Source organism: Amaranthus tricolor, chromosome 17 (genome assembly GCF_026212465.1).
Source record: "Amaranthus tricolor cultivar Red isolate AtriRed21 chromosome 17, ASM2621246v1, whole genome shotgun sequence".
Taxonomy (NCBI): domain Eukaryota; kingdom Viridiplantae; phylum Streptophyta; class Magnoliopsida; order Caryophyllales; family Amaranthaceae; genus Amaranthus; species Amaranthus tricolor.
This window is the reverse complement of record NC_080063.1, coordinates 10587318-10659406: the sequence shown is the minus strand read 5'-3', so window position 1 is coordinate 10659406 and position 72089 is coordinate 10587318. Positions and strand designations below refer to the sequence as shown.

Genomic DNA, 72089 nt, shown 5'->3' with positions numbered 1-72089 from the left:
ACAATTGCAAGTATTATCATCAACTACATTAATTAACATGAAATCACTTATATGATTTATGATTGATTGAGCTAAAATGTTAAAAAATAAAAAAAAAATAGATGAAATTCAACCGACCTCATATTTAACGTTAAAAATTTCAAATTGAACTGATAAAAACCTAAAATAAGGCACATTTTAGGAAATAGTTGTAAAATTTTCAATATGAAGTAGATGATTCAACAATACTTTAATAAAAATTTGAGATTAAGTTAGAGAGAGTTTGACTCTGATCGACTACTTTAAAATTATTCAACTTTATTTTTGATCGTTTCTTTCTCTAAAAAATTGTATTGAAAACCAAAATAAAACGAAGAAACTTTGATGAATAGTGACGAACAGAGTTTCATTCCTTCAAAATGCATATTGATTAAAATTGAAAGTTTTTAATAATAGGCATGCGTTTGTGTTGGGCACCAAAAAAAACTACTAGTATTTTGATTTTCAATGCATAACTACTATAGAATAATGTAGTTTTTTTTCTTTAATATAGACAACGTTTGTTTGATTTTGTATTTTTTTTTCAAGAATATAATCCTATTGTAATTATGATTTTAGCTGATATATGTGTCATAATATCTTATTTTCTTCGTCTTCTTATTTGATTTCTCCTATTTAAAAAATATTTTTTAAAAATCATCAAATTTGTTATGTTAATAAACTAAACAATTAAAATAAATTATTACTAATGAAAATTTTAAATTATTGTTCATTAAATTATATTTATTATTTTCTAAAAATTTGTTGTTAACTCAATAGTGAACAGGGATAAAAATATAAAAAGAAGATTATTTTTACAATTTTAAGACCTTATAATACTCCCTCTTATTTACTCTAAGTGTCTTATTTGATTTTTCACCAATTTTTAGATGGTTAAAAAGAACCACATGTAAAAGAGAAATCATATAGTAGGTTTAAACTTGATAGAGGTAAACTGGAATTAATAAGTGTAAAGATTTAAAAAGGTTAAATTTAATAAGTATAAGTAGAAATGAGACAAATAAGGTGGGTTGACCCAATATTAAAATGGGACACTGATATGAGAGGGAATATTTCATAAGATATTCATAGGAGAAAATATTTTTTTCAAGATCCTATTAGCATATTTGAAAAGTTTTAAAGAAATTATAATACTTATTCACAAATTCGTGACTTTTTTTTGTATAATTTAAAAAGTTACATAATATATGAATATTTTCGATTATTTAAGGATATTTTAATAGTTACGTAATTGATAAGTTTGTCATGTATATAATTTACAAACAATAAAAAATCGCCATTTGTTAAGGTTTTTGAAAGTTTGTCACTTATCATTCTACAGTAAAATTATAATTTCCTTTGATTTTTTTTAACTTGCGCCCAAGCAACTTTTATACAGTCCAATATGTGTGTCAGATTATTTTAATTTAGAGTTATATGCAACTAAGAATTATAAAAATTTGATATTATGAAAATATATGATGAGGCGAATAAAACAAGATTCCATATGATTATGTTTTTTTTTGTATAATAGCCACAATATGTAAAGTATCATAGAATGATGAACATTGCTATATTGAGTTTGGGGGCAAGTAATAAAAATTGAAGGAAGTATATTGTATAAATAACCATAATAATTTAAAACTTTTGTTGCTCCATTTTGACCTTTGATTTTTTTTTTTTTATCTAATTGAAATTAAGGATATATAATGTCTCTTATTATTTTTTTAACTTTTTATGATGCGGATTTAGAGATGGTGAAACTTTAAATTTACTTCAAAACAGGTGGAAATAAAAAAAGTGAAAGAATAACTAGAAAAATTCTACTACATAATATAAAGTTATTAGAGATGAAAGTCATCTAGACTTGAACAAAATTATCTCTCAAAGCGTTCAAATAAAATTCTAAAACCTAATATTTTTTACTACCTCTGATTCAACATAGTTAATAGACTTAAATTGTAATTATTGTTTATCAATCAATATCATTTCACTTATTACTCTTTGTATACAAAAGAAAAAATACAATAATGTGAGAACTTATTTAATAAGTCTATTTTCATAATATCACTTTTTATAAATTTTCATTATTTATACACCACTAAATACATTAGAGCGAAAACAAAAAAAACTACATAAACAACTTGTAACACCTCGTAATTTATCGGATTTAAAAATAAATAAAATATAATAAAATGAAGTATAACAAAATAAAATAAATAAGTAATATTAAATTATATTATTTTACATAGTTAATTATAAGAAATAAAGTAAGTTTAATTTTAACGGTAACGAGTTTTATCGCGTACGATGTTATCGCGTGACGTTTCTTTGCTGTTTTAACAAAAGTATAATAATTACTTAATTAATTTAAAAATAAAATTATAATGGAAGGGAGGTGAAGGGGGCAGCCGGTTTTGGAGGGTATGGGAGGAGTCTTGTAACTCCTCTCATAATGGTGTAATTAGGATTAATTAGGTTGGTCTTTAATTTCCCCTATTAATCCTAAACATCCTTTGTATTCCTCACATTGCAAAGCCTCAAGTGAACAAAGAAAAATCAGAAAAATTTTCCTCTACCTTGTGCTCTTGCTTTCGGCATTCACAAAATAAAAAAAAAATAAAAAAAAAAATAAAAAAAAAAAATTATTCTCTTGTTTTTGTCATTCAACCTTTTGATCAAAGGGGTAAGTTCAATGGAGTTGCTAATTGTAGATTTTATATACAAGGTTTTCTAAGATGAGTTATATTTTATGTATGATGATATCCTATGACTTTGAGAAGGATTGATTATATTTTTATGTAATTTTCTTTAATAATCCTTTAATAAACCTTAATTTTGTTAAAAGGATTAGGTTATGTTTCTTGATTTATATTCTTTAACAAAGTTTAAATTTGTTATAAGGATTGAGTTTATGTTGATATTTAAATAAATTTCTTTTATGGTTTAAATTTCTCTAACTAAATTTCAATTTGTTAGTAGAAATTTGGAGGGTATGGATCAAGTAAGGTAGTCATCCAAGAATTTGCAAATCCTTTAGCAAAATTCGATTTGTTTGAAAGATTGTATTATATTTATGTATATGTGTCTTGATTTAAAAGGTTGACTTGGTTTTGTAATTCTCTACAAAATTTATTTTGTTGAGAGAATTAGGTATTTAAATCTAGTTATCATAATTTATGAAATTTCAAGTCTCTTGAAGGATTTTGTGAATGTGATCTTGCCAGATTTATTTTGATCATGAGATTTAAAAAGGGTTGATAATATATGTATAAAATAATAATAATAAAAAAAATATATATACATATGTATTCGGCAGCAGCTGTTCTGCCTCGTTAGAGGTGCCGACCCGGAAATGTTAGTCGTTTTCCGTTGTTTTATGCACCGTTGCGTTAAAAACTCGTTAAACACCTAAAATAATTAAAAATAGTAAATGGATGTTAGAAATTATGAAATTTGGTATCCAAGGTAATTGACGCGTTCCGAACGCAATGGCGTAGTCGGATTTTTCATTTGAATTTTCTAAACTGTCTGAAATGGCCCTTAAAGTTTCTGGTCAGAATTTGATATTTCGGACCATTGGGTTTTGGATGTAAACAATTGAAAATTATCAAGTCTTAGTGATATTTTTGAGTATGGAGTGGATTAAATGTGTAAACACATTTTAATACGTGATTGTTTTTTGTGTGTGTTATTTAGGACCTCGATTCATAAGAGGACGAAATTTCGGTCGTGCTTGAACATTGTTGTTTGCAGCGCTTAAAGGTACACGCTTAGACCATACTGTTTATGTGGTTGTGCAAGTAGTGTTGTTCATTTCTATTGAGGCATTGTAATTTACATAAGGATTAGACATCTCAAATAATTTGAAAGAAATTAATTGGAAATTGAGAATTTATGTGTTGTCATCCAAATGGGGTTGACGTTTGGTTGTATTATGTTACCCAAAGGGGTTAACGTATTGGTTTTGATTATTATAATTATTGTTCCCATGGCAGTTTTGGATCATTACGGTCACCATGTGGATATGCATACTTTAGCCTTTGACGACCCGAACAGGACGGGCAACGTCTTAGGTCGGTGGTTGCCTTGGGATTAGCTCTCCCAAGTGTATTCCTCCAAAAATATTTGAATTTATACTTAAACGACCCGAACAGGACGGGCAACGTTATAAGTTGGAATTATCTAATAATGAATGGTTTATACTTGAACGACCCGAACAGGACGGGCAACGTTACAAGTTGGGATTTATTAAGAATAAATGTATTAGAGCCTATGTATGCTTGGATGAACATTTTGCTTGTATTCAACCTGATTGATAATATTATGAAGTCTCTGACGTGTATTGCTTTGTTTCTTTGGAACCTACTGTGTGTTGTCATACGACGACTAGTAGGTTGATTGCAGGTGGGGCCTAGAGTGAGATCTCAGTTTAGAACCCGTAATCATCAAGACTATGCTACTATCATTTGAATTAGATTATGAGTAGAAAAAAATTTTGTGTTTAAGTACCAGACGATTGTGTAGTTTCCTTTTCGCTTCCGCTATCTCAATTAGGTTGTTTAGAGACCTTTAGGTTCTCGAGTATATGTAAAAGACTTCCGCTGACTTGTTTTTTCTTCTTTTTTCGCTTGAGACTGTTTTCTGTCTTAGTTATATTCCTTTATCGACGGAACGCTGACGATCCAAGTAAAGATGGTTCTTTAGTGTCCATTATGTGAACCGGGATCATGTTTTCATATGTTTGCCCGGGTCACTTGAACCGGGCCGTTACAATTGGTATCAGAGCCAACGTTCCTCAGATGATAAAGGAATAAACAAACTCAGTAGAGAGTTGGGGAGTAGACCTTAGGACGAAAATTTGTTGATATGTGTTTGTGTTGTATGCTGTTAGGTGATAAGTAATGTTTTGTTTTGTACTTTCGTGTAGAATCAGGATATATGGATAAGGGAAAAACACCCATGGACTCACACACCCCCAGGGAGACTAGTGAGGTACCGATGTTTGACCTAGAGACTGCCTGGAGAAAAGTCTCCAATGCTGATATATGGAGAATAAGGGATGGTGAAAGTATCCGAGATTATAGGGAGAGGATGCGTATGGTTAAGGCAAAAGCTGATAGGGTATGTTATGATTTAGATTTGGACCTAAATGAGTTACATCGTTTGTCCGAATCTAGAAAAAATGTAGAACCCGAGGAGGAGGGCAAGCCCCACATATCGGACGGCGCTGATGTTATCATGGAACCATCGAAGGAGCGGATCTTACCCGACCCTCCTCTAGTAGAAACCGAGGTTCAATCGAAGAGTGATATCGAAATGTGGGAGCCTAAGCGGGAACCACCTATTTATGTAGAGATTTCCAGCGAAGATGAGAGTGGTAATTGGGGGTCGCATTATGACTTGTATGGCTATAGGACTGGGTTTGACAGGGGTTGCTCAGACAAAGAGGAGCCTGAGGAAGACGTGGAGGAAGTACCAATAAACCACCCTGAAAATAGCGATAGTGAACCAGATGAAGCGCACTCGAACTTCAACTTTGATTCTGGGGAAGATGCAGATGATGAGGACTTTGACTTGGCAAGCTATGATGAGAGTGCTGACACTTGGGACGCTTGGTGTTAAAATAAGATGCCTCCTTTGTCAAGAAAGAGACTGTCTAGAAATGATGCTAACCGTACGCTAAGAAATCTGGTGAAAGCATTATCAAGTGTAAGCGCACCACGAGAGAGGTCTATGTCGGAATTAGCATCTGAAATAAGCAAACGGATTAGTCAGAGCAAACCCTTGACCTTCGACGGTAAAGGGGAACCGTCGGAGCTTGAAATCTGGTTAAGAGAATTCGACAAACTTTTTGATGTAGTAGAATGCCCGGAAGAATTGAAAGTCAATCAGGCTGCATTTTATTTGGTTGGAGAAGCCGACTACTGGTGGGCAAACAGTAGATCGGGGTTGTTGGAGCAGACTGAGGGGGATTTTTGTTGGGATTTGTTTAAAAGGGCCATGCGAGAGAAATTCTATCCGCTGCGCGTAAGGAAAGATAAGTCGAACGAGTTTGCGCAGTTAGAGATGGATGGTATGACTGTTGATGAGTATTACCACAAATTTATGGAGTATCTCAAGTACTGTCCTGATGATGTTCCCACTGAAGAGAAGAAGATGCAGCGATTTGAGCTGGGATTGTCGTATGACATTCAAAAACATATTGAAAGTGATCGTTATAACAGCTTGGAACAGATGTACAAGCGAACGTCTCAAATAGGGAATATCTTGAGGAAGGAGAAGGAGAGAGAGAAAGGTAATATCCCCGAGAAGAGAAAAGAAGGTGCTGGTCAGGCATCAAGGACTCCAGCAGGTTTTTATCAAAAGAAAGCCAGAAATTTTGGCAATTTTCAAGAAAGTGGGTCTGGGGCAAATGCGGGCTTTAAGGGAGAAGCTAAGCCTGCGAAGCCATTACTGGATTGAGATGGCAATAAGAGGAATTATTTCTGTAGGAGGTGCAAGAAAAACCATCCGGGAAAAGATTGTGACGGAAATTTGGTTGAGTGTAATTTTTGTCACAAAAGAGGCCATAGAGAGTATGAATGCTACATAAAGAAAAGGGGTAGAAGTCAACAACCGGGTGCGCAGCACCGGCAATAGAATTCAAACAACGCCGGCAGTCAAGTCAACCGACAGTACGGGAATGGAAATCGTGGCAATGCGGGTCAGAGGTTTCAGCGACCTTTTAATGGGGGACAAGACCGGATAGATGGAAACCGGGTTGAAGAGTCTGAAATGCATCGTGGGGGCAATCAAGTGGGAGGAATGAATGCACAGCCGGCTAATGAAAGAGTATCTACGGTCAGTGCAAGAGAAATTGTCAGGGGACGGATGTGGTTACAAGTACGTTCGCTATTCATTCTATAGCTGTGAATGTATTATTTGATTTGGGAGCTACATGTTCTTTTCTTGCAAAGAGTAAAGTAGAAGAATTGAATTTAGGAATTTTTAAAAAAGTTTCTTACACGGTAGTTGTCCCATCGGGAAAATTATACAGTTGTGATAGACTGTATAAAGATGTACCCTTGAAGATAGGATAAGTTGTCTTTCCTAGTGAGTTGTATGTGTTAGATATGGAAGGCTTAGAGGTAATTTTGGGGATGGACTGGTTGGGAAAATATAAAGCCACTATAGAATGTAGGAAGCGGAGAGTGTCGCTAGAAGGACCAAGAGGAGAAAAGGTTAGATATCGGAAATTTCAAAAGGGGCCCAAAACGAATTTGGTGTCGACCTTGGAATTGTAGAGACTCATGAGGCAAGGATACCCTGTGTACTTATGTCATATCAGCCAAGGGGGAAACAAGGAGGAGGACCCCAAGGATGTTGCTGTAGTGAATGAATTTTTGGATGTTTTTCCTGACGAGATTCCCGGTATGCCACCTCAACGGAAGATTGACTTCACGATAGACTTGGTACCTGGGACTGGACCGATTTCTAAGGCCCCTTATTGTATAGCTCCGAAGGAGATGGAGGAATTAAAGTCTCAGCTCGAAGAATTGATGGATAAGGGTTATGTTCGACCTAGTGTTTCACCTTGGGGCGCTCCAGTTTTGTTTGTGAGGAAGAAAGATGGTAGTTTGAGATTATGCATCGACTACAAAGAGTTAAACAAGGTAACCGCTAAGAATAAATACCCGTTACCCCGGATAGATGACTTATTTGATCAATTGAGAGGAGTCGGGATCTTTTCAAAAATTGACTTAAGATCGGGTTATCATCAGTTAAGAATAGCTGAAGGGGATATACATAAAACAGCTTTTAGAACACGTTATGGACTTTATGAGTTCACCGTGATGCCTTTTGGGTTGATAAATGCTCCAGCTGCGTTCATGTGTTTAATGAACCAAGTGTTTAGTGCGTACTTGGATAAGTTCGTGGTTGTCTTTATTGATTGCATATTATTATATTCGAAGGACCGGGATGAACACGAGGAACATCTACGTTTAGTCCTGCAAACTCTGCGAGAAAACACGTTGTACGCAAAATTGTCAAAGTGTGAGTTCTGGTTGGAAAAGGTATCATTTTTGGGTCATTTTGTTTCTAAAGAGGGTATTTCGGTGGATCCGGCGAAAGTAGAGGCAGTTCGAAGCTGGTCGTCACCAAAGAATGTCACCAAAGTATGAAGTTTCTTAGGCTTGGCTGGGTATTACCGTCGTTTTGTCAAAGATTTCTCACGAATTGCTCGGCCTATGACTTTGTTGATGAAGAAAGAGAAGAAGTTCGAGTGTACTGATGTGTGTGAACAGGCCTTCATGACTTTGAAGGAAAGATTAACTACGGCCCTGTTCTTACTTTACCTGACCCAAAGTTGGATTATACTATTTACAGTGACGCATCGAAGAAAGGATTGGGTTGTGTATTGATGTAGGACCGTAAGGTGATTGCTTACGTATCACGACAACTGAAAGTACATGAAGTTAATTATCCTACCCATGATCTGAAGTTAGCTGCAATAGTTTTTGCTCTCAAAATATGGTGGCACTATTTGTATGGCGTTAAATGTAGAATCTACACTGACCATCAAAGTCTGAAATATCTTTATACACAGCCCGACTTAAACATGCGACAACGTCGGTGGTTAGAGTTGATGACAAATTATGACCTGGAGTTCATATATCATGAGGGACGAGCGAATTTGGTAGCCGATGCGTTGAGTAAGAAGTCTAATCCCTCGTTGTTCGCCTTAGATGGAGTTGAAGAGTTGCATCGGGATTTTGCCAGATTAAATTTGGAAGTGTTACGTAAAGGTGAGCTACAGGGATGTCTGAATGCCTTGCTATTCGACCTTCGTTCTTTGAAAAAATTTTGAATTCCCAGGATAAAGACCCGAAACTTTTTAAGTTAAAGAAACAGGCACGGGAAGGAAAAGCGGAGGGATTCTTTGTTCAGGAAGATGGAAGCTTGAGGTTCAATGGTCGCTGGTGTTTACCGATAGGGGAGGAATCTTTGAAGGAACGTATCTTGGATGAGGCCCATTGTACAAAATTTTCAGTCCATCCGGGCGGTGACAAAATGTATCAAGACCTTAAGTTAATGTTTTGGTGGTCTGGGATGAAGTAGGATATTGCGGATTATGTCTCGCGCTGTTTGACTTGTCAAAAGGTTAAAAGTGAGCGTAAAAGACCAGGAGGATTGCTACAACCTTTGGAGATACGGGTATGGAAGTGGGTTGATATCACTATGGATTTTATTGTGGGTTTACCCCGGACGAAGACAGAAAATGATGCGCTATGGGTCATAGTGGATCGATTGACTAAATCAGCCTGTTTCATCCCCATGAACTGTTGTCGGGAGATGAAACAATTAGCTCGAGCTTACATTAAGTATGTCATACGACTTCACGGTGTGCCCCGTACTATTGTGTCCGACAGAGATACACGGTATTTGTCACAATTTTGGCAAACCTTGCATCAGGCAATGGGCACTACGTTACTTTATAGTACGTCTTTCCACCCACAGACGGACGGGCAGACGGAACGGACAAATCAGATTCTAGAAGATATGTTGCGCGCTATTGCCATGGAATGGCAAGGGTCGTGGGATGAACATTTGGACCTGGTCGAATTTTCTTACAACAACAGTTATCAGGCATCTATACAGATGGCTCCATTTGAGGCTTTGTATGGGCGTCGTTGTCGTAGTCCGGTTTATGGGAATGATTTCACCGAAGCGGTGACCTTGGGACCTGAGTTGTTATTTCAGATGACTGAAAAAGTGAAGTTGATAAGGGATCGTTTGAAAGCGGCACAGGATCGTCAAAAGTCTTATGCTGATTTGAAGCGACGACCAGAAGAGTTCATCATGGGCGAACGGGTATTACTTCACGTGTCACCCATGCGCGGAGTAATACGTTTTGGTACTCGTGGAAAGTTGAGCCCTTGATTCATAGGACCATATGAAATTTTGGAACGTGTGGGTAAGGTGGCTTACCGATTAGCCCTTCCAAACTCCTTGGAAAAAGTACATGATGTATTTCATGTGTCGCGGCTTAAGCGATATCATGTCGCAGCCTCTCATGTCTTAGATCCCGAACCTTTAGATTTGAATACATCCTTGTCTTACTTTGAGAAACTGGTTAGAATCTTGGACACGAAGGTCCGTAGCACACGACTGAAGGATATATCTATGGTAAAGGTCCTGTGGTCAAATCACGAGCGTGAAGCGGCTACATAGGAAACGGAAGATTCTATGCGAGAAAAGTACCATCACCTCTTTCAGGTTAGTAGCGTTACGGGGACGTAACTTCTTAAGGGGGGTAGAGGGCGATAGAAATTTCGCGCGAGTAATGTTAAATCTTTTTGGTTGGTAGTTTTGCCTTTTTGCAAGTGTTGTGTTATGATAACATGCGTGTTCTGCATTTTGCGTTGCCATGCAAGTTACGAGGACGTAACTTCTTTTAAGGGGGTTAGTCTGTAACACCCCGTAATTTATCGGATTTAAAAATAAATAAAATATAATAAAATAAAGTATAACAAAATAAAATAAATAAGTAATATTAAATTATATTATTTTACATAGTTAATTATAAGAAATAAAGTAAGTTTAATTTTAACGGTAACAAGTTTTTATTGCGTACGATGTTATCGCGTGACATTTCTTTGCTGTTTTAACAAAAGTATAATAATTACTTAATTAATTTAAAAATAAAATTATAATGGAAGGGAGGTGAAGGGGGCAACCGGTTTTGGAGGGTATGGGAGGAGTCTTGTAACTCCTCTCATAATGGTGTAATTAGGATTAATTAGGTTGGTCTTTAATTTCCCCTATTAATCCTAAACATCCTTTGTATTCCTCACATTGCAAAGCCTCAAGTGAACAAAGAAAAATCAGAAAAATTTTCCTCTTCCTTGTGCTCTTGCTTTCGGCATTCACAAAAAAAAAAAAAAAAAAAAAAAAAAAAAAAAGAAATTGTTTTCTTGTTTTTGTCATTCAACCTTTTGATTAAAGGGGTAAGTTTAATGGAATTGCTAATTGTAGATTTTATATACAAGGTTTTCTAAGATGAGTTATATTTTATGTATGATGATATCCTATGACTTTGAGGAGGATTGATTATATTTTTATGTAATTTTCTTTAATAATCCTTTAATAAACCTTAATTTTGTTAAAAGGATTAGGTTATGTTTCTTGATTTATATTCTTTAACAAAATTTAAATTTGTTATAAGGATAGAGTTTATGTTGATATTTAAATAAATTTCTTTTATGGTTTAAATTTCTCCAACTAAATTTCAATTTGTTAGTAGAAATTTGGAGGGTATGGATCAAGTAAGGTAGTCATCCAAGAATTTGCAAATCCTTTAGCAAAATTCGATTTGTTTGAAAGATTGTATTATATTTATGTATATGTGTCTTGATGTAAAAGGTTGACTTGGTTTTGTAATTCTCTACAAAATTTATTTTGTTGAGAGAATTAGGTATTTAATCTAGTTATCATAATTTATGAAATTTCAAGTTTCTTGAAGGATTTTGTGAATGTGATCTTGCTAGATTTATTTTGATCATGAGATTTAAAAAGAGTTGATAATGTATATATAAAATAATAATAAAAAAATATATATATATACATATGTATTCGGCAGCAGCTGTTCTGCCTCGTTAGAGGTGCCGACCCGGAAACGTTAGTCGTTTTTCGTTGTTTTATGCACCGTTGCGTTAAAAACTCGTTAAACGCCTAAAATAATTAAAAATAGTAAATGGATGTTAGAAATTATGAAATTTGGTATCCAAGGTAATTGACGCGTTCCGAACGCAATGGCGAAGTCGGATTTTTCATTTGAATTTTCTAAACTGTCCGAAATGGCCCTTAAAGTTTCTGGTCAGAATTTGAAATTTCGGACCATTGGATTTTGGATGTAAACAATTAAAAATTATCAAGTCTTAGTGATATTTTTGAGTATGGAGTGGATTAAATGTGTAAACACGTTTTAATACGTGATTGTTTTGTGTGTGTGTTATTTAGGACCTCGATTCATAAGAGGACGAAATTTCGGTCGTGCTTGAACATTGTTGTTTGCAGCGCTTAAAGGTAAACGCTTAGACCATATTGTTTATGTGGTTGTGCAAGTAGTGTTGTTCATTTCTATTGAGGCATTGTAATTCACATAAGGATTAGACATCTCAAATAATTTGAAAGAAATTAATTGGAAATTGAGAATTTATGTGTTGTCATCCAAATGGGGTTGACGTTTGGTTGTATTATGTTACCCAAAGGGGTTAACGTATTGGTTTTGATTATTATAATTATTGTTCCCATGACAGTTTTGGATCATTACGGTCACCATGTGGATATGCATACTTTAGCCTTTGACGACCCGAACAGGACGGGCAACGTCTTAGGTCGGTGGTTGCCTTGGGATTAGCTCTCCCAAGTGTATTCCTCCAAAAATATTTGAATATATACTTGAACAACCCGAACAGGACGGGCAACGTTACAAGTTGGAATTATCTAATAATGAATGGTTTATACTTGAACGACCCGAATAGGACGGGCAATGTTACAAGTTGGGATATATTAATAATAAATGTATTAGAGCATATGCATGCTAGGATGAACATTTTGCTTGTATTCAACCTGATTGATAATTGTATGAAGTCTCTAAAGTGTATTGCTTTGTTTCTTTGGAACCTACTGTGTGTTGTCATACGACGACTAGTAGGTTGATTGCAGGTGGGGCCTAGAGTGAGATCTCAGTTTAGAACCCGTAATCATCAAGACTATGCTATTATCGTTTGAATTAGATTATGAGTAGAAAAAAATTTTGTATTTAAGTACCAGACGATTGTGTAGTTTCCTTTTCGCTTCCGCTATCTCAATTAGGTTTTTTAGAGACCTTTAGGCTCTCGAGTGTATGTAAAAGACTTCCGCTGACTTGTTTTTTCTTCTTTTTCCGCTTGAGACTGTTTTCTGTCTTAGTTATATTCCTTTATCGACGGAACGCTGACGATCCAAGTAAAGATGGTTCTTTAGTGTCCATTATGTGAACCGGGATCATGTTTTCATATGTTTGCCCGGGTCACTTGAACCGGGCCGTTACACAACTAATTTAAACCAAAAGAAGCAGGGACGAAACTTACAAGAGGGTGGAACGGGGCTTTGCCCCTTGACATTTTTGCCAATAATATTTTTTTTAAAAGTTTACTTACGTTACTATGTTATAGGTATTCCGTAGATGTCAAAGGAGCATTGTATTGAAGAGCTTTGTGATTGTGGTTATGAAGTTGAGATTAAGAATGCTCCTTTGACATCTACGGAATACATATAACATAGTAACGTAAGTTAACTTTCAAAAAAAAATATTAACATTTATAAATTGAGAGTAAAACTAACATAATACCTTATGTTACCTTTATAAATTGATTCAATTTGTACAAGAATGATGTAGAGTACATATAATGAAGTAGGGAAATGATGGAGTTATTTATAGAATATCATTACAACGGCTATTTTCAAGTTCGTAACGGCTATTTTTCTAATTAACAACGGCTAGTTTACTTCGTACAAAAAATAAATAAATAAATAAAAAGCTTAAGTCGTAGTTACTAACAGCGACTTAAGAAATTGACTGGTCAACTCCTTAAGTCGTTGTTAGTAAGAGCGACTTAAGCTTTTTATTTTATTTTTTTTTGTTCTTTCGCTGTTAATAACAGCGACTAAAACCGAGGCTAAGTTTAAATGTACAGAAGCTTATTTTGGGAATTAAGTTTTCACGAAACTTATTTTTGGAATTAAGTTGTTAAATAATCTTATTTTTTCCAAATTTTCTTTTAAACCTGGCCGTCCACAATACATCCTTTTGTTTTCCTCAAATGCCTATCTACCAAGTACAATTTACTTGAATTCTCCTTTTGAAAATGGATAAAATTGATTAATGTGATAAAAATCAAAATTAACTCACAAGGCTACATTTACATGGAAATATACTAAATAAAAACTCCCATTACATTACATTACATTACAGAAAAAGAATCAACCAAATAACAAACAAGTTCTGAATCACAATGAATACATAATATATGTACAACTTATGGGGCATTTGGGAACTTGCAAAACCAGAAACCTTCAATGTCATTAAACTTATGGCATTGATGGAAATGAAATGATGGTTGTAGGCCAGACTCCAGAAGCTTCTTAAATTTACATATCATTGAAGTTCTTCAATGTTAGAACTTAATGCAGAGTTTGCTCTTCCATACAGAACTTCAGCTCGCTAGATATTGTTCCCTTCCAATAATCTTGTCGAAATTCGACATATTTAGCTTGGTGTAAGAGTTGTTCGTTTACTCTTCAAGCCAAATTGGTTCACTGATGGCCTTCTTGGTGGTAAAGCACCCTTGTTTTCAGATGTGCTCTTAGTGTTAGGGTGTTGTCTTCCTCCATTGGGGGACTTACCATGCTTTGATTTGTTCTGCAATACATGATAACAATGTCACATTTCCCAGTTATTTGTATTATGTACACCTTCGAGAATGGACACATTATAAGTAATGGAGTATATAAATGAGTAAATGGTGACAATTTTAGACGTCTGTTTGGTTATTGGTACTAAAAGGTAATAAATAAAATGTTGTATAGTGTGAATTTGTATGAAATGTATCATCTCTGTCAATGTCAAGGAATCACCTCAACAAAGTTTTTAAGTTGATGATTAAGGCTGCTAGAATATGTTATAGTATACTCTAAATGTCATTTCTAAAATAATTAAACTTTGATCAAAACATTTACTTTTACGGTTTTTCATTACCATTTAATACCACTACTCCAAATAGCAATGATTTGAATGAATTTTATGAGAAAATATAATTATTAAAGCAGAACAAGCATAACTTGCTAATAGAATTTCTAACTATTTTCAATATAAATATAGATTATCGAGTGGGCCGTTATGTGTTTGGTATAGGAAGTTATAGATTTACTCAAATTAAACACACAAGACATGACAAGATATCGAATAGATATAATAGCTATGAGGATTGTAGGAGACAAACCTTGTGCTTAGGGCTTCTGAATGTTCCATTATCTCCGTAATAATCCGGTGAAGATATTGCTTTGAAGCAAAAGCTTTGCCGGAATTTGCTAAGTTCAGCTTCCGCTTTTTCCTGAAACATAAAGATTAAGAAATGTGATAGGAAGTTAGGAACCAATGCGCAACAAATAGTAACCGCAACTTCACGAAGATTAAAAACCGTAAATTTCATTACTCCAATGTCATTAAATGGCTTTCGCCTAAGATATGGTTAAGAGGGTAAGATATACACAATCTTACCCTTATTAATAATAAAACTAACAAAGATATTTTTCGATTTATCCTTTGTAGCAAAATTTGTATGTAATTTCACGTAAATAAGAATCCACGTAATTTAACCAATTCATTTACATACTTATATTTAAAAGCAAAAATGATTCATATGCATTCCTTGCAATCTTATCCATGTCTACAATAGAATTGACCAATCTACCTAATTACCTAAACTCACTAATACTTCTATGATAGAACATCCTTATACAATACATATTCAAAAAAGGTATTTTTGGACATTAATCTACCTGATTTATTGACTTTTGCTTTACGATTCAACTACTACCCTCATTAGTCATTAGTAAACATAATCATTATTTATTGATTTTGTAGAGAGTTCAATTTTTCAACCATATTTGATCTCAATAATAGTTAACTTTAAAATTATGAGTAAGTCTATTAATTGAAACTTATCCGTTTTTACAGTTGTGACATATATTTACTCTCATTATTTCTGGCCATCTACAGGAATGATTGATCCCTTCTTTCCTTGTATATAGGGATTCTTTAGCGTAATCTCAAATAAAAAAAGTGAAATAAGATACTGTATCCAAAGAAAATCATTGAACTAGTAACCTTAAATTTTGATGACTGAGGTGCCTTTTCTGTAGCTGTGACAGCATTGAATTTCTCTTCTAGCTTCTGCAAACATTAATATTCAGATCAACCTTATTAACACATAAAAAAAACAATTAATAATGATCAAATGCGCAAATTACTTGACAGAATTACCTGTTTTCTTCTTGCAGTTCTATCTCCAGTCAGGCAAAATGAATTGGGAATTATGGGTGAACTGATCTTACTCCTACTAGTACTTGGGGAAGTTGGTGCACTAAAAAGAAAATTAAACATTGTGACACTTTTCATGCAAATGATAAGCAAACGTAATGAACATTGTTGAAATTATTTTAATATTAATCATTCAACTAAACCCTTGTTAATCGATCAATAAATTTTAAATCCATCTTAATCTATCGATCAACTAGATTAAAATCCGTGCAGATCGATAAATAATAAACATTGTCAATTTTATGATCAACTAGTTCAAAACTCGTGCAAATTGAGAAAAAAAGAACATACCCTCTTTTGGACAAATCCGGAGTCATGGGTTGATGTTGTGGTATATTATTCATAGAACCCTACAATTAGATTTAAAGATGAAATAACCTAATTAATACAAATAAAATAAAATATAACACCAAATTATGATAATAGAATAAAAAACAAAAATTTAATAACCTTAGAAGGAGATTTGGAGGGAGTGGAAGTCTTGGAAGAACTTCCAAGCTTCTTAATAACAGGTGATAATATCCTGTTAAACTCTCTATTGATTGACATCCTTAGAGGAGTTTTCTTTTTGTGTGAATCATAGTTGATTGGAGACTTGCTTTTAATTGGAGTTGCAAAGTTTTCTTTACCAGGATGAATATTAGTATTACTTGTAGAAGATCTAGCAGGAGATGGTGCAAATAAAGATGCATTGTCTTTGCCTCTACCATCAATAATTGTTGATGATATGTAAGATGATAATGGTGGATTCTTCTTTACTGCTGCAATTTCTGCTGATGCTTCTTCTTTTACAAATTTCTTCTCCTTCAACAACAAAATACTAATCATATTAGGGTTATATTCGTGAAATGAATTACAATTAGTGGATGAAGAATTGTTGAATTCATAAATATTAATTAATGGATGAAGAATTGTTGATTTTGTTTATAAAAATAATGAAATTCACCTGTAAAAGAGGTTTTATCTCACTTGATTCCTCTTTTCTTGCACAAACATTTTGATTCTTTATAATCTCAATTTTTTGAGATAAATTTTGCTTCCGAGGCGGTGGTGGTGAAGGCATCGTTGCATCTACTTCTTTCTTATGATGATCATGTGGCAGCACCGGTGGCGACGGCGGCGGCGGAAGAGACGGTTCTACATCTTTCTTAATATGATCAAGTGGTGGCGGCGGAGGTGGAGGCGGTACTAAATCTTTCTTAATATGCTCAAGTGGTGGCGGCGGAGGTGGAGGCGGTACTAAATCTTTCATAATATGCTCAAGTGGTGGCGGCGGAGGTAGAGGCGGCGGCAATGAAGCCTTTTCTTTCTTTTTGTGATCATGTGGTGGCGGCGGTGGTAGCGGCTGCAGTATTGAAGCATTTTCTTTCTTGCTATGATCATGTGGTGGCGGCGGTGGTAGCGGCGGCGGTATTGAAGCCATCTCTTTCTGGTTATTAACATTCCGATCAAATTCATCATCAGAAACATTCAAATAAAGCTCATTTTGATGAACAACAAATCTCCCTGTTACACTATTATCTCCTTTTTTCACAATTTCATCAGAATGTTGATAATGAGCAGCAGGAATCTGCACATTCAAGCTAGAACTCAAATTCAAAATCTGCGTACTATCAGAACTTCCAAAAGGCGCAGAATTATTTGCCTGTTCAAGTAAAGCAGCAGCCTTAAGAGCAGCCATTCTTTTGAAATGAGCTTCAAAATAAGCCTTCTTCTGAGCAACAGAACCAGGTTTAGAGTATTTTTCAGCCTCTGCAACATAACGATTCCTGTTACTATTACTACTATTAAAAGATGACCATTTTTCCCATTCCAAATCTTCACAAACAAATCTACCAAACGAAATTGATTCTCCAAGTTCATACATTATTGTGTTTTCCTGTAAATCATGAAATTGAATCCATAAGATAAACAATTTATAAAATCTAAACCCAAAAATGATTGATAAAGATTTCCAACCTCATTAGGGAAGTGTGATGTTGTTGAGTAAGAGAAAGGATTCATGACACAAGTTGTTTCACCCATGCTAGAATTGAAAATTACTATTACTGTTTTTCTGGGATTTTTTGATTTGTTTAGTTTAATTGGTAGAAAAAGAATGGATTTTTAAATTTGAATTCAAAGAAAAAGGAGGAGGGACATAAGGTAGGGACTTGTTGGTTGTGGGAAAAGTGGGTCAAGCTAAAAGGCAACCATGCCTACTGCATTCTGCATTCCCTAAGGAGGGAAAAGTGTCTTTGTTTGTGTTTGTTCACAACAACTTACACTAAAACTTGGATTAAAATTTAAATGTGGTTCAATATTGCTTTCTAATACTTCGTAAATTCTGAAATACTCGCTATATTAAACATAGTAGTATTATTTATCTTTTAAACTTATTTTATATATTGCAGCTAATGTGTAAAAAAAAATATAGTCAAGTGAAATTTTATTTGAATTATTTAATTGCACATTTTCATTATATCAAATTCTTATAACTTTTAATTAAGAATAGTTCAAGACATAAGTGATAAAAATTACGCATTTTATAACATCAATTCTACCAAATTTTATGAAGCAAATTTAATCTCACTTATTATTACATTTTTCTTATTTATGTCTTTAATTTATTTCTTTCACACATATGAATTATATGTTAGATAAATTTTTAAAAATTAAGTTTTTGATTGCTAGAGTTTTAAACTATTTATTAAAAAAAAATTTCTAGCTTTATTAAACTACTAAAAGTTACCTACACTGATATGACAAAACTCATTCTAAAAGAATATTTAAATGTAGACATATTCAGAACAGATCCAACAAATTGACATTTATCTAACATAATAACTAAACCCGACTTTAAAATCAATTTATAAATTTGATTTAAACCGACCTAAAATACAGAACTTAAAAATTCGAATCTAACATGTCAGTGTTAAAAAATTTTGGGGCCAAATTAATAATTAGTGAATAGTGATGATTAGAACTTTTAAGAAACAACCCAAGAGGATGTAATGATGAGCGATGAGTGTGCAAAGGCATAAGCATTGATATATTTGAGGGTTTTCAAGTGGGGAAAGAAATGGAAGTCTAATTTGAATTAGATAAAAAAAGATTACCGTTGCAAATTGTGGTTGCATGTGACATTGTCCTGGATTGAAGCAAAAGAGAAATGGATATGAAACTAATCTTCATCTTTCATTGCTTTGGCCCACCTAAGCCTAATTTTCAACTTTAACCGTTTAACGTGGGTGAGTGTGTCTCTTTTACGTATAAATCATTGTTACCAAATACCAATATTACCATTAGGCATATCAAATCCTCCAAATTAAAGAGTAATTTCAGTGAAATCATGTATTAGTTTGATGGTTAATAGTTTTTTCTTTTTAAGTGTTAGCATAGGGGTTTGATTGTCCATAATAATTGGAAGACTTAATTTTCTTTCTCTTTTTTATGTAGAAATTTATTCTAAAAAAAATATTAATTTTATATCAACCAATATAATAAAGTCAATGAAATTTCTTTTTAGTTTTAAAATACTTCTAAGTTTTAACTTTTCATGCAGCCATATACACTAATTAATCTTTAATATTTTTAATTATGTATAATAAAAATTATAAAAATTTAATATTAATAATCTTTACATTGAGACAAATCAAATAAGATCCTACTTGACTATATTTTAACTTATAGAATAAAAACAAATACAAATTGAGGGTGATGAATGAATAGTGCAATATTTCTATATATTGCAAGTAATTTAGAACAAAGGAACTAGGAAGTATAAATATGTTAATTATTAGTATGAAATTAAGATTATTATTGATTGCTAGCAGATATTTGTAGCTACTCAGACCATCTCCTAGTAAGATGATCTTTAATAAGGAACTCGTATTTTGATTTAATTTTATTTTGTATTAGTTGAGTTATTTAGCCTGTGTATGTGGTGTATGGAATATCTCATGACCAGACCGTCTAATACAACAATTTGTGGTATGTATTAGTTTTTGTTATCATCATCATCCAGTGCATCTCGCTTATAGAAAATTATGATTAGGGTCTAGGGAGGGAAGGAAGGTTGCAACTCATACCATAAAGAAGGATGTGACCAAAAAGTCTCTCGGCTCTAGAAAGAACCTTAGAAAGAAAGGTTCATGCATGAAAACGATTGAGTGAAGTTCGAACCGCAAGCTCGCATCTTACCAAACAAGCTTGGCCCTTAATCCTAAAATTAAAAATTGATAAAATTATATAAATAAAATAAAAACGAGTAAAAGGATGATAAATCAAAGGCTAAGAATAAGAACATCAAAAGGTAAGCAAGAAAGTATCACTAGTTTAAGACATAAATAAGGCGTTTCCAACTACCTTTATCCTTGATCATGTCCTTAGAAAGGTGTAAAAAGGACAACTTATAGTTTCCCTGTAAACTCTTGATTCCTGATTTTGTTAAAATACAAAAAATTTTAGATGTCATTTGCTAATTCTAAAATTTATTTGTATTTTATTTATTTTTCAATCAGTGAAAAAAATAGATGACTAGGATGATGATGATGATAATAGTAGTCTAGTAGTAGTAATAATAATAATAATAATAATAATAATAATAATAATAATAATAATAATAATAAAGTCATCCTCATCGAGGAGAGTTAAATTTATAATTCGAACGCACTATAGTTATTTCAGCTATTTTTATGAGAGACTATCTCTCAATAAGACGACCTCAAGCTAAAAAGCTTATACTCTTGCCATTAGTTTTTATTGGAATATTTAACTTATGTATGAGACGTATCTTACAGTAAGATCGTCTCATACAATAATTATGTAGTTTTCATTTTTGTTAAATTTATGTCAAACTTCAATTAAGACATTTAGATTGGATCAAGTTTAAGTCTCTTAATAAGTTTTGATACAGTTCAATGATTAGTAGTATAGATGCAATGCATGTTTTCTCATGACACTAAATATTTCCATTTTAAATAAGAGGTGAATGAGATTCAAATTTATAATCTCTTGTCACGTTAGCTTCTGATGCAATGTTAAGAAACCATACACAATTAGTTTTGTCAACTTTTGCCTAACCTAACTCCTAATAATATTTAAAAGATAGCTCCTTGTAATAATTTGTGTAATAAATAACTAGTTCATTTACTAGTTTTGGCAGACCGATAAAAACACATTAATCTGACCCGAAATTTATTAACTTGAGTTTAAATTTTTGGAAAATTTAAAATGTATAAGACTATTTATCAAAAAAAATGAATAAAATAGTATAAGTTTCAACTTAATTTTAAAAGTAAGCGTGAAAATTCTAAACCTGTGGTTTGGGGCTGTTCGCAGTTAGTATACTCCACAAAAACAGGTCAAATAGCTGTTCGCAGTTACTAATTGCGAACAGCCTCAAACCACAGATTTAGAATTTTCACGCTTACTTTTGGAATTAAGTTGAAATTTATACTATTTTGTTTATTTTTTTTGATAAATTGTCTTATACATTTCAAATTTTCAAATTTTTGACCCATTTCACTTAACTGATTGGGTTGACACTTGACACAACACAGCCCATTTATTAATTGAGCCCATGAAACGACAACATAAGCCACACATAAATGGGTCTGTCAGGCCATGTTGGCCGCTAGTACTTTTTAACTTCAATTGAGCTAAGCATGATTCATGAAGCAATTCTAAATTTGCATACAACATTTGGATTTAGGTGGGATGATACTTGATAAGTTGATAGTATTAATCATTGAGGTTTTAGCTATTAGAAATGGAAAACCTTCATGCTGTTGAGAACTTGGTATCCAAAATATTTCCACTGAAGGGATAAAACAAACACCACCAAGATCCTCAAACGACAATTTATTAGTCCTTCATTCATGCTGTTTCTTATTAAAGATAAAGATATCCAAAAGCTCATTAGTTCATTTCGTAACATTAGAATTTGTCATTTTTTTCATTATATAATTCCACCTTTTATTCATCCATTAGTTGGGCTAAGGTGGTGGGGGTGGTGAGGAAGTGTAGTCTATGTTTTCTTTTTCATTGGTAACCCGTTATAACAGGTTTCTAGGTAAAGATGGCATCTACGACTACGAGCAAATATATAGAAAATATATTATTAAAAAATAGTCAAATGTAAGATTCTTTACAACGAATGTATGAATGAACGATGGAATTATTAATGACATTTTTTTCTTTTAAGAAAGAAAACTATATAAATTTGTCAGTTTTTTAGAGAGGGAACCACTTAACTGATAAACTTTTACATTTGGATCACATACTCACACTATATATTAGCACCTTCTCAAGAGTTTAACTATTGTTGTAGTTATGAGATTCTTTCTCGCTAATAGTTTAGAGCTTAATCTTATGAAAAGGATCCCTTAATTGTGCTTTGTACCTTTTTAAAAGAAGCAACTAGACATGCATATAGCGCACCTGTGACTAGACCAAGAAAATGTAAGGTTACTAGAAGATCATACCGGTGTAGTGTACGTAGTGATCATCTGATAATTGCTTTTGGTCACACGAAAATCAAGGATCTCGCCCATGTTCTCTTGAGCTTCTAGAGACCTCAAATTGGGCAAGTTGACCTTAAATTTTTCTATGTAAAAGCAAGATGTAAAGCAATTATGAATATTTTGATGGACATTTATTTTCTACTTAAAAAAGTTTTCGTGCTATAAAAAATGTTTTAATTATTGTGATAGTCAAAAGTCGACAAACTTAAACTCGTTTTTTATTGATAAAGGTGATGACAGGACGACCACAAGGCAAAGACCCAAGGACGGCTAAAAACGCAACAAATTAAGTGCGCTCGTCTAATCGTCGCCCGTGTGAAACCGTGTTTTTATATAAACTGATTTTTTTAAAATGTTTTGAAATAGGTGATGGCCTGGAGATCGCTCGTTGTCGTTAACAGGCATGCGAGGTGTAAGCGACCACGCCCATATGCATCGCCAATTCATCGCCTCTTTTTTCTAATTTTTAAAATGTTGTATTGTTTTAAGAACATATGTGGAAAAGTCGTTGCCATTTTTTGGTGTGGCCGCCGTCAGATTGTAGTCAGTTCGTTGACAAGTTTAAACGTCTTTTATAAAAAGTACCTATTTTTGAATTTGCAACTTTATTTATGATTGATCATCACTCATTGTGAAATTTTCAAAATTTATCGAACTTGTAATCTTCATATATAAGGCTCCGCCTTCTATTGCTTTGGACACGGAATATACTTCCTTCATGGTATCAAACTTGTTTCGTTTCTAAACATTTTTTTTCATACAAAATTAATAAAATTACATGTTTAATAACAAATTAATAAATATGTTCATAATCAATATATTTATATTTATTAAAAAAATAAATAATATTCATATTTATAATAAATAGATTAATTACTAAATTAACAATTAAAACGTACGCATTATGTTCAAGGGAGTAAGGGATAAAAACTTTTTTTTGTAAATAGCTACAACCTAGCAAGGGCCCTAGTATATACCTTATTTACTATTTATTAAATAAGATTGTCTTAGATCTTCAGATAGATCCTCATTGAACTTGTGTGCAGTTGATTTCTTCTCTTGTGCGGGTTTTGTTGTGTACAAGCCCAGTAACAAATTTATCAGGTATATTATGAGGAAATATAACATGATTAACATAGTATATACACTACAAAAAAAAGACAACTTACCGAATAACCCTAATAGTCAGAAATTTCCAACTGACATCGTTATTCGGAATTTCCGACTAAATTGCTACTGAAAACAGTTTTTGGTCGGAATTTTAAATTGAAAAAAAAGGAAATTTATCACTTGTTATTTTCCGACGAAATTCCAACTGAATGTTAGTCAGAAAATTACTGACTATTTTCCGACTAAAATTAAAATTGAGTCGGAATTTTAGTCCGTAAACCAAAATTCCAGTTTTGCATTTCATGTATTGGGTTTTGTCGGTTTTGTCATTTGCACTTTCATTCATTTTCCTAATTTCATTTCCTAATACTTAGTTGACCAAATTAATTTAGTTATAAGTATTGTTGTTTTTTGAAGTGTAGTTATAAGTTATGTATTGAGTTATAACTTTACAAAATTTTCATTTTCTAAAAAGATCTTCATTTCCAAATACATGTAATTAATTTTCATTTTTTAATTTTATCCAATTAATAAATGTGATTGATAGTTGATTCTAAAAAGATTTTAAAATTAAAAAAAATACAAATAATAGACATACTAATACTACACTAATACGACTAATACATACTAATAATACACCAATACGATACGACTAATAATATACTAATACTAATACTACTACTACTACTACTAATAATAATAATAATAATAATAATAATAATAATAATAATAATAATCAAGTAACATGCGTCCTAGTGGTTGAAGTGTTACTACACTAATACGACTAATTACATACTAATACTACTAATAATACACTAATATGACTAATAAATACTAATAATGCACCAAAACGATACGACTAATAATATACATAATAATACTACAGTAATACGACAAACTACATACTAATATTAAACTAATACAACTAATAATACACTAATACAACTAATAATATGCTAATAGTACACTAATTCGACTAATTATATACCAATAAAACTAATATTATACTAACGGTATACTAATACGACTAATAATGCACCAATACGATAATAATAATAATAATAATAATAATAATAATAATAATAATAATAATAATAATAATAATAATAATACACTAAGTGGTAGGAGTGTTATGTTATAAGTTCAATAACATAGCTTAGAATATCACTAATCAACACATGGCCTATGGTTGGAGTGTGAATGTAATATCTATGAGGTCTTGGGTTCTAACCTTTCCCAAGACATTTGTGTGTAAATCTGGTTGTTGAGGTGTTGGTTGCCATGTGTATAAATTTAGTCGGAATTTTAAAAAACCTTTTTATTGATGTTTTGAGATAAATTCTTGAAATAGTGTTTTCCGACTACTTATTAGTAGGAAGTTATTCGAAAATTTCTTATTATTTTTTGAAGGTTAGTCGGAAATTCCGGCTGTTTTCCTACTAAAATGAAATTCCGACCATTCTGAACCGACTATCCCAAAATAGTCGGAAATCCAAAATAGTCGGAAATCAGTCGGCATAGCTCTATATCGACTGATTTTCGACTGTTTTGGATGGTGAGTAAGTTATTTTTTTTGTAATGATAACTTATTTTCGGTGTGAAATATTTCTAGATCTCCATAACCAATACCTAGCCAGCTACAATTTGAGTTAGATAACAAGTTCTAATAGAAGTCTATTAATTAGTCAACTCCAACATGTTCCCATATTCACTAGGTGCTTTCTACATACCTTCAATAAAGAAAACAAGTTGAGTTAAAATTATCATTTTGCTATGTGCTCATCAAGAACAACTAGTAGTTTTATAGGGATTTATTATGTCAACCCAAGGAAAACATAATGCTATAAATAAGCAAGCTAAGGTGCATCAAGAAAACTCATGAACACAACCTTAAAAACTATACTAACTGCTCAACTAGAAAGGCTAGTGATTGATCATTAAGGTGATTTATGGCTTTACCAAATTATTTCAAGTTGGCCATTTTGGCTCTAATCTTTCTCATTTTATCAGGTTCATTCAATTAACTCTTTCTATATTCTCTTCTTTTTGAGTCTAGGAATGCAAAGTAATTATTCTGGTTTTCGTCTCACTTACTTTGCCTCATTTTTCTTCTATGTTTGTCATTGTATTTATTTTGACTCATTTTTTTATTTGAAATTAAACGCACTCTTTCATTTTCAATCTCATTCACTCAGTTTCAATACCATCTATATAATTCAATTTTTTTTCCTAACGTACAAATTAAAGCCAAAACTATAGTCCTAAATCCTAATGAAAGGTCATTCACTTTATTGCTATAAAGTTAATTGAAAGAATTAATATAGACAAGAGAGAATCCAATCTTGTTTCAGTTGGAGTAAATATAACCTTTCTTAGATAAAATTACCGAGTCCTCCCCTTCTCAAAACCTAACATGTAATAAAAAAAATACTGAGTTTGATCTTAAATTACAAGTAACACATCTATATATGACTTCACCAATTACCAATTACCAATTATTATTAATGATTGTAATATGTTAATTAGAATCCTTAACAATATAATGTAACTACTCCTATATGTTAACAAGGATATGATATATATGTAAATGTGTGATCTTATAATTTATTCCTCTGCTCAAATTTAGACAATATATACTCCTCGGTCTCATAACAATTGTCATAATTAATTATTTTTATGTAAAAATTTATTCTATAAAACAAAGAAGTAGTGTTTTATTTAGTTATTACGTGTAATGACTGATTATTATTTGTATATGGAAGCAGATATGGTATATTCGGGGGAACCTGGATGCGTTTGGACACATTCCGTGTGCAATAATTGGAATACCTTTTGCTGCAGTACTGACTATTGCGAACTTGAACTCGGTGACAGACTCACCTGGGGATTTTGTCTTCCAAGGTTTTAGCTAGCTTTTATGTTTTTTTGTTGTTTTCATCTGAGTTTTGAGATGGATTTTGCATTGTTGTAATTGTTTTTTTTTCCTTTTATGTTTTACAAAAAATTAAATCAAAGGCATTAGTACCTTTTGATGCCATGAACATCAAACAACTCTTCAATAATGTTTTTTTCTTTTTAAAAAGTATATTTTAGTCTTTCTTTTGTTTGTTATTACTAATAGACACAACAAGTAAAATCGTGGTAATTTTTTTGACTTTTAACATGTTCTCTCTACTTTTAATTAAGTTAAAATATTACATCTATTAATTAATAGGAGTAACTATTTATGAATATTTTTATCAAATTATATACAAATTTGAAAATTTTGAAGTTATTAATTTAATTTCGGAATTCATTTATATGTATTTCTCATATTTCTGATTAAAACTATTAATTTAAACAAGGGAAATTCTCCATGTTAATATTATACAATTTTCCTCTTGATAATAATTTTTACATATTTTTAAAGTTTTTAAAATGATAATAATTTTTAAAGTTTTTTTCACGTGATAGCAATAAGGTTTTAATTTTATACAAATTTCTTAGCAAATTCCGTTAAAAACTTTCAATTCCGTTAACTTTCATATTTTTTATGTTTTCTTTATGCAAGCTAAGCTTCCTTCAACAACCCAATCGCCATTTGATCCTTACTTTGCTATGGAAGATGATATCCATGGTGAATATCACTGAACTTCCTCTTGATATTCTGCCATTGAAGGGGAATACTAAAAATTGATGTTAAAAACCATCAATTAATTGTTAATACCAAAAAAATTGCTCAAATCCTAGAACTTGTAGGTGATAAAAACTTAAGAAAAATCAAAACTTTATTGTGATTACAAACCGAGGTCAATTTCACTACACCTCCATTAGGTATTCCGCCATTGAACGGGAATTTTTAAGGGTAATTTGTGTTCTTTAGAATCATTTGTAGATGATCGATATTAGGGTATTAGGATATTCTTCCATGAAAGGATATATTTTGAAGGTTATCCTGCCATTGTAGAATAATTTGTTTTGTGATAACATCAAATTGAAGATCATTTCTCTATCGTTTTTACCACTATCGGAAGATTATAGCTTTAAATGTTGATGGGTATTAGGAATTTTAGAGTATTTAGTTGGAACTTCAAACGATAATGGTGTTTGAGAAGATGAAAATATGGTGTTTGAGAAGGTGGGGGTGTGTTTTGTTTGGTGGTGCGTGAGGGAGAGAGGAGGGGTTTTGTTTATTTGGTGGTGTGTGCATGGGGAGGGAGAGTAGAAGGGGCTGAACACGGTAGGGGAGGGGTGAGGGTTACCGGTGGAGGAAAAGGGGTGGGGCAATGGTGTTTGAAAGGGTGGGGGGTTAGGATGGGTTGATGAAGGCTTTGTTTTCTAATTTTTATTTTAATTATAAAACTACAAAAAAAGCAAAAACTTAAAAAAACAAAGTTAATGAAATATGCTACATTTTAACAGATTGTGCTACAACTCTTTTAAACTTAAAACCTTATTGCTACCATGTAGAAAAAGTTTAAAAAATTACTACCACTTGTGTTTCCCTGAAATTGGTTACTGCCATGTAGAAATTTCATTTAAACAATTCAAACTTAATTAAATTTTGCTTAAAAAATCTACAAAAATTGACCCCATGCAAAATAATTTGAATCTTTGATTAATCATTTATCAAAAAAGTTTAACAACGGTATGATATTCAAGTTTAGGAGCATAAAAGACACGGTACCATGGATATTACTTGCTTGTTGAACTTTTTCGCTTGTGGTTAGATAGGAGGAAATAGAAAAAAAGAAATGAAATAGAAAAAAAAAAAAAAAAAAAAAAAAGGAACTCCTTCAAATTTTAAACAAAATAATTCTTTCCACCGTTGAAAAGATTTAAAACGAAATCACATCAATCTTCCTTCCCCTCCTGTTCATTTCTTCTCCTCCCCTTCCTTTACTTTCCTTCCAAAATGTTATTCAAATATACATACGTTAATAAAATTTATTCTATTATCTTTAATGAGATCAGATGCATTTTCAATGCCACTTTTAATTTCACGATAGGCTAGTACGGAATTTGCTCCACCTTTGAACTAGATTATTAAAAATATTGTATTTATTAGTATATTTCATGTTGTTGTTATTAGACTTAGGACGAGGTCATATTAACAAATGAAATATACTATATTGTCATTATTAGACCTATTTAATGAGACAGATATAAATTGGGTCTGGTCAAACTCACATATAAATTTAGCCGGATAAGATTGGGCCTTGTGAAAATTAAAACAAACTCATTACAACTAAGTCCATTTCAGCCCAACCTAATCCGACTTAGCCCGGGCCCATTTTATGTAAATGAATGTCTAAAAGTACATTTAGCATCCTTTATTATGCATTAGCATATGAATGCAAAGGCATGACTGCTTCAACTGATGTTCTCTAGATCATATATATGTACTCCATTGTAAGCGTGAATGTTAAAGTTTATTATTCACTGCAATTCGGAGAAATTTCGTATTTAATTTTGCACTATATTCAATATAATTTTCAATTTTAAATATCTCTAATTGTATAACTATTAAAAATTATAAAAAATTAATTTAGTAAATTTCATTGAAACAAATCAAACAAATTTCATTTTACTATATTTTAACTTATAGATTATGAATAAATACAGATTAAGAATGATCGATAAATAGTATTCATTGCCTCTCTATTTCGCTCTGAATTGTTTGATGTATGTGTGAATTGTGATGAATTGCTTGGAAATACAGTGCAAACTCATACATTCAGTCCGCTTATTGCAAATTGATTTCACATATACTCAAATGAGATGGTCTTATGCAAGAATATCTCAATTAGGTTGATCCATCAATTACTTATAATTTTAATGTGATTAATTTTTATACTATTGAAGTCATCACTTATACAGTTATACTCTTAAATTTATCACTTATAATCTTAAAATGATTATTTTAACCTTAAATTGATCAATTAGAGAAATAAACTAATTATATAGATGTATCTCATAATAAAACAGGCTTATACAATATTGATGTGCTATTATAGCTAGGTGATGGAGAGTATCGTTCCAATGCCTTGTTTATGGAAAATAACAAAGGCCCGGTTATAGCACGTTAGGGCCCATTATCAACATGCTCCGTGGAGTATAAATCAAGGATCCGTTTAGAGCGAAAATTTGAAATACTTCAAGCAAAAAAAAAATTAATTAAATAAACTAAGTTTTAAACTTATTCCAAAAGTAAGCGTGAAATTCTCAAATTTGAAATTTGGGGTTGTTCGCAGTTATTAACTGCGAACAGGTTAAAAAAGACAAAATAGTTGTTCGCACTTACTAACTGCGAACAGCTATTTGACCTATTCGCAGTTAGTAACTACGAACAGCAACAAGACAAAATAGCTATTCCTAGTTACTAAGTGGAAACAGTTATTTTTGTCTTTTTTAACCTGTTCGCAGTTTGTAACTGCGAACAGACCCAAATCTCAGGTTTGGGAATTTCACACTTACTTTTGGAATAAGTTTATAACTTAGTTTATTTAAATAATTTTTTTTTTTTGTTTTGCTTAAGTATTTCAAAAATTCGTTTAGAGCCCTATTAATTTAAAACCTGCATATTTAAAGGGCGTGGGGGGATACAATATCCAGATTTTTTTTTTTGAGGCAAGACTTGAATCCACAAGTTTAAATTTATAGGGTTTATCTTGATAATTTTGGATTCTGATTTAAGCTTATTTTTGCAATTTTTATTGAATTTGGTTTCATTTAGCGATAAGCCAATAACAATAGATTATCATCATATCATATCATACAATACAATACTATAAAGTCTTCAAAAATTTCAAGTGTCATTTTCTAAAGAGGCATGACAAATCATATAATACTATAAAAGTATTGGAAAATTTCAAGTGTTATCTTCTAAAGAGGCATGACAAATGGAAAATTATCATTAGATGTGAAATGATTATATGTCATATTGATTAATTTTTGTTTAGTAATAGTATGACTAAAAATGTTAAATGAATTGAAACATATAAGAAAAATCATACGATATTATAAAAGTTTTGAAAAATTCCTTGTGTTATCTTCTAAAGAGGCATGACAAATAGAAAAATATCATTGGATGTGAAATGATTACATGTCATATTGATTAATTTTTATTTAGTAATAGTATGACTAAAAATAATGAATGAATTAAAACATACAAGAACAATTAAGAATATAATTACAATGAAATTTTTGACTTAATGCATGTCTTGGGACGGGAAATAAGATCAAAAGATTATGTAAAGTAAATAATAGTTGATTACATAACAATATTTATCTAATTTAGAATATAATATTTTTTGTTTAAGTTTGGAGCTAAATTAGGTAAAGTATTTGTATGATATACATTTGTATGATATACTAGAGTAATTCTATTTAGTTAACTTAGAATTTAATATGTTCAATTGAATGAAAATAAGTTATGTATCAGGTAAATAATTAAAAAAATGTCAGTAATTATGTTTTGATTTAAATAGTCATGTATTTGGTAAATTTAATAATGATAGTATACAATACTTACATTATTATTTGAAACTGTTTTTTTTATATATATTTCGCACTAATAAATTCGTGCATTGCACGAGTTTCTATACTAGTAGACTTCTAATGATAACAAAATACTTCCTCCGTACTGTTTTACCAGCTATAAGGATTTTGCATAAGAATTAAAAAAAAAAGAATAAAAAATTAGTATTTTTATGTTGAAAAGACCATTATATCCTCTAAAGAAATAGTTATAAAAATTAATCATGTATAAGGAAAAAATAAGGGCAAAATAGACATTTACATAAATTTTTTTGCCAAAAAAAAATAGTAATGTGACAAGTAATTTAAAACGGTTAAAAAAATTTAACAGAACGAAGTATAAAGTATAAAAGATTGAAAGTGGAATAACATTGAAATATGTTTTGCCCAATTTGCAAAAAATTGAATAAAATAAGATGTTATAACAACTTAATTTCAAAAATAAGCTTCGTGAAAACTTAATTCCCAAAATATGCGTCCGTACATCCAAATCTAGCCTTGGAGTAAGTCGCTCTTACTAACAGCGACTTAGAAAAAAAAAAATTAAGTCGCTGTTAGTAATAATAACTTAATGCGTGTTAAGTTTGCAGTTCTCAGTTACTTCCTCATTCCAACCTTTGAGATTAAGGAGTTGACCAGTTAACCTTAAAGTCGTTGTTACTAACAGCGATTTAAGGAGTTGACTGGTCAACTCCCTAAGTCGCTGTTAGTAACAGCGACTTATGGCTTTTATTTATTATTTATTTATTTTTTTTGTCTTTCGCTGTTAGTAATAGTGATTTACTCCAAGGCTAGGTTTGGATGTACGAACGTTTATTTTGGGAATTAAGTTTTCACGAAACTTATTTTTAAAATTAAGTTGTTAAATAATCTTATTTTATTCAAATTTTCCCAATTTGCCAGAGTTATTAAAGGGTCAAAAGATAAAAGTTAAATGCAACTTGTTGATGTCGCTTATCACAGAGCAATTGTTATCAAGGCTCGGAAAAAAGCCCAATATGCTAGTAAAAACGATAGCATAAAGTATTTTTTCATAAAGATTCTATGAGATCGTTTCATGATGAGACGGATTTATATAATTAATAAATTTCTCTAAGATGGATTTATATAATCAATAAATTACGGATTTATATAATTAATAAATTTCTCTAAAACGGATTTATATAATCAATAAATGTCTCTAAGTAAATAGTTTAGGAATTAGGATTATAAGTGATCATTTTAAGACTATTAAAAGTTATCACTTTAAAAATGTAATTAATCATAAATGATCCACTCAAAGAGTTTTTTACCAAAATGTTGTTCATTGATTACAAACTACCCAAAATAATGTTATGTAAGTTTAAATTCCCAAATAAGTGTTCATCTAAAATGTTGTTTTCCATCAAAATAACTTACCATTACCACTAGGGGTGTTTATTAGCGGGTATCCGATTAGTTGGGTACCTATTTTAACGACCCGTGTCGCGGCCCAATTTATCCGTGTACCCGGCTTTCGGGTATTCGGATAAATTGGGTCGGGACACAGGATACCGATTTTATTTATAATACTTTTGAGCAGAATTTTATTGGGCACTACAAGCAACTATATATTTCAAAAACAAGAAACATAGTAGAATGCAGGTAGTGATGATGATATACTACATGATTACAACATATTTCATATTCTTATGTTTAAGAAGCTAGCAAGGAATGAATCATTATTTAAATAAATGCATAACACAAAGCATTATTGATAGGATTAAGCTATTACAATAAGACTTGAACTTTATCAAGCTATTACACAAAGCATTATTTAAATATATTAAACCATTATTAATATATCTTGTTGCTTATAGTTGAGTTTTATCAAGTTGCAAATGGCATTTTTTTATCGATTGTCCTGATAGGGTCCATTTGATACCATAAAATAAAAATTTCCCTCTAATAACGGATCAACGAGTACCCGCTAAAAATCATTTTGCGACCCATGACCCAATCCAGTTAATGTGGATTGAGTTCACGGCCCGTAATTAATAATTTTTTTAGAAAATAACCCGTTATTTATATATGTAATGTATTTATTTAAATAATGTTTCATTTCTTGCTAGCTTGTTAAACTTAGGAATATGGAATATGTTGTAATCGTGTTCTATATCATCATCTTCTTCTTGCATTCTACTATTATTTCTTGTTTGTGAAATATATTGTGCTTGTAGTTCCAATAAATTCTGCCCAAAAGTACCATAAATAAAAGTACCATAAATAAAATCGGGTATCCGGTTTCGCGATCTGATTTATCCGGATACTCGGCGTCTCGATCTGATTTATCCGATACCTGGATAAATTGGGTCGGGATACGGACCATTAAAATAGGTACCCCATTAACTGGGTACTCCCGGAATTACCGAAAACTCACTAATTAATACCCCTAGTGGCAATGGCAAGTTGTTTTGATGAAAACATCTTAGGTGGACACTAAATTGGGAATTTAAACTTATGTAACATTATTTTGGGAATTTTGTAATCAATGAACAACATTTTGGTAAAAAAACTCCCATTTAAGAGTCAAGACTATAAAAAGTGATCACTTTAAAACTGTAAGTGAGCACTTTTAACATTATAAATGATCACTTACAGACTATAAGTGATCACTTAAACAATATTAGTATATATTAAATCAGTTCAATAGAAATTGTTTCACGGTAAGATCGTCTCGTTTGAAAAATTATGTATTTCATATATTTATATATGGGCTCAATGGTTTAGCCCACCCACTCATGTGTATATATAATTGCATTATAAATGAGAATTGCATCCTAACATTCTAATATGGTATTAAAGATGTAGACCAAAATCAAGAGTAACTTTAATCTAATCTTAGAATACGACCAAGAGTAGTCATATATTCAGTCTTTGAATCATGCATAAATAAGCATATTTGTTGAAAAACAAAAGCAATATCAAGTCGAGTAAAAGTCAAGTACTAAAGTGCTCCCGCCATCCCTAAGTCCGAAAAATAAAAACCATACCCAAAAAATAAATTCGAGTTTACATAACAAAGTCAGTCAAGATTTAAAAAATGTAGTGTGATTCCTAAATAGAACTTAAAAATGGGACGAGGAAGTCGTGAATCAGTTAGTAGTTACTCCTGGACCAAGACTTACCTTGATATGATCATATAATTGGAACATTATTGGTTTGTTTCTGTATGCTTCATCATCATAATATATTTGTATGCAAGTCAAAATTACACAGGCATGCAATGCACTGTGCAACAAAAACTTAAAAACAGTTTTAGATCTTTGCATACATTGGGCCAGTCTAAATGAACAGTAAATTCCTATGGGCCCAGGTTGCATACACTCAATGACACAATATTAAAGTAAATTAATTTTTTTTAGTGCAGGAATTCTGATTGGATAAAGCAAAAAGCAAACAATTTATTGTATCACTTTTCTGGTACTTTTGTGTTCTTTTAGATTCAGTGTCAATAATTGGAAATTAATTTATAAAGTTTCAAGTCAAAACAAATAGAACATGTCCAAATACTCTATGAACATTGTCCAAAAAAATACAACATCCCTTTCATAATATTCATGTCATTTTCTACTTAATAATACAAATATTAAGAAAATTATTTGTTGATGAAAAAAAAAAATCATTATTATCAGTAAATAATGATAATAAAATTGTAATAGTTAATGAGGTATAGAGTAAAAATAAATTATAGGTAAATAGGATAATTTAAGTTATTTTATGACATATATAGTACTCAGCTTCGTCATATTGAATTTACATCATTTTTCATTTTGGTCTGTTCCATTTAATTTGCATCATTTCTATTTTGGACAATGGTCTATTACTTTCTTTTAATTTCATCGATACATTTTAACTCTTTTTTAATTTCATCCATACAATTCATTATCTCTCTCTCTTCATTTATTGCAACTTTTTAAAACTTACTTACTTTCTATTTGATGCAATTAAAGAAGACATATCAGTAATATACTATCTCCGTTCTTTAAAGTTGTTCTCAATTGTTATTTTAGACCGTTTATTTGTTGTTTTCTAAAAAATTTTTCCATTTATATCATAAATTTTTGACGTAAATAATTTTGTCAATTTCATTTAAGTATTTTTATTAATACATTTATGTTCCCTATATATTGTCCACCAACTTTATTTTAATATTTTAAATAGCTTATGGTCCTCATAATTTTCTTTTCTCAATAAATTTATTTAAGTATTTTAATATTTGTGGTTTTAATTTTTCTGATCTCTATTTTTCTTCCATTAAATATATTATTTAATAAAATAATAAATTTAATATTTTATTTTTTAATTTATTTAAATATTCCTTCTAAACACAACTCTAAGGAAGTGATAGAGTAATAAGCATTGTAAAAAGATTAAACAAATACTCCATATACTTTTAGTCTTCTAGTAAATAGAGTATTATGAAATCGAAAAAATTAAAAATAAAAAATAAAAAAAAATAAAAAAAGTTTAAGCTCAATCATGGGGTCAATTGTGCACATGTGGTCTGCAAGATGTAGCTGGCTGCTGTGCTGCAGACTGCCTATTATGTAACTGGCCCACTGCATTGGTTTCCAACAAGCCTATACTAGTGATGTGTACTACCTCCCTTTTTCATGCTTTCGGCGTTTTTCTACTAACAAAGGGCGTTACTAAATTTCGCCACCCTTTTCATTTTATCGTCACCTCCTTCCCACGAAATTACGTATTTGCCCCTAAAGTTTAAAAAATTACAAAATTACCACTCCTTACAAATTTCTTATTTATAATAATAACAATAATAATAATAATAATAATAATAATAATATTAATAATAATAATAATAAAATTAATAATAATAATAATATTATAATATTATTATTATTATTATTATTATTTTCCAAAAAAAAAAAAAATTGAGTCGCCCAAAATTGGGCGATTGAACCGGGGTCCAGTCGCCCAGAACTGGGCGATTGAACCATGGTTCAGTCGCCCAGAACCGAGCGACTGGACCCCGGTTCAGTCGCCCAATTTTGGGCGACTCATGTTTTTTTTTTTTTTTTTTGATTTTTGGAAAATAATAATAATAATACTAATAATAATAATAATAACTTATAGATTAATATAGCCTATTAGCTCAGTTGGTTAGAGTGTTGTACTAATAACATAAAGGTCACAGGTTCGAGACCTGCACAAGTCATTATTTAATAATTATTAATTTTAATCTATAAGTTATTATTATTAGTATTAGTATTATTATTATTATTTTCCAAAAAGAAAAAAAAATATTGAGTTGCCCAAAATTGGGCGACTGAACCATGGTTCAATCGCCCAGTTCTGGGCGACTGGACCCCGGTTCAATCGCCCAATTTTGGGCGACTCAATTTTTTATTTTTTTTTTCTTTTTGGAAAATAATAATAATAATAATATTATTATTAATTTTATTATTATTATTATTATTATTATTATTATTATAAATAAGAAATTTGAAATGAGTGGCAAAATTGTAATTTTTTAAAAATCAGAGGCAAATTCGTAATTTCATTTAGAGGGGGGTGGTGATAAAATGAAAATGGTGGCGAAATTTAAGGATGGGGACAAAGTTTTATGAGTAAGGATGCAATGCCCATATTTTAGTAATAATACTCCTATTTCATTATTTCAACGTTAATAAGTAGTTTTTATTTATGGTATGGTTTAGAAGGTCGAATGTATATATTTTTATTTGTGTTAGTTAGAGGTTGTATTCGATAAATTATTAATAGTATACATCATGTGTAATAATATTACATGAATAAGTGCACATAATATAGTAAATTATTTTACTATAATTTATTATAATTTAAAAATAAAAAACTATAAATCTTTAGCTTTATCGAATTAGGAGACATCTAAATAATAGAAAATGGGTACGTAATGAGCAGTGGGTAAAGCCGTAAAAGGTCTTGTACACCTCACATTTAATTGCTCTGTCCCATACTGAGTCACTCAACCATACTATAACCTTACATTCTATGATAAATCTATATATTGTTTATTAAACATTAATGACAAAATTTTGAGAACCTCAAATTTACTTTAAAAACCCCAAATAAAAAGTAGTTTATGTCTTGATTTATAGATATGGAAGTTTTTCTAATATGAACTCTAAACGTTATAGAATGATTTGATGAAATTTTTAGTGCAATTTTTTGATTTTACTTTTAACAATTTAAGGTTTAGTAAAAATATGAATTTATCATGGGTAATGATACGAGTTTGGGTTCTGAAACACAACCATGTATGCATGCTTGGTTTTTACACTCTATGGTGACGAATATTAAAATTTTAGATAAGTATGAGTTGAAAATGACAATCTTCAATCAAATGTCTTTTATATCATCTCTATTTATGATAATGTCTTCATTAATTGTCTATAATGGACATGAAATGTTATCGAGACTAAAATTATAAATACTCCCTCAGTTCCTATAAAAAAACACCACACAACTCATACATATAAGGGCTTTTTAAGTCGTGCAGGCTCAGATGGAGAAGGGGAGTAAATTTTTCATCCCTTGTATTTGAATATGTTGATTCTAAAGCATCTTTGTATAAGGTTACTTAATAAATCACTTCTATATAAGGATTGCAATTATAGCTTGGTAGTTTTTAATTGCTTAGTTTTGGATTTGACGCTAATCTAGCTTGATGTTATTTTATTGTGTTGTACTTCTTTTAAACGTATTTTAGAACTAATATAAATAATACATCCTTTGTCCTACCGTCATCTTTTCATTTGTTTTTGTTATATTCATCATAGTTTGTATTTATTCTTAATTTACAAGTTAAAACATAATCAAGTGAAATATTATTTAATTCGTTATGATGTAAATTTTATTAATATTAACTTTTTATAATTGTAAATTATGATCAATTATAAATATTAACAATTGAAATAGTACATTGACTTACGTTAAAAACAAATAGAAAAATGATAATGGACTGGAGGGAGTATAATTTGAAGGTGAATTAAACTAGACTTATTAGTTTGACGGTCAACTCAAATGTCATGAAATTCTTTTCTTCAAATAGTTAAAATGAACAAACTTCATGTTATATAATTAAAATTACATGATCCGGACATATAGGTGTTGTTCTGAATCTAACAACATACTGAAAGTAAACAGGAAACAATGACAACAAGATTTAAGGAGACTCACTAAATTATAATTACATCCTCCTTTCTAGACTAGCATTTGTATATAAGGATAAGTGATCGATAGCAAATAGCTCAAGCAAATATATGAAAGAATTACATTAATAGAGTCAGCATGTGTGAGAGACATGATTAAGTAAAAGAGAGAAAATTACAAATAAGAGCATAAGAGAGATAGAAGGATGCATGATGCTCAAGCCTATGCCTAGTTTGGCTTAATTACAATCCATACAAAAGGCAATATGTATAGGCAAAACAAGTGGACATTAATATGTGTGTAAACATGAATAAGGGTTGTTCGTTTGAGCCTAGGCTGCTTTTTCAAGCACTGGCATTCATCATTTTTATGTTTAATTAAAATATTATATATTTAGTGCTTATTCGAATTGAGGAGACGCTAATTTGAGCGTCTTTAATTGGCAGCTTCTTGATCTTCACATGATAATTTACTCATTTTAAAACCTAAAATCTTTTCAAATTACACCAAGAACTAGTTATGCATTATTTGCGTCATTCAGGGTTTGACACCAAAGAGGGAACTTATTGGATAATGCTCCCCATGCTTCATCATTTCCTAAAATTAAACACGAAAATAGCATGACTATAATGAATTGTACACTCTTATGATCTTCTCCCATCATCTAAGAACGAGAATTTTTGAAGATCAAAAGTCCAAACAAAAGAGTCTAAATTATTTGGGTTGGCTAAGTTTTCATACAACAGATTTGTCCATCATAAATATAGTGATGATGATGATTTACATTAGCTAGTGAACTTACTAGCTTCAAGAGATTTTGGCTAAATGTTATTGGTACTCAAGCTCATTAGTGAAACCAATGTTAAACCTTAGAGAAAGAATTATATCTCCATTTGGTTTCAATAGTAAATTACTACTTAACTATTTTATCCCCAATGTAGACAAGATTTGATATTAATTAATTATTAATATCAACTACTACTCATATTTTTCCACAATGTTGCCAATAATTTTTGGAGAATAAGTCCAATTGAGGCATGATATTGCTAAAATAAAGTCACTAAAAAAGCCTCTTTAAAATTGAAAAAGTTTGTTCTTTGATTCATCTTTATATAGTAGAAAGATGAAAAATAAATCAAAAGAAATAGACACCCCCATAAAGACACTATACACTTGCATTGGGAAGGAATGAGAGTAGCGGTGTTACTTTCGGGTCATTGGGTTGATTTTAAGTCAGTTGTTTCAGGACGTTTCAAATTTAAATTTTATGTCTACATTGGTTTGTATATAAATTTAAATTCATTTTAAAATCAGATTTGATTATAAGATCGGATAAATATAAGACCGTCAAATTTGTTTTAAACAGCTCTAAATGAGAGGATTATACTTTTAAATATATGTGGGCACACCCGCACAATTCACCACACACTAAAATGAACGAACATACTTCTACAAACAAGCATCACATTCTTATACCTGACCAGCATAAAATTTTAATATAATCCTATTTATGTTCATTAGATTCTCAGTCTTAGATATGACAAAACATGCATGAGTGGTTTTCGATATATGCGATTGTATTATAGAGTCGCGTTTAAAAATTTTAAACATTAAATGACACATAATTAATGTACTCAATATTTTAATATTCATATGTGATAATAAATTTTGATATTTAAAACAATATATTGTGCACGTTTGATGCAAAACAATAATCTCAAACTCTTTAATCTCAAAATGTTGGCTCGGCTCCACTATTTGATCCAATAATCTCAAACACAGATTTCTTTTTCTTATTTATTTCGATTTAATCAACTTAACTCGTATGTTGAGATTATGGTAACCTATCTATTATCTATTACTATATACTATAAAAGAGTATATACTAGAAAATTTATTCATTCAGCTAAATATGATATTTAGAAAAATTCTTTCCGTTTTATATTAATCACGTTAATCAATTATATATGGTCATTAATTATCAACCTTATTCTAATTTTAGGTTGATAATAATATATTCCTAAAATCATTCTTATCAAATATTATTAGACAATTAAATATTATTAGGAAATTAATTTAAGAGGACATATAATTATATATAAATTATAAGATAATCATCTTATGAAATATTATTAGACAATTAAATAAAGGGAGGATATATATGATATATATTTTCAAAAAAAAAGATGATATAAATTTTTGGAAAAAAAAAATCATTACTTATTAGTTATTACCAATAATCAAAGAGATGAATATTATTTTTAATTACTCATTTTTCGATCTAACACAACGAATGAGAGTTCTTTAGTTATTAAAATATTCACACGAATATTAACACAAAGAAATAGTTCAATTACAATAAATAGTGTGCCTATCAAGAAAAGTTTTCCTAAATTAATAAAATAAGAAAATTATTAGAAGTCAAAGATTTACATTCCAAATATATAAAAGATAAATTATTGTCAATATCGAAAACTATACGGGCATAATATTTGATTTTTATACACATCAGAGATTGATTATTATAAATAAAACATGACATCAACAATCATTTATAATTATCAAAGGTTAAAGAATATTATCAATTTTAAGAAGAAATATCTAGCAATCAAAGGTAAAAGATAACAATTTAAATGGAGTAACAAAAATTTAGCAATTCAACATTATAGAATATTGTCAATTCAGAATCAAAATAAATAAGCAAAAAAAAAAAAAAAAAAAAAAAAAAAGAGTATTAGCAATCTAAGTAGAAAATGTAAGCAATAAATCACAAGAAATTGCACGCGTGTAATCTTTTTTTTATCAATAAAAAAAATAGTATAATATACAGTTTACTATTAATTAATTTTTATGGAATATTATCAATCAATAGCTATAGTAAATTAAAACAATGGTTTTCATAGCAAATGCTCTAATAGAATTTTACAAAAATCGTTATATCATAATTTTAGAATAACTGTGAAATACTTATCATAAATTTAACCTGTAATATCTACCATAAATTATTTTATAATAAAATTAATATTTTTAAATCTATAATTTTTCTCAAATCTTATTTAGATTCACTGATTGGATTATTTTATCAAATAAATTAATACTTTATTAATATCTTTTATAATCTTTAAAATTTTAAATGTAGCTATGATTATAATAGATATTGTACCTTATAACTAAGAACATTAAAACATATAACTAAAATCTTCTTTTTAATATTTGACACATGATATTAATCAACTCATTAAGATAAAAAAAATTATAAAATAATGTGTTTTAGTTTACTTAATTCACATGGTAAAATTATTGAAGAAAACTCTTAAAATGATGTTTTAATTTCTTTTCTATGTTAGATATAATTTTATTTATTTTATTTTGTCACCTAATACAACTAATTTTTTTAATAAAAAAGCAATTAATTTAAAAAAAATAAAATATTTTGTATAATTTTATTTTCCGTGCTTGCCACGGGTTTTAAGCTATTTAATACTAATAATCTTAATACTTAAGTCTAAACTTAATATATTTTTCCAATTTTACCCTTTAAATCATCTTTGATTTTCCCAGCATTCTTTTTAAATGTCTGAGTATGTAACCTTGATGCACATTGACGATTTTTTTTATTATAATGCACAACGTCTTTAATGTTTTTTTTTTTTTTCATATTATTAACTAATTATTAATGCTTTTTTGCACGAAGAACAACAAAATGGCAAATATTGAGAGCCAAAAGACAGCCATTGATGTCCCTACTAAAATAGGGGAATCTACCTATGACCCTTATCAAATCATCAATGGTAGACGAAAGACATTCCATTATTCACAAGATTCAATGTCAATAAAAAATAATTACTTAATAAACAATAGGTTATTATGGTAATTAACTAAGCAATTCAGCTCAAGTTTTTGGTGCTTACAATGAGATAACATACATTATGCAAAACCCTATGTCATGTTCATTGAACTTAGAAAATTATATAACAATTATATTTGTTATATATACACAACAATTTTAATGTATCATCCTAATATTTATTATATTTCGCTTATAAAAATAAAAGTATATTAAATAAAAATAAAATTTAGTCTAATAGATCAAACAAAAAGGCACAATAAAAGGATTTTTAATTTAGACTAACATTAAAATAAAAATTGATTTTTCAACTAATTTTACAAACCATTTTCCAAGCATGTTTTGTCATCGTTTATCAACAAAGCGCTAAAATATTGAATCAAATTGATTAGAGCTCTGCATTAAGTGTATTTGAACGAAAATAATATTATAATGTGTTATCTTCTCAAAAGTCCTCAAATTGCACCTTTTACAAGAAAAAAAAGGATGAACAATAATGGTGGGGCAGAGGGGTCAGGTCTTTGAGGCTGTATGAGGTGATCGACCGCACAAGATCTTCTCTTTTTCCATATATAAAAAGGTTAATAAAAAAATATATTAAAATTATTAATAAAATAAATATATATTTATTATAAATAAGGTATAAAATAAAAATTTTATACCGAATCTAAATTTTTCAAGAGTACTCAGGGTGGGGCATTGGACTTTTCCTAGTAGCAAAATGAATCTTTCAGGTTTTCAAGGATAGACATGACAATGAAGCTTTTTTTTATGTTGGGATGAGATGATCGGTGATGCACTCAATAAAACCATAAAGTTGCTTAAATTTTATGCTATCTATCAATCTCTGCCAGATTTGATTGCCCTTTTCACATGTGATTCCTTTTGGAAAATAATGTTGGAAATTGGAATGACCACATTAATCAAAACATTAAAAAGGAGTACAAATTTAATTAAGTTTAATGAAGTACTTCAAACTTTTCCAACCAAAATTCCTACTTTAAAGTTTTAATGAAGTACTTGAAGTACTTAAGATAGATGTGTACATTTTTCTATTGAATTTCTATTTTAAGTGGGTTTGTACCGTGAAATTAAAAACAATGTCATCCAAAAGTAGGATTTATTTTGGAAAAAATTGTCATGAGTTATTTAAAGTGATATCTTTGTCAAAAAGTATGTAGAATAAATTTTTAGTCAGTATTTAGAAAATATATTTTCTTTATTAAAAAATTACCTATAAACATAATTCAACTAACTTTCCACTAGTGTGGTTGCTGTTTATTATATTTGACTTTTAAAAACACATTTAAACATTAAACACACGTATCTTTAAAATGAATTTAGTTTTTCAATTTATAAAACTATTCATCAAGTTTTTTCGAACAAAACCAATGCAAGGGAAGAATACTTTTCAAGAAACCATACCTTACACATTGGAGATAAAACAATGATGAATCTATGTGAATCCAATTTTTGTCACATAATACATTATTAAATGAAATTAATTCAGTTTTTTAAATCAAGTTTCGAATTTGTCAAACAATAACTACAATATTAAAAACAAAAACTATGAAGATAAAAACAATAACCAAAAAATTAAATAAAAGTAATCTCTTTTGCTTTTAAAATATGTTCCATTCTATATCATTTTATTTTAAAACAAACTAAAGCAAGCTAAAATCATGAACACTTACAATATCAAAACGCATATAGAAAAAACCTAATAAAAAATCTATAAAAAATCATGATTTTTTTTTTTGCATGTATTGAATTCTATTTCCTAACTTCAACACAAGCCTATAGCATCCTTTTATCAGAAAAAAACGTAATGGTACTCCTAATTACTCCCTTATTATAATCAAACATGCTATTTATTTTTTTTTTGCACTATTTACCGATCACTTCAAACTTATATATAAGGTATAAATTAAAATATAATCAGGTGAAATTTTATTATAATTCTCTTAATATAAATTTATCAATTGAGTATAATTAGAGATATTTTAATCTTGAAAAAATAATTAAAAAAAATAAGGGGTGAGGTCATGGTTTGGATTTTGAAGGCTGGTACAGAAACATTTATAGTGTATGTGTACCTAATTATTTCTAAAACTTGCTCTACTTATTTGTACCATTCAGTTCAGGGTAACATCTGTCTTCATAGGGTTATAATGCTAGCATAAAATTAATTACTCCTAAGAATCATGTTATCTTAGCTTAAAGTTTTAATAAAGTTCTAAGTTGGGAATAAATAGATTTTCTTGCCCATTGTTTTGACATTTTTTTTGATACTTTCATGTTTTGTATTTTTATGTCTTATGAGTAAAACATTTAAAGATTGATTGATAGAGGGTAATAAACGGTAGTAATAGGATTATAGGAATGAAAATTAGTGTAATTTTAGTTGAAAATTTTTTGGCTATCTCGATGGCCATGCTTGTCAACTTTCATCTCATTTTCTTCATAAAATTTATTCTAATACATTACCAATGGAAGAGGTGATATTAGGTGGTAATGAAAATTTATAAACAAAAAAAACTTTTTTGTGATCAAAGTTTCATTACCATGGAAATGATATGAAACTTTTGATAAAACTTTACACTATAATATCACTAACCAAACGGCTCGTTAGTATTTATTATTGACATTTCAAAGTTTAGTTGATCTGGTCCCCTTGAGTTTGCTAAAGTAGTTGATAGATACAAGTATGAATTATCAATATTTATCTATCTATTTTTATACGAATTAATCTTTTTTCAAAATATTATTAATAAATAACGTAATTCTCACGGTATCATAAACTAAAATTTATTTTTTAATCTATCTTTTATGTAGGATAATTATTTTTTATATTAAACTATAGAGTGCATTATTTCAAAAAAAAAAAGCATAGTGAATCATTATGTTACATAGCAATTATTTATCATTTCAAATAAATAGTTATGTGACATAGTGGTTCATTTATTACATAAAAGTACAAAAATGAGATTATTTTGAAGAAATTTGTATAAACCTCTAAGTAACACATTAATTTATGAGCTACTATATCACTTAGTTGTTTATAAATGATTTTTTTAAAAGAAATTAGAATATGAAAAATTATAAATGCATAAATCAAAATTAATGTTATAGGTTGTAACTAGAATGCTACGTGAATAATATAGACTGAATAATATAACTTTTTTTAAATAAAATTTCTAAGATTCTTAATTAAAATAATACCTTTTGATAATGTTTTAAATGTAATAAAATTATATTATTATTTATCTATATGCCATATTATTAATAAGCAATCAGTGATATTATTGTAGTTTTTGAAGCTTTCTCAAGATAACATTTAAAATTTTTCAACTTATTCATTAGATTTATGATATGATATAATAGATGATAGATGATATGATATAATGGTGTATTTTGACCTCACAAATTATTTTACGCTTATATTTAAGTCACGACTCTTACTAATCTCGCTACTAAAAATTTTGTTAGGATATTATTTGTATAAATCGTTTAAATTGTTTCCATTGTTTGTCATATTCTCCCCAATGTTAAGTGTGTAATATATTGTAAATGAATAATGGAGTATACTTCAAGTATCAAATGTTCGTATAAAAATATTGACTGGTCTCTTGTTGTTTTTAAATACACGAATTGCTAGTTATTAGGTGTCCTCACATCTTATTGATTGTCATATGGAATATCAATTAGCTTTTAGGATTTTGTTCAATTTTTGGAGATCCAACTGATTCGGGTTTGATTTAGAAATCAAAAAATAAATCAGCTGATCTTGAACGAGACGACCTCATAATGAGATTTTATTTAGGTCGACTCAATTTGCGTGTGTAACAACCTGGTCATTTTTTTCATTTTCTATGCATTTTTCAATTTTGACCTCAAAGGTATCAATTTTCAAAATTGATATCTCAAAATTGATAAATTTCCAGAAAATTGAAATGTTGTTACACGCGCGTGAAATGGGCTGGCCCACACTTCGTCTTAACTTGCGACAGTCTTGTCCAAGTTTTTTTGAAAAAAAAATAAATGGATTGAGTTTAGGATTTTTGGATCCGAACCAAACTCTCTCTGGACCCATTTAAGACCCAAACCGACTCTAAACCAGACCTATTATACAATTCAAAATCAATTTTAAATTCATCTGAAAAAACTTTAAATTTGAATAATTAAATTAGATGCATTTAGGACTTGTATAGAACCTTAAACCTGTCAAACTCGTCAAATCCGACAATTTTGAATTTGAATCTAAAATTTTCTTGACCCTAATGGTTGTATCCAGATTTGGGAATAAGTCCACCAAACATTAACAAGTTCGAGTCTTGTTGGACCTGACCTATGAGCATCCCTAAGTGGGACATGAAAGCTTTCTTACATTTGTTGACGCAAGGACATAAAACACTTACTTCCCCATATTTTTCATTTTAATTTTATAAATTAGTTAGTTGACTTGGTGTAATTAAAACAACGGCATGCCTTGATTCTCGCATGATTTTTTTACTAAAATTGTTTAAAATTCTGTTGATAAGATTGCATGAATTGGTGTTATACTAATGTAATGTTTTGTGTTGTGCGGAATAAAAGTAGGTGTATGCTTGTGGGAATGACTAATGAGAATGCATTGGTGAGCTAATTTCTCAACTGACTCTCATTGGCTTTAATCTCACGTCATTAATTGTAGATGATCCAATTTTATCAATTTTAGGTTCCTATTCAATATTTGTATGTGTAAAATTCTATATTTACTATGATCATCAACCTAATCAACAACCAATTACAATAATTTTTCTCAATTTTTAGATGATAGAGTAGTAAATTATGTGCATGAGATTTTGGAGAAATGATATTCATGAGATCTCTAATAATCCATATTTAATTGTAAATTTTTTTTTTTTTTATAAAATTCCATGGATAATATTTTATATGCAAATTGTCTACTAGGAGAGATTTTTTTTATATATTAATATTAATCATACAATTTAATAATTTTGCTATAAAATGACAAATGACAGTCTCATAGCTATTTGCCAAATGCATTAAAATTAATGGATATTAAATTTTGATGTGGCATCTTTATATATAGATTGCATCAAAAAATAGAAGCTAGTTTATTTGAAAAAATATAATGCAATAATATCATATGAAAATCTTTTATTTTAATCAAATTCATCTATGTAATTATGAAAATATTATTTTTGACTTCATAAATGACTTAATTTTTAATTTAAGTATCTTCTAAATTAAGTAAATCTCATTAAAATGATATCATCATTACTATGTCTATTTATTTAAAAAAAACTATAGACTACAAGCCTAATTACAATATCTTTAATTTGGTTGGAAAAGAATTTTCTAAATTATTCTAATAGTATTTTTTGCAAATCGTGTTAATTACAATTAATAAAAATCTTAACATTGCCTTTTAAAATCTGTTATCAAGTCTGTAATTTTTGAAAAGTCACTAGAACCTTAAAAATTATACGAGTTCTATATATTTCTTTATACTAACAAGTTCGTAGTTTGCATGAATTTTATACTAGTATAGATATGTAAGTATATGTCTACTTCATCATTGAGAATAATGCATTTACTATTTTACCTCTAGAACATTTGAAGAGAAAATTATTAAAATGGGAGTAATATGTTAATTCAGGGCTTAGACTAACGCATTTAGTATACAACACGTTTTTGTATGACACTGTCTCATTATGAAACGGATCCATATAAGCAGACTAATAAATATCTTTTTTAAAAAATAATTAAATAAATGAAAATTATTTTAATTAAATAGTCTTTTTAAACTAAATATTGTCCAGCTCATATTAAACCGTCACACAAGTCATAATTAGACTATCTTAATAAAGAATTTGTCTTTAGTATGTATGTCAACACTTATTAATTTGCACTCTTATTTTATTCCTCTTTTGATGAAATTTGCATATAATCAATAATCAATTAGAATAATTTAGATAATAGAGTAGTATATGCATGTGAATAAGATTTTTGGGATTGGGAGAAATGATAAACCCCATTTTATTTTGAGATCTTAAATACATGCATATTTGTAAATTTCTAAAAACTTTCCTTATTAAAATAATATATATATACGCAGATTGTCTATTATTGATTATACTAATATCAATTGAATTATGCTGTAAAATAGAGAATATTACATATTTTGATTTGGTGTGTTTTACCAATGTAAAAGTCCTCTTTAAACTTGATCCTCACTATTTTAATATGTAATAATTAATATTTCTTATAACAGTAAATATTTTTAATGATTGTAAATGATTATTGTACTTGTTAATTAAAAATACTTAATACATGTGCTTTTTAAAATGTTGCACAGTAAAATAATATGGATCAAATGACCAAGTCTATATAAGACTTTCTACTTTTTCTTTGGCAATTGACTTTTTATTAGTTTTTTTAGTTTTATTAGTTGACCAAACAAGCGTGAATGTTTTTAAGCCGACGAAAAAACTCACTTGTAACCGCAAACCTAAAAGCTCATAGCTTTTTGTATTGGTTTTTGCGTACTTTGTCTCTAAAAACATCAACAACCAACATGAGTAATATTTATCAAACATCTTCATAACACTTAACCTTGGTTTAAATATTGGCTTATTAGCCAAGAACTTAAATGACTCAAACTAACAATTCTAGCTGACAACTATTAGCCAAACAGACTCAATTATGTGTCATATACGTTATGGTAAGTTTGTATATTCATTAATTTTATTACTTCATTGAACAAGATATTGAAATATATATTGTTAGACAGTTTGAGCAATGCAATCAATACATCGAAAATAATATATATCATATAATTTAATAAAAATACTGTAAAATTTTACGTGGCATCCTCATAAAACCACACAAGATGAAAGGATTTTATTGATTGATTTTGACTTACATGACAAATTAAATTAACTAACCAGAATTAAATGATTCTTTCTTAGAATAAGCTATATGAAATAAATTATTGATTGAAATAATTTATTACATATCGTGAATTTAGCATCTTTATAAAAACTAAATAATTTGAATATTTTTATAAAACTGTTTAGCTAAAAATTTTTGCTGCATAAAATGATTAAAACAATGTAATACACATATCTTAATAATTATTACTTCATATTTTGTATATAGTGTGATTATTATTACATACATTTAAAAATTAAATTTACACACATATATGTAGGGGTAGGATCAAGTGAAAACTGAAAACCAGACTGAGATATAAATACTGTGGCAAAAGATGTACATACTATTTTATAGGGTGTACATATTTTTATGAAGGAAAAAGTTCATATTATTTACAAAAATGCCAACTGAACATGTACACCTTTTAGAAAATGTCCAATTATTTACTATATTGCCACTGAAATATGTACACCATTTAACCTTTTATGTACATCTATTTTCAGTTTTCACCACTTAAAATGGTTCACATGATCCATATATATATATATATATATATATAATATATATATATATATATATATATATATATATATATATATATGTATATATATATATATATATGTATATATATATATATATATATGTATATATATATATATATATATGTATATATATATATATATATGTATATGTATATATATATATATATATATATATATGTATATGTATACATATATATATATATATATATATATATATATATATATATATATATATATATATATATATATATATAATCTTACTAAGAAATGTGTGCATATATATATATATATATATATATATAATCTTACTAAGAAATGTGTGCATTACACGAGGTTTTATACTAGTATTCTCTCTGTCCCATTGAATTTGCGACATTTAATTAGTCATTTTTATCCGTTCTACTTAATTTGCATCAAATCTATTTTGGGACAATGATTCTTCAGTTCTTTTTAATCTCATTCAAATATTTTAACTCTCTTTTAAATTTTTTCCATACAATTCATAGAGAGAATGATAATAAACTTTTCTAGCTTGTTGATGAAAGGGAAGGCATAAAAAGAGAAAAATCATTTTTCTTCCAAATATTTTCACTTATGGAAAGATTTAAATAAAGAATATGGCATCCCTCTAAAATCCAAATGATTTCCTTTTCTTTCAAATCCTTCTATCCAAACAACGTAGTTATAATTACTAATTTAAATAAATAATAATTAATATTACTTGAGATCATAAATGAAATAAAGAGGTTAATTAGTATGAAAAAGAAAAGGTTATAACAGAGCAGGGTATCATATACTCCCTTTGTCGCTATGGATTAGCACCAATACACTATTAGTTTGTCGTACTGAATTTGCACTAATTTTAGTAATAGTTTCACTCATTTTATTTTAATTAATCTTATCAACAAATTTATTATCTATCTATTTAACTACTCATTTATACCATCAACTTGTATTTTTATTAATTCTTTAACCCATTAAAAATACAATAGTTTAATTTTAGTACTTTGCAAAAGAGTAATATGATATAATAAAATCGTTAAAAATAAAAAAGAAAATTTGTGATGATATATATATATATATATATATATATATATATATATATATATATATATATATATATATATATATATATATATATATATATATATATATATATATATATCAGTTTTTAATAACAGTTTTTCCAAAAATCAATAATGAAAAACTTGGTAACAATTTGTAGAAAATTGAAAGAACAAATCAAAGCATAGCAATTTATAAACTATTAAAAGATAAAAACAAAAAATCCTGTATACAGCTAAAAATAAATTTCAACATTTTGTGTACTTATACTTTGTATCATTTCAAATACTTAGATGAAATAGGAGTATCAAATCTACTTTTTAGGCAATAAGTCAAACTAATAATTAGATCACATTAGCTTAGCAAACATCAAAGAAATTATTTTTTATAAAATTTATATCCCTACTCCCCAATAACATCAAACAGTAAAAAGAAATTCACAAGCATATGTCTCCTATTAATACATAAACAAAAAAGCAAGGAACAACTTGGGGTCCTTCGTCCACTTTATCAGTCGATTTTGAGTTATGTATTTTAAATTAGATTATTTTTGGATAAAATATATATTCTAAAAGCAAAAAAGAAGAAGTAAGTTGATGCTTTTATTTAGATTATCAATCGGTTTTGAGTAATATTTTTTTAATTAGATTATTTTCAAATATAATATGTACGTATAAATTGATGTATATATTAATACAATATTAAATCTACTTTTTAGGCAATAAATCAAAATAACAATTAAATCACATCACCATAACAAGCACCAAATAAAAAATTTCCTAATTTAAAATATATCCATACTTCCAAAACATCACAAGATAAAAAATTTCACAAGCCCTTGACTTCTATCATAGGGATAGTTCATAAATCCAAAAGCAAATTATAAATTATTGTATGAGACAGTTTTAACAAAAGTTACATCATATTCATAAATTAGATAGTTCATCTAATAAATACTTCTATATGAGAATATGATTCCTTATTTGTAGTCATCTCATCGACAGACGGTTTCTCATAAGAGTAGCTTAAAACAAGAAACACAAAAAACAATGTGGAGGCCTACATCTAGGTTATCGATCGGTTTCGAGTATGTAACGTACTTTATATTAGATTATTACTTTATTTTCATATAACGTATTTTATTAGATTTTTAGTTTTTTTTTGGATATAGTATAAGTTGATGCATTAATATAATATTTTTTGACTCGCTTAGAAGTGTACTTATAACCCTTATCTAAAACCCGTAATAATTAGTCTAACTGAAATAAAATTGAATTCTCAACGTTGTAATTTAATTAAAAAAGCTATGGGTGTTTGGCAATTGGCTGTTGGTTGTTGGCTGTTGACTTTTTTAGTTGGCTTGTTTGACCAACTGGAAATGTTGGCTGTTTTTGTTGGCTTTTAAGTTAGCTGAAAAAGCTAGCTGTTTGTGGAGATGTTTGATAAATTTGAGTATTGGCTGTTGACTGTTTATTAGAGAAAAAGTGAGCCAACAAGCCAAAAGCCAACCAAAAAGCTAGCTGGAGTAACTTTTTTATTTTGGCTTAAAAGCCAGCATTTCACCTGCTTTAAAAACATTTACCAAACACTTTTTTTTACTGTTTAACCAATTAGCAAGCTAAAAGTCAAAAGCCAATTAAAAAGCTAAGAACCAAACACCCCTATAAATAGGAGGGTTGGGTAGTAAGGGAATCATCTTGTGTCGCCTTCTTCCGTCTTGGAAACCGGCTCAGCTGTGGTAACTTTTGGCAGATAATCATCGGCGGCCATCAAATAATTTTTTTTTAATTTTTTACTTTAAAGTAAGTTTCTGTATTTTTGTTTAATCAATTTCTCCTAAAACCCTGTAAAACTGTGTTTTCCTTCAGCTTTCTAAAACCCCCTTAACAAAAAAATTGGGTTTAAAGCCCCTGAATTCCTCCCATTCAAAGGGGAGGGACCCTTCAAATTTGTCCCCTAATTCATTGATTCTCTCTTTCTCTTTTCTCCCTAGTTTTCTGATACTAGTTGTCTTTGTGGGTTCTTCTTTTATACTTCATACACTTTCTCTCACTTTTTTTCTCCGTAGACCCCTGCCTCACTACAGAAAAGTATGGTGAAAAGTTCCCTTATCATTTTTGTACTATTTTGATTCTTTTTTTCCTGTTCTATTTATGGGTTTTGGAAATTATTTTCGTTTTGTTAATGGATTCTCATCAATTCTGAATGCTGCTGCATTGTTAGTTGGTGAATTTAATTTCTTTGGGGTTTTTTTTCACTTGTCAGGTTAATTTTCTGTGGTGGGTTGCAAGAAGCTCATCGGGAAGGAGTGAAGAAAGACATTAATCAAATATCAGGTGAATTATTTTTATTATTGTTATAACTATTTTCTTGTTTTCTTGGGTTTTTGGTTGATTTTTGGTTTTTGTTATTTTTGATGATGATAAAGTTTGTTGCTTGCATGTGTTTGTTCAGAAGTGGGTTAGATTTAGTAAGAAAGAATTTGAATTGGGCAATGTAGGTTGGTAAAAACTAAAAAGTATTCCTTTTGGTTTGATTTGGTATCTTATTAATGTGATTAATTGCATGCTAATACTCCCTTCTTATGAGTTCAATGTATCGTATAAAGGCATGTTTTTTTGGATTTTACATATTTGTGATAGTTCAATTCTGTATTTTCAGTTGCTAGCGTTGATCAGTCATCAGTAATAATAAGTGTCTTAAAATTAGGTAATCAATATGATTTTGATTGAGGTTTTTCTGATCCTGTATTTTATCTATTTACATGATTCATAAGGGTTTTTGAGTTTAATGGGAAATTGAGAGATCACTGAAAATTATCTTTTCTGGGATATTTGTTATCATGGACACATGGTCTCCTGAATTCTATTTTATAGAAGTATTTTCAATTTTTTTTTGCAAATTACTGTTGTGCCCTTTTCTGGTCATGATTTGATGGAAGCCAGGAAGGTATTGATTGGGTATGAGAATGGAGACTCTGGTGTTTGTTTTCATTTATGTAAAGGAGCAGAAATTGGCTGCAATTTTCAACATTCAATATTCTCTGTACTTCAATCCTTTGTTTTTTTTGGGAGAGGAGAAGGTGAGAGTTGCGGTGTCTGTGTGTGCAACATTCTTCATTTTGGATTTGATGTCGTGTAGCGGGTGTAAAAATTCATAGATGTTGATACCGGTACAATCAGTTTTTATGGGTTTTATCCCGACAATACAAACATTAATGTGGATATGTGGTTGATTCTATGATTGCAGTCATTAACACGTGTTATACATAGATGTCGTGCTTAAGTGCTTTCAGCTATCCTGGAAAGTTGAGATGGGGGTGAAGGAGGGGGGAGCTGGGCATCGTGAGGTTTCTAGCCAAGTTGACGCATTACCATTTTGGGTAGATTTGTCTGTGTTACTTTTTTGAGCTATATAGTTTAATCGCCAGTCTTAATTTCACTCTAAACATGGCATATGTGGGGACATTGGCCTTATATTGGACGTCTTACAGCCATTCGCCGTCTATTTGATTTCCTCGAATTCATCACTTGGGTTCTTTGGCATTTACTTTTACATTTTTTAATGCCAATTCGTCCAATCTGTCATCAATAAGTTCAATTCTTGTTATTGTTGTTATAGGACCCCATTACCGTTCTCATAAATTTTTCGCCACTAAACTTAAGTATACATAACGACAGGTCACGAAAGAATAAGGATGGTTGAACTGGTACTGAATGTTCATCCTTATTATTTACCGACAACATTTAAGCTAAATATTTTTTTCTATATTTGTCTTAGAAAAGTGTATTTGCGAGTCTCCTGTTTTAAGGTAGTTATAAACCCTGCAAAGCTTGTTGGTTTTTCACCATTGTCTTTAAATTGCCCTGGAAACTATTCTTGATGTTTTTTCACTTAAATCTCTTAATTCCTATGAATCTCTCTTTTTAATTAACCCATGTACAATGTGTGACGGTGTGGGTACCGATTACTTTATCTGTTTTGATTTTGGCTTTTTTTTTTTTGGCAATTTTGTTTCAGATTGTAGAAGCATACTTTTTCATGATATTCCTTTTAAGAAAGTGGTGAATTCTCTATTAGAATCACATATCGATTCATTGCTAATAATGAACTTAAGCTATTAAAATTCAGTATTGAAGGACTATTCTTTAATTATTTATTTAATAATGAAAAGCATCATTTATGATTAATCTTTAGCTATGAAGTGATTTGGGTGTTTCTTCTGGTTTTGCTTTGAATATTTCTCTTGTAGTTGCCCCTATTCTGCATGTCTTTGAATCCATATTAAATTTCAGTGGATTTTCTCTTTTCTTCAATATTTTTCACTTTTCATGCTTTGTAAATGTAGTTGCTTAACGGTTCTGAAATCTGGTACAGAATTTTCTCTTTGAAGTCGAAAATACCTGAATTCCCATGGATGACGAAGTCACTATTGTGGATGATGTGCCTGTTGCAATTCTTACCGGAGTCCACTTTAATGTCATGACTGAAAATGATGCAGTAAGTTTATGTCATTCTTGCCCTTCTCTTGACAATTCATCTTTTTCGTAGTCTACAAATCTATCGACATAGTTGATTTTTAATGGAGCCAAAATTTCATACTTCATATAGACTAAAGTAAAATGATTCATTACCCATAAAAGTCTCTATAGCAATTAAGGTCAATTTAAAACGACTTATTTATAATTGGAAGAGTAACGTGGAGTAAACACATTGGCCTAGAATTTAGAACCTCAATCATAGTTTTTGCACAAAAGATTTGGCCTTCGGGTGATTTACAACTAGTTCCACTGATACTCTCTGTAGCATACCTCTTTGGATGTTCTATGTTTCTAACGATGGAGCTCTTCATTTCTATGTCTTCTTATGCCTCCTACTTTTTACCCTTTCTATTATATGTTCTTTCGACATCAATATGTTGCTTGCAAAAAGGTCTACCTAGCCAGATAGTATAAGTCTACATTATGCCATTTCTTATGATACATTGCCAACAATATCACGGAACTTATATCGAAGATTATTGGAAGTAATTTTCTAAAGACACGACATAAATGTTCTCGAAAAAAAGATGTTTTTACATGACCGGTTATGTTGCAACCAACGGATTATCACCTTTTCAATTGACGATTTGGGTTGCATATGGATTTTAGTATCTTCTATTTAAAAACATGTACTTATTTTTTTCCTTGAAGTGATGGTTTATTGTGATCCTAATCATTTATATCTCTACAGACTACTTGTATTTACAATGACATATTTTTTATGGCTTTATCAAGGAAAAAATATCCGTGTTTAATATTGAAGCACCAGCTGGGGTAACTGATCCAAAGTTGGGATTTCCGAATCCTACTTCCCAATGTGCCACTTGTGGTGCAAGAAGCAATAAGCAATGTGAAGGTATGGCTTAAAGCCTTGTACAAATTTCTTCATTGTTTTTCTGATGAAAATTTCTTCTTAAATTGCAAAATTTGTGGCAGGTCATTTTGGTGTGGTCAATTTTCCATACACAATTATCCATCCATATTTTGTATCTGAAGTTGTACAAATCTTAAACAAAATATGTCCAGGCTGTAAATCCCTTCGGAGAGAAAGAAAAGCTAAGGTTAGATACCTTCCTTATCAGAATTCGGTGTTTGCATGGTGAGTGTTGTTTCACATATTTGTTGAACTCGAAGAAAATAAAAAAAGTTTACTTATAAGCAAAACATATCAAAGGTAATCAGTCGTGCTTTGATTATGTCTACTATGCTATTTAGTTTGCATGCATTTATTGCTTACAATACAACATGACAATCGGAAAAGTTTCTGGATTTCCTTCCTCTAATATAGCAATAAATTTCCTGCTAGTAAGGCTTTTAACTTTCGCTGTTAGAAAAATCTAAATTGTAATTTAAATGAGACCAGCTATAATATATTTCTCATCGCCTAGTAACATTGTTTGATATGATTATTTGTTCATTTTTGTTACTTTTGAAATTCCTGTCTATTCTTTTGAGGCTCAATCCAGTATTTTCCTCTGATGTTGAGTTTTTGCCGTAAAGCAATCTTCATACTGTGGTTTTTCCTGTTTGACAGGGTGCTATGGCAGGAGCTAGGCTAGATCGGTTAAGGGGTTGTAAATACTGTGTTGTATGTTCTTCCATTTGCTTTCAAGCAATTATCTATCCTAAATTTTCTTTATTTATTTTTTATCTTGTTTTGACATATGCTGCTATGGGCCTATATGCAGGGAAGGCCCCCATCTTTCAGATTTAGAGTTTCCACCAATGACGTGTTTAAGAAGACGGCAGTTACAGTAGAAGCTATTGAGAGGCCGCAAAGCAGGTTCTCGGTAGATGAATTTTGGGACTTTCTTCCAAAAGATCCTCAAATAGAAGAAAGCGCGAACAAAAATAATTATAAAAGAGTTTTATCTCCTTCACAGGCATACATTATCTCCTTCAAAAGTTCTTGACTTTATGTTTCGTGTTTGATGTTGTTTGCTGAGTCTTGCTGAAATTTTAAATAAAAAAACTTAATCTGCAATTGCCCATTTTTTTGTTTGCTTGAACCAAGTGGAAGTAAACGACCTTCTTCTTTCTTGATTGCAGGTTTATCAGTTGATAAAAGATGTTGATCCAAACTTCATGAAAGAGTTTGTTTCAAATACAGATGCACTTTTCCTTAATAACTTTGCAGTGACACCCAATTGCCATCGTGTTACTGAACTCATTCATCCATTTTCTACTGGGCAGAAGTTAATATTTGTGGGTGTTTTTTCTTTTGTCCTTTCTTGTTGGTTTGTCTTTTTCTCTTCAAATTTCCTTTCTAACTAGCTTTGATTGTCATGATTTTAGGATGAACGAACCCGAGCGTTCAGGAAGCTCGTTGATTTCAAGGGCACAGCTAATGAGCTGGCGTCTCGTGTTCTCGACTGCTTAAAACATTCAAAGGCATGAAACCTAATTATGAATTTTTTCCCTGCCCATTTTGGAATGTCTAATGTTTTCACTTTTGGTTTTGTCCATTCTTGATCGGGCCAAAGAATGATTGTTCTTTGGTTATGGATCATAATGGACCAAAATAAAAGGGCTCATTAAATTATATACACTTATATATGTGAAATTGCAAATGATGGTTTGGTTTCTATCAAGGGTCAATCGGAAACATTCTCTTTATTTGTAGGAGCCTAGATAAAAGCTACTTAATGGCATTAGAGTAATGGGATAGTGTTGTAATCTTTTTCCCTTCTTCTAAAACTTATACAACCATGTTGGTTTATTATTTCTGCAGTTGCGCTTAGAGAAAACAACGGATGATTCTGATAACATAGATGTGTTGAACACATCAGCATCGAAATGGATGAAGGAAGTAGTTCTGACAAAGCGAAGTGACCACATAGTTCGTTCTGTTGTCACTGGTGATCCTAATTTGAAACTCTCTGAGATTGGCATCCCTCGCTATATTGCAGAAAAGCTGCACATCTCTGACTATCTAAATGCTTGGAACTGGGAGAAGCTGACAGCAAGCTGCAATTTGAGACTTCTAGAGAGGGGAGAGGTCTATGTTCGTAGGAATGGCAACTTGGTTCCGGTACGTGAGATGGAGGAGTTCCAGTTGGGGGACCTAATATATAGACCTTTAAGTGATGGTGACATAATGCTGATAAATAGGCCTCCAACAATTCATCAACATTCATTGCTTGCTTTGAATGTCAAAATTCTTCCAATAAACAATGTAGTCTCCATAAATCCGCTTTGTTGTGCTCCCTTGCGTGGAGATTTTGATGGCGATTGCCTCCATGGCTATGTCCCACAGTCCATGGAAGCTAGAGTGGAACTCCGAGAGCTTGTGGCCTTAGATAGGCAGTTACACAATGAACAGAGTGGAAGAAACCTGCTCTCTCTAACTCATGACAGCTTGACTGGTGCACATTTGCTATTGGCCGAGGAGGGTGTTTTGTCAAAGCCTCAATTTCAGCAGCTGGAGATGTTTTGTCCTCCAAAATTACTCTCACCTTCATCAAAACCAGGCATGTTGACTGGGAAGGATGTATTCAGCATGCTGCTGCCATCTGAGTTTGATTATGTATCTCCTGCAAATAATGTTAAAATTAGTAAAGGAGAATTACTATCATCGCGTGCTGGATCATCTTGGTTTTATGGAGATGGAAATGGAAACTTCTTTGAAAGTCTTATCAACCATTGTGGTGGTACATATCTGGAGTATCTCGACACCTCTCAGCAAGTTTTTTGTGAGTGGTTATCATCAAGAGGTTTGAGCGTCTCTTTGCTAGACCTTTATCTATGCTCTGATGGACACTTGCGCAAGAATTTGTTGGATGAAGTTCATTGTGGTCTTCAGGAAGCAGAAAAGAATAGCCATCTGAAGCAGTTGTTGGTTGAATCGTTTGTTAAGTACCTTCATGATGGAGTTGAAGATAACCAAATTGCTACTCTTCTTGAGGCTGATACAATGTGCTTTGACAAGCAGAAGTCTGCTGCAAAAAGTCGTGCTTCTGCTAGTGCCTTCAAATTTGTATTTCGGGATATTCAGAACCTGGCATATCAATATGCCGCTAATGACAATGCATTGTTGGCCATGATTAAATCTGGAAGCAAAGGAAATCTGTTGAAGGTAGCTCAACAGAGTATGTGTCTTGGTCTTCAACATTCATTAATACCTTTGTCTTTCAGGCTTCCTCACAAGCTTTCATGTGCCGGTTGGAATGATTTGAAATCAAAGTGTTCAGGTTCTGGAGACACGCTTGAATGCACTACATCCTTCATCCCATTTGCTGTGGTTGAAGGATCATTTATTACGGGCTTAAACCCTCTTGAATGCTTTAGTCATTCTGTTACAAGTCGAGGTAGTGCTTTCAGTGAAAATGCTAATGTCCCGGGTACCTTAACTCGAAGGCTTACATTTTTCTTGCGTGATATACAACTGGGTTATGATGGCACTGTAAGAAATGTTAGTGGAAATCAAGTAATTCAATTTTCTTACGGTTTTGGTGAGGGTAAGCCTTCCTCAGATGACCGTGATGGATCAGCTGTGAAGAGCATGAATGGAAGTGATGGTATTGGTGGGCATCCTGTTGGTGCAATAGCAGCCTCTGCCTTTTCCGAAGCCGCATACAGTGCATTAGACCAACCCATCAATGTTCTGGAACCATCTTCTTTATTAAACTTTAAGGTGCCTTCTTTCTTTCTCTGGTATCCAATGTGCATTAATCTTGTCTATTATTTTTTTGTGCTCTTTAGTTATGTATCTGTCTTTTTCTTTTGTTTCTTTTATTTGTCACTTTGTAAGAGCGAGACAAGAATGTTAATAACACTAGATTTGAAGAAATAATATTATCTTATTGGTGAAGATGTATTCCAAACATATGCTTGTGTTTGCGTTTGTTTTTGCATTTGTTAAATGATGGGAAGGTGATGCCAAATTGTCTAAGTGTTTGATGTGATTTCTGATCAGCTCATGCTTCTCTTTTGTTTCCTTACTAACTTTGTTTGACACAATCTGTTTCGCAGAAAGTGATGGAGAGTGGTTCGAGAAGAAGGAAAGGAAGCACGACTGTTTCTCTATTTCTCTCAGACAGACTCAGAAAATTGCGATACGGTTATGAATATGGAGCCTTGGAAGTTAAAAATCATCTCGAAAAAGTTTTGTTTTCTGATATTGTATCGACAGTCATGATAGTGTGCGTTACTTTGCCCATATGTGATGACTTTTTGGTTCTTGGTCACTAGTGTTTATGTATGTTTACAATTTCTTAACCTTCTATATGTTGACATCTTTTTTGTTAGATATTCTCCGGAGAGCTGCAGTCGGGTGAATATGTGCCCTTATGTTTGCCATTTTCATGTGAGCAAGGTAAACATGTACAAATAATTTCAATATTGAATTCATTCACGAATCATTTTTCGGTATTAATTTTGTTTGTTGACTATCTCCAGGAGACTGTGAAGAGAATGCGTTTGAGGGTTTTTTCTATTGTTGATGCTCTTAAGAAGAAGTGTGAAGGAACTCCTGTCCTTGCTAATGTGCACATTGTGAGCAAGTAAGCCTTTTGAACCTTTGCTTTGAGAAAATAATTGCTCCTTGAAAGTTAAATTTCCCTTCAAAGGCTTATATTCCTTTGTCCTTTTATAAAAATTAAATTTTCTTTGGCTTTTTTTCCCTTTTTTTTGTCCCTGTACTCTCTTTTCTCTATTCTCTATCTGCCTATATCGTTGTCAATGGTACATTACTTGATGTATAATTTAAGAGTGGTTGTTGATTGATTTTTACTATTCTTTCTGTTCTTGTATAGTTTTATGTCTTTACATATTTGCATTATGCTTTTTTACTTTGATTGTCACATATAATGGGGAAATTCTACACGGTAACCCTCAGCTGTTGACTTTTCTACATGGTATACAAAGTGCTTTTTTTAAAATTCACATGGTATTCCCGAGGTTTGTGCGAATACATTCGCCTCACCATATTTAGTAAAGAACATAAATTAGCCATTAAAATGGTGGGATTTGCTAAAATACTCTCATCAACTATCTTCATCTTCTTCACACCATCATCTTGGATCCCCTGTTCTTCCTCATTTACGTGTTCTTTCTCCATTTTTAGGGCTTTACCAACCAACAAATCTTACTCATATTATCCTTATCATTAGTGTACACTTATGAACAACGTTCACCCTATCTTTAAATTTTCAGACTTGTACTCATATACACAATCATCATTGCCTTTTTAACCATCAATTCCTAATCTCCTATTCAATTCCCATCACCAACAACCCCCACTTCTCTAACTACGCATTGATTTGCTCATTGTACTGCCTCCCTTTTTTTGGAGTGTCCCATTTGCTTCCGCGCTATCTAATGCACTATTCAATCCTTAATATCTATCTTTAAAGGTTTTCCAGACTTAAGGGCATTTGATTGATCTTTGAAGGATAAAAGGTGATTTACGCTTGTGAGTTGTGACATATAATATATGTCTAAGTTTTAAAAATCTTGAAGGTGTGAGGTGTGGGAGTACGATGGGTTGGTTGCTTTAATAGGGCTAGGTGAGGCATTTTGGTTATACATTACTATAAACTATACAACTTACATGATGGTTAAAAATGGTTTTCTACTGGGATTCTCAAGTGGGTAGCGAACCGCAATTCGGGTCGTTCGACTTGATGGGCTAGTCATTGGCGATCTGGATTGTTGGGGTTTGTGATTTGGATTGGTTATATGGTTGATCCGAGAAAATCAAAGGGAAAGTTCTAAGATCGAGATTTAAGAAGTAACTGAAGAGAGAAAAGAGGAAAAGAAATAAGAAGATGTCGAGACAAAGAAGAGAAAGAAGAAGACATTTATGTGTGGGCTGTGAGGAAGAAGATAAGGTATAATTTCGACATCTACTTGTACTTTAAAAAATTTCTTTTACCTTCATCTTTTTTTCTCAATTTTTCTTAAGTTACCTTTTTTTTTTCTAGTGGATGTTGACATCCTTCCACTATATGACCATTTTTTGCTCTTTTTTCTTAAGTTATCTTTTTCTTTTGTTTTTTATTCACTTCTACTCTTTTTCTTTATTTTCTTTTATTATTTTTTATTTTCAAGAATTTTTTGTATTTTATTTTCTCCAATTCTAAAATCTCAATAATTTAGTTATATTTTATTTAGTTATCAACCCCAATTCGTACCTCGATTCTGATTGAATTGTTCAGCGACCCAAGAAAACTCGACCCAAAATCTTATCGACCCAACCTCAGATTTTGAAAATTGGTGAATTCGTTCCCAATCCCATTCCGTGACCCGAATTGGTCCTCAATCCTGGTAACATTGGTTACAACTTACAAGTTGTCAACTACAGAACATCATGATATTTGTTCAATGATTTTCTCTTTTTTGGGGCTTCATGATATTGTTTTTGCAGATTATGCTTCATAGTCTTTTAGGGCTTTAGATCCATACTGACTTGGTGAATGAAATTCCAGGAATGGCTGCATTTCTGATGCTGGACATTATGCTACTGGTGTATGCATTACAGCCACAATTAGTGAAAGTCCGAGGAAATCATGCATCGATGTGAAATCAGTTCGAGAGGTGGTGATACCTAGCCTTCTGGGATCTATAGTAAAAGGTTCTTATTTCAAGAAACATTGCTTCTTCATTTTATTTTGAGCTTTATATCTTTATATGTTTTGATGTTTTTTTGCTATGTGTTAGTGGGCGGTGACCTCATCTTGAACTAAAAAAAGCGTTTTTTTACAATGTACCCTAGGACATTTTTTATTTGAACAACTATTACATATTTATGCACCTTAGCTATCTTTTGAATACGAAATGTTAATGGTAGATTGTTCTTGTGTTTCATTCTTCTGTTGGTAATATTCTGAACATTCTATATTGAGAGGAAGAAAAATTATTGCTAGTAAATATGATGTATAAATAATCTTATTCTTCTAGATCAAAATGGAAAAATATGTTTGTCTTCATCGTATTTGTTTTTTTAAACCTCTTTCCCTAATTGTCCCTTAATGTGAAAGTATTGGTGTTAGAAAAGTTTGATGCATTGATAATCTTGTTCTTCTAGATCAAAATGGTAAAAATGTCTGTGTAAATCTATTTTCCTTGATATCCTTTAATAAGAAAGTATCACATGTATTCCTACTTTCCAATTTCCTCAGGAAACTTGCTCTCATTACATGCTAGCTCGTCAATAACTTGACATTTATTTGTGTTGGAATATAAACAGATATAGACACTAAATAATGGCTAATAAAATAAAGATATACATATCTTTGATTACAAAAAAGTGAATAATAAATAAACAAGATTTCAGAAAAATGACATGGATCTAAACTATAGAAACATCAGTTGCATTTAAGGAGGAAATATTCTTTTCCAAAAGAAATGCTTCACCTATCTTAGGTCTCTCGGGATATTAATGAAGTCTGCCTTGAGATGCAATGAATGCTACTGCAAGTCTGACACTAACTCACAGCCCAATGATCAAAGCTTGTAATCTAGGAAAAGAGAAGAAATGTTTTCTGTTGAGGAAATTGTGTTTTTCATGAAGTTGAGAGTTAATTAGAATTAAGTTCCCAAACCCCCTTTATATAGAGTTTACTCAATTCTATCTTTCTCAACCGTCCTATCTTTTAGTAAAAGACATCTAGCAAGACCCTGAATTAAAGATTTTAATTTACCAAAATTTTCTGACCCGCATAATTAATTTCCTCATCTTCAAGAAAAATTCTTAAGCTTACACATTCTTTTTCAGGATTTGTTGAGGTTGAGAAGGTGGATATACTGTGGCATGATCAGACTGTGGAATCAGTATCAGGGAAGCATTTCCCTGGCGGTGAACTATACCTAAGTGTCTCTCTGTCAACAACTTACAAGATCAAAAAACTATGGAGTCGATTAATGGACAATTGTCTTCCAATCACGGGATTGATAGATTGGACACGAAGTCATCCTGATGACCTCAATGAAATTTTTTCAGCTTATGGAATTGATGTTGCTTGGAGATGCTTCCTTGAGGTTTATTTGTTTATTTATTATTCTAAAAAATATATCTGCTGCTTTCATTCCAATATTAGCTGATCTTATTTACACTCATTGTTGATATTGCTTCATCTACTATGCAGAATTTGAAGTCTTCAGTTACTGATATAGGGAAGACTATTCTTCCGGAGCACTTAATCCTAGTGGCGAATAGTTTGTCAGTAACAGGGGAATTTGTAGGGTTGAGTTCAAAAGGGATTGCTCGGCAAAAAGCTCATGTATCCGTTTCATCACCTTTTATGCTAGCATGCTTTGGTGTAAGTTCTTTGTGTTATTTACTTTTTATCTTTTTATCTTTCGGCAAAAAGGGATTGTTATTTAATGATATAGGATGTGAAAGAAATTTTTGAGCCTCAAAGAATAATATATATTTCCCTCGTATTCTTATTTGGTTTATCTTATGTTAATCTTTCTGATTTGTGAACCTTCAACCACCGTTTTCTTCATAGTTTCCATTGCACAGAGAGAGGGGTTTGCTAATTTTAGCATGCTGATGAGTGGTGATTATTATTAAAGAGGAGTATCGAGATAAAAGTAAACAAATATTGATTAAATATGTACTTCTATAATTAATCATGACATGAATTTAAAATTTTTCGTTTAATTTAGTTTCCTGTTGCTAACATTTGCTTTGGTATTCTAGCTATTTTTGTGAATGTACACATTGGTTTTCTTTATAGAAAGTATTATAGTTCTATTGAATCATGTACACTTTTTATTTGTGTATAGTTGTATATGATGTTTGTTAATTACAAGGGTAAGTTTGTGTATATCCAACCCCATAGCAAAAAGTGTCAATAGGAAACAATCTCTTTGTTATTACAAGGTAAGCTTGTGTATATCTAACCCCCAAATCATGGTTAAGTTAGAAATTCTTACACAAGTCAAAACAAAGACTGTACTATAGGATCCCCATGTATCCTTTTGAGCCTTTTTGATGGGGGTGAAAATGATTTCTTTGGAAATAATGTATATCTGTTATTCCTTGTAGCCATATTTGCTTTTCTCTTATATTCGATTTTAATTCTTATACTTAGACATTTCATTCTGTGTTCTAATGGAACCAACATTGACCAGAAATCTGAATGGTTTTGATTTATATTTCCCCATTACAGATTTATCTATATTGTGATATTTTCACTTTTACATGCATTTTGATTGAATTTTCTTCTGTTGATTTGTTTTTCCAAATTCAACAGAACGCGGGTGCTTCCTTCATAAAAGCTGCAAAGAAGAGAGCTGAGGATGAGCTGCTAGGGAGCCTAGATTGTTTGGTATGGGGGAAGATGCCTCGTCTGGGAACTGGTGCACAGTTTGAGTTTATGTATTCTGGAAAGGTATACCCTTCAGTGTTCCTTTTGAAGTAATGGCCATTAACCGCAATTATGCTATGCTCCCTTCATTGATCTTTAATACTCCCTCCATTCTCTATAATTGTCTCATTTGGTTTTGTATGCTATCCATTATCCAATGCCTTAACTTAATCCTCTTTATCTCTAATTGTGCATAACTAAAAATTATATTGATATCAATAAAATTTAGTTTGAGGTCTTGTTATTTGATTTTGTACACTATTTACCGATTATGTTGGTGGTGTGAATGTTTTTTCATAATCTTATGTCAGCCACACTTTTCAAGGTTGAATTAATTAACTCGTTCTATATGAATTGTTAGAAAAATTATTAGTCTATGAATGTAGCGATATAGTACTTGTAGCTTATGTTATTATGTTTTTAGAATAATTTTATGGTTGAAGTTCAATCTTGAATAATGTGGTTTATATCACGTAATGAGGTATTTTTTCTAAATTGTGATTCCTATCACACAATTATTATTTTTATCTCATTGACTACTTCTTTCACTTATATCCTCAATAAAAACTTTCTCGGGCTTTATTATGCACTAGGCAATTTTGCACAGTGACTTGCTAGACCCTATAGAATTCGTGGATTTTTATCCTTTGTTTTACTTTGGCTGTCCTTCTTAACCTTCTCTATTGGTATTATTAGGGGCATGAAATTCGGAAGCCTGTAGATATATATGAGCTGCTGGCTAGTTCGCATGAAAATGATAGTAAAATTGAATTTCCAGCTGATGATCAGACTCTTGTGTCTGAAAAGAGTGGTTCTCAAGCTCTTCAACATTTGAACAAAGTTTCAACTGAAAAACTTTACAAAGTGGCACTTGCAAAGAAAGTTATACAGACTTGTTTCTCTGTGGATGACATATGGAGGCTCAAACGGTCATGGAAGGAAATATTATACAAGTATGTGATTAATTATAATTTGTTAAAGCTTTTATCTTTCGCACTAGGTTCTGTTTCAGTTTTATAGTTACCTTAAGTAGTTAATATGCACATCCATTTGAACTATATATCTTTTTCTCTTTTTAATGGGCCATCGTTTCGAGGAAATAATTGCAAAAAAGTAGTAATCATGTATATCCATGGCGAAATACATCCATTTGAATTTTGAACCATTTTAGAAGATTGACCTTAGGTATATGAAGCATTCACTTGGAGTGATTGCTTTATCTTTCAACTCTATGGTACCTTTTCTTATGTTATTTGTGCAAAAATAACATTAGATGTCTACTTATTTGAAACCCTCGACTCCAACTCTTTTCTCCATTGTTCAAACATTAAATTTACCCCTTCCTTGATCTCTTTAATTGGAATAATTTTATCAGCATACAACATGTACCAAGGCACATCTCCTTGGAACGATTGAGTCATCTCATCTCAAACCGACACAAAAAGAAATGATTTAGGGGCTAGGGTCAAACCTTAGTGAAGGCCAATTATGATTGGAAACCTCTATTGACCCTGTACCTATCCTAACATTTGTCTTCCAACTTTATGGTACCTCTATTGTCTAATCTTATGGGTCACATCATGGTGAACATCTCCAACATTTTAGAAGATAGACCTAAGGTATTTGAAGCATTCACTGGGATTGATTCCTGAATCTTCCAACTTTATGGTACCTCTGCTTATGTTATTTGTGCAAAAATGACACTTAATGTCTACTTATTTTAAACCCTCGTGACTCGAACTCTTGTCTCCATTGTTCAAACATAAAAACAACATGCACCAAGGCACATCTCCTTGGAACAATTGAGTCATGTCATCTCAAACTGACACAAAAAGAAATGGGTTAGGGGCTAGGGTCAAACCTTAATGAAGGTCAAGTACGATGGGGAAACCTTTATTGCCCCTATACTTATCCTAACATTTGTCTTTACTTTTCGAAATATATCTTGCACAATATTATTTTCTGGGAATACCCTTTGTCAATGTCTGTACTTCTCTTACTACTTTGTCGTATGCCTTTCCCAAATCAATAAACACCATTCGCAAGTCCTTTTTTCTTGCCTATAATACTTCATCATCAGTGTCATTAGATGGAATATGGATTGCTTCCCTTGTACATCTCCCTAGCATAAATCCAAATTGCTTCTATGATATGTTAGATATTGAGATTGAATAACAAATTCTATAGTTGCCCCTTTTTGTATGTATTAGGATTGCTAATTCTTGAGGGGCAATATACAACAAAATTCAAAAAGGTTGTTTAAGGGGCAATATGATTCAGGAAAAATTAATATAAATAATTTGAACTTTTAACCATCTTATATTGATCTAACCCTTCATAATTTACTTAAAAGTATGAAAATTTACATATTTTTTAGCATTTTGGGGCGCTGATTTAATAATGAGTGAAGCAGCACTTGCTAAGTTGCTATCATTTTTAGGACGCTGAATGTAATTTTATTTATAGAAATTTTGGACACTCTTGTATAAATCTTTTTGGGCAATTTTTCAACAATTAAGCATGGAATCTTTATGCTGTGAATAATGCTTTGTACATGTCTATCCTGCATCAAGCAATGAGCTTTAATCCTGCATTGTGTTTAGATTTTAATCATGGAAGTGAATACTAATATGATTCTTTTGCTAAATGCGAATATGATTAAGTTAATGCCTCTTTTGTGACTGCTATGTTTTTATTAGGCTGATACTCTGATGCTACCTTGTTTTTTGCATTATGTCCTTCGTGTATCACTATGCTCGTGTAATCTATGTATAGAACTAAAGGAGTTCAAAACAGATCCGATTATTTGATATTTACCTGACCTTGTAACCGAAGCCAATTTGACCCGGCTTAAAAATGGTTTTACAATTATGTATAAACCAATGTGGACACAAAATTCGATTTCAAACCGATCCGAAACACCTGACCCAAAATCAACCCGATTACCCGAATGAACTCCTCTGCATATAACGTTTTCACTTGCCTTAATATTATGTACAGGTATGACATTGGTGAGCAGTTGAGCGACTGGGATAAAGCGCTATTGTTGATGGCTTTAAAGTTCCACCCCCAAAGAAAGGAGAAAATTGGCAATGGAGCTGTAGGCATCAAGGTAAGCTCTTCGGTTCTTGTTTAGATTAAAGGCAGCTGAAACGATGGATTCATTTTTATCACCGTGCTTGTGTTGATTCGGTTTTTCACACAAATACTTTATTTATACGTCTGGTTTTATAAATGCTTAAAATTTGAGTAAAAATTTGTTAGTCAACAAAAATTTGAACAACTTATTGACGCTTGGTGGTGTGTGGTTTCAGGTTGGTCAGCATCCTGATCACAACGAAAGCCGTTGCTTCATTGTAGAAAGGCCTGATGGAACTGTAGAAGACTTCTCATATAAGAAATGCTTCTTTGGTGCTCTGGAAATGCTCGACCCTAGGAGAGCAAAACTCATTCAGAGCAAATACACCAAAAATGGCTCCACCCAAAAGGCGTGAAAGTCAAAGCATCCCTCACCCCTTTGTCCCTGGAAGGGTCGAGAGGTCTTACAGAATCACGGGGAAAGATGTATCGAAGGTAAGAAGAAAACGAAACGAAAATAAAAAAATAAAGAAAAAAGAAAATAAAGTTGAAAATCATCCGAAAGGATGATTGGTAATTGTTAGGGTATTAGCCTAAGAGCTCTATACATGTTGTAGCAAGAGCTGAACCCACAAAGGATGGCCGTAAAGCAAATGTTGCATTGTGATGTTTTTTTGTGTAATATATAGTTATAGGGTTTAGTTCTTTCCTCTACGCTTCTTTTTGCTGCTTCTACTTCATCTTTTTCGCCATATTTTTGCAAAGGCCAAAAAGATATTAGTGGAAGCAGCAAAGAGAAGCTGGGAAAGCTATTATTTCTGTAGTTTCTCCTTGTATTGTCTGTTATACTCTCGGATTCTCGCAATGCAAACATTTCCTTATATCTATTCCGTCATTTATTGTCTCTTTTGATCCAATTTGGCTATGATAAGAGCTTCCTAGTGTACGCCATTATAGTCGGAAAATTCCGACTGATGTTAAAATTACTTTTACCCATTGGGTCGGATCAAGATGATTTTGCTTTCGCATCTTCACTATTATATTCTTTCTGTTGTTTATTCTTGCGGCTTATTTTTTAAGTTCAACTTCTGTGTATTTGTCGATTATATATTGCTAATATTATTTTATTTTTTCTGCCTTTTTAACTTTTATTTTCTAGTTTTGTTTCCAAAGGGCCATATGTAGACCCTAAATAACAACATTTACGATAAACTGTTAACTAAACAATTGCTGTATATACACACCATACAATAATGTGAAATTGTTTTCATTAAAGATCAAATAGAAGGACCAACTGGCTGAGGACTAGCTTGTAGACTGAGGCCTCTGCAGTGTGCAGTGTGCAGTATGCCGTGCAATTACTGAAATATATGACCTAACATATGTTAGGACCCGCCATTGAGAGAAAAAATTGATGAGAATAACAATAAGCTTGTTATGAAAAATTTCATAAATAAGTTTTGAAGAAATTTTAATTTCTAAAATAAGCGTGTTTGTGTCCGGATCTAAAGTTAAATATGCTCGTACTAACAGCTAACAAAGAGACTTATCAGAAAAAGTCAAAAATCTTGGTTCGCTGTTACTAACAGCAAACAAAGAATTTTGACTTTTTTTTATTAGTCTCTTTGTCCGCTGTTAGTAACAATGAACATACCTGACCTTAGCTTTGACATGAAGACGTTTATTTTGAGAATTAAAGTTTCCCCAAGCTTATTCTGGTATTTTTTTTATAATAAGCTTATTTTGTTGATAAGTTCCATTGAGAAATGTTGGCGCCACACCTTCATATAACAAGCAATCATTTAATCCACCTTTCAAAGATCATCCATAGTCAAACATCGTCTCATTCAAAATCTGAATTTTAATTCTTAACTCCTAGTATATGTTTTATTTTATGTATATTAGGGTCAGTCTTTTTATGTTTTCAGTATTTAATTTTAATTAAAAAAACAAACAAAAATATGTCCTATTTTTTTGGAAAAATTGTTGGGTCCAACCTATTTTTCATTACCTGCCAATAATCCCACCTTTTGAAATTTTTTTAATAATCCAACCTTTACTTTTCAGTTTGTTGCCAATGGACACTTTAGAAAATTTCCTACTATATCAGGTTACCTCTCATCTTCTTCCTTCTTTACAATAATCCAACCTATTTCCCATTACCTACCAATAATCCCATCTTTTGAAATTTTTTATTAATAATCCAACCTTTACTTTCAGTTTGTTGCCAATGGACCCTTTAAGAAGCAAATTGAAATTGCTATTATTTTCGAAGCTTATGAACTTGATCATAGCATTAATAGTAATTTTCTTTACATACATATCCCATCAACATTGTGGCTTACAAAATATCATCCTAGAATAATTAAGGCTACATGCATTAATTAACTAGTTTGCTAATTACAAAATGATTAAATTAGTTAGCCAATTACAAAATGCCTTACTTAAGTTTGCCAATTACAAAATGGCTTACAAAATGATTAGATAAGCTTGCCAATTACAAATGGCTTACAAAATATATAATTACATTGCCCAACATAAATTAACTCAAGTAACTACACATTCTTTGGTACACTCGAAGTAGATGATTGCGTTGAACAAATGACCACTTTTTCAGATGTTTGTGAAGACATTGACCTTGCCATGCTACCTTGCATGAATGAAGTTCAATAAACTTAATTATTAACATGATTAAATGTATTTGCTATCTAAATAAAAGAAAGAAAAAAAAATAATTACCTTGTTCATCACACCTTTGCCACCTCTTCCTCTACTGCCTTGACCTCCCCTTACACTTTTATTTCCCCTTCCTAATTGACTGGATTGAGCAGAGGTTTCATGAGCGATTGTGGATTGTGTTGAAGGAGTTGCAACAACCTTTTTAGGTCTACCCCTTCCTCTCTTTGGTGGGGGTGAGGGTTCCCTAATTGTGTCCTTATTAGGACATTTCCTTTTATTATGTCCCGGTAAACCACACACCCTACATGACATTTGCAGTCCATGTCTAGTCAACTTTCCAGGTTTTTTAGGATCCTCATGGGCAAATGTCCTCCTCTTTTTTCTAGGTCTTGGGCCAAGTTTAATGGGAGGGAGAGGAGGGTGATATTCATTTTAGGCCAATACTTATCACCAGCTAAAGGTGGTATGGATCCACTATATGCTTCTAGGTAAGCCTCCTTTGTATAGCATTTATCAACAAAGGCAAACACATCGAAACGCTTGTAGAATATAACAACTATTGCTTGACGACAAGGCATGCCTTTCAAATCCCACTTTCCACAAGTGCAGGACCTCTTATCTAAAT

General features: G+C 30.9%; 2 protein-coding genes across 2 annotated transcripts; one reads left to right on the top strand and one right to left on the bottom strand.

The window, feature by feature from the left end:
• Window positions 1-13905: 13905 nt before the first annotated feature.
• Window positions 13906-18405, bottom strand: LOC130804564 (uncharacterized). The gene is made up of 8 exons (XM_057669030.1): window positions 18107-18405; window positions 17094-18026; window positions 16598-16951; window positions 16439-16497; window positions 16091-16190; window positions 15935-16000; window positions 15048-15158; window positions 13906-14467 (listed from the first exon to the last, which is right to left on the bottom strand). Exons 1-8 carry the CDS (start codon window positions 18170-18172, stop codon window positions 14315-14317), a joined length of 1842 nt encoding a protein of 613 aa, XP_057525013.1. The 5' UTR covers window positions 18173-18405; the 3' UTR covers window positions 13906-14314.
• A 34315-nt stretch (window positions 18406-52720) lies between these two features.
• Window positions 52721-69680, top strand: LOC130803887 (DNA-directed RNA polymerase IV subunit 1). Its single transcript, XM_057668115.1, has 20 exons — window positions 52721-52940; window positions 53116-53186; window positions 55228-55350; window positions 56127-56247; window positions 56328-56452; window positions 56926-56979; window positions 57080-57274; window positions 57441-57596; window positions 57687-57782; window positions 58123-60024; window positions 60363-60532; window positions 60639-60705; window positions 60789-60892; window positions 62819-62964; window positions 64108-64370; window positions 64478-64651; window positions 65594-65731; window positions 66404-66660; window positions 68708-68819; window positions 69022-69680. The coding sequence occupies exons 3-20, from the start codon at window positions 55264-55266 to the stop codon at window positions 69199-69201; spliced, it is 4347 nt and encodes a 1448-aa protein (XP_057524098.1). The 5' UTR covers window positions 52721-52940; window positions 53116-53186; window positions 55228-55263; the 3' UTR covers window positions 69202-69680.
• Window positions 69681-72089: the final 2409 nt, after the last annotated feature.

Excerpts from the sequence above, each read along its gene's own strand:
- LOC130804564 (XM_057669030.1), bottom strand. The coding sequence starts at position 18,172 with ATGGGTGAAACAACTTGTGTCATGAATCCTTTCTCTTACTCAACAACA. Across the intron at positions 16,498-16,597 it reads CCTCCAAATCTCCTTCTAAG|GGTTCTATGAATAATATACC; the intron begins GTTATTAAATTT and ends ATCTAATTGTAG. Across the intron at positions 15,159-15,934 it reads CTCAGTCATCAAAATTTAAG|GAAAAAGCGGAAGCTGAACT; the intron begins GTTACTAGTTCA and ends TTTATGTTTCAG.
- LOC130803887 (XM_057668115.1), top strand. The coding sequence starts at position 55,264 with ATGGATGACGAAGTCACTATTGTGGATGATGTGCCTGTTGCAATTCTT. Across the intron at positions 57,597-57,686 it reads CTGGGCAGAAGTTAATATTT|GATGAACGAACCCGAGCGTT; the intron begins GTGGGTGTTTTT and ends TCATGATTTTAG. Across the intron at positions 60,706-60,788 it reads GCCATTTTCATGTGAGCAAG|GAGACTGTGAAGAGAATGCG; the intron begins GTAAACATGTAC and ends GACTATCTCCAG.